This window comes from Mytilus trossulus, chromosome 7, assembly GCF_036588685.1.
Source record: "Mytilus trossulus isolate FHL-02 chromosome 7, PNRI_Mtr1.1.1.hap1, whole genome shotgun sequence".
Lineage (NCBI taxonomy): Eukaryota > Metazoa > Mollusca > Bivalvia > Mytilida > Mytilidae > Mytilus > Mytilus trossulus.
The window spans coordinates 2,261,349-2,333,437 of NC_086379.1; the positions used below are offsets into that span (position 1 = coordinate 2,261,349).

General features: G+C 33.0%; 1 protein-coding gene and 1 pseudogene across 2 annotated transcripts; one reads left to right on the forward strand and one right to left on the reverse strand.

Moving 5' to 3' along the window:
* Positions 1-19,789: 19,789 nt before the first annotated feature.
* Positions 19,790-32,950, reverse strand: LOC134724485 (putative uncharacterized protein DDB_G0282133). 2 transcript variants are annotated; one of them, XM_063587521.1, is made up of 7 exons: positions 32,788-32,914; positions 28,972-29,057; positions 26,738-26,794; positions 24,055-24,111; positions 22,327-22,380; positions 21,852-21,927; positions 19,790-21,497 (listed from the first exon to the last, which is right to left on the reverse strand). In XM_063587521.1, the coding sequence occupies exons 3-7, from the start codon at positions 26,784-26,786 to the stop codon at positions 20,666-20,668; spliced, it is 1,068 nt and encodes a 355-aa protein (XP_063443591.1). In that variant the 5' UTR covers positions 26,787-26,794; positions 28,972-29,057; positions 32,788-32,914; the 3' UTR covers positions 19,790-20,665. The 2 variants fall into 2 exon arrangements, with proteins under 2 accessions (XP_063443591.1, XP_063443590.1); XM_063587520.1 differs by lacking the exon at positions 28,972-29,057 and having other exon boundaries at positions 32,788-32,950.
* A 32,678-nt stretch (positions 32,951-65,628) lies between these two features.
* Positions 65,629-67,927, forward strand: LOC134726095 (uncharacterized; annotated as a pseudogene).
* The last annotated feature ends 4,162 nt before the right edge of the window (positions 67,928-72,089 follow it).

Consider the following 72,089-nt stretch of genomic DNA (forward strand, 5'->3'; position numbering starts at 1 on the left):
GTGACACGGGTTTATAATAACGAAAAGATAGTCTTTTTATTTCTTTTTAGGTGGGGACGTTGAACAGACAACATCTATAGAGATGGAATGTACACAATGTAATTTCTTTTGTCATTGTAGGAAATGGACATTTTAATGACAGTTCACGGGCAGTGCATGTTTTGGATTTAATTGATCCGGTGTAACTTTTAAACCCATTTATTGATTATATTCTGATATTGTACATTTTTCAGCACCTGTTTGTAACACAGATTAGTATTTCAATCTCGGAGCGGACATTTTGTTGTAGGTTTTTAATGAGATTTAAGGACCTAGCAAGCGATTTTTACGGCATTGCCATTTCTTTTCTCTAGGAAAAGCTTTGAGAGATATCTGCACAAAGTTTTTTTATAAACTTTCAGTACATGTATGCCCTGCTGACTGCAAATTTTGAGGTCGATTGTACTTGTAGTTTCAGAGAACATGTGGATTTTTTTTCAGAAGTGACGCAAGAACAATATTAAATTTCAATTTTTTCATGAAACATGATTGATTGATCATGATCATGATTGATTGATTACTTGATTGATTGATTGATTGATTGATTGATTGATTGATTGATTGATTGATTGATTGATTGATTGATTAGTTGGTTGGTTGGTTGGTTGGTTGGTTGGTTAAACACGTTGGATAGGGTCAATTGAAACAGCGAAAAAGAAACAAAGAAGATCTTGGGCCGTTTATTAAACACATGTGACGGATACATGATTGATTGATCATGATCATGATCATGATTGATTGATTGATTGATTGATAAGTTGGTTGGTTGGTTGGTTAAACACTTTGGATAGAGTCAATTGAAACAGCGAAAGAGAAACAAAGATCTTGGACCGTTTATTAAACACATGAGACGGAAACATGATTGATTGATTGATTGATTGATTGATCATGATCATGATCGATTGATTGATTGATTGATTGATTGATTGATTGATTGATTGATTGATTATTTGGTTTGTTAGTTGGTTGGTTAAACACGTTGGATAGGGTCAATTGAAACAGCGAAAAAGAAACGAAGAAGATCTTGAACCCTATAATTAACACATGAGACGGAAACATGATTGATTGATTGATTGATTGATTGATTGATTGATCATGATCATTATTGGTTGATTGATCATGATCATGATTGATTGATTGATTGATTGGTTGGTTGGTTGGTTGGCCAACACACATAAAAAAAATCAAGTAGTGCCCCAAATCACATATGTACATGACCTTGACCTTTGACCTTGTGACCTTTGTCAAGGTCATTGCTTCACAATGTCATTGCAAAAGACCCTATGGGTCAAGGATCTTTTGTTTAAGAGTTTTGCCTAATAATGGCTTTTTATAAACTATCAATGGGGGTTATGTCCCTTAAATAATGGTAAAACCAATACAGTCATAATGTAACAAAGTTGCCCCTTGAAGTACTCAACATTTTTCACTGCTTAAATTTTCTGTATCTATAACCATTCAAGAATTATAGGGAAATCAAAGACATATGAAAATCTTAAATATGACTTTGACCTTTGACCTTGACCTAATTTTCTTAGTTAGGAATCAGGGGACTCAAATAAAAACATTCCAGGGTTATACGGTTAACGGTTTATGAGTTAAAAAAACATACCGACAAATTTATTCCGTGAAGGTAGATAACTCCTATAAAATTTCATCGAATCGCTTCGATCCAAATTAGCCAAAAATTCCTGAGGATGTAACGAACAATTTGTAAAAAGAATTTTGTCGCTATCTTATTTTGTTACAAAGGAGATGCACACACATGACAAACAGTGAATAGGGAGATAACTCTTACAAAGAAAATGGTTCGGCTTAGCAGGGTGAAATTTAAAAGCGCATAAACTATACGATACAATATGAAAAAAATCTAAGCGACATATTGCGAAACAAACATTTATCGCAAGAACAAAATTTGGCGGAAGAAAAAAAAAAAAAAAATAATAATAATAATAATCAGAACAAATACAATAGGCTTTCCACAGAAAAGTGGAAAGACCTAATAATCAGAACAAATACAATAGGCTTTCCACAGAAAAGTGGAAAGACCTAATAATATGGATAAAACTGGAGTTGTCGTTCGTTTTACGTTGATAGGATAGATAGCACACAACCTACATTCAGTTGTAAGTGGAGGGTTAAGAAAAAAAGGGGGGGGGGGCAAAAGGGGGTCTCGGGGAGATTTTTTTTTTTTTTTATTAACGGAACAGAATGGTTAAAAAGGTTTTTTACAATATAAATCAATTGCTTTAAAAAAGCAATTGTAGGGGGTCTTTCCCCCTTTAAAATTAATTGAATTTGGGGGGGGGGGCTTGTTTGTTTGTTTGTTTGTTCGTTTCTGTATGGGGTCTATATTATTGTTACCGGAGAAGTTTCATGTTTAGTTTGGAAAGTTTTTCTTTTATTTTAGGTACAGCGCGCGCGCCACATCACGTGACACGGGTTTATAATAACGAAAAGATAGTCTTTTTATTTCTTTTTAGGTGGGGACGTTAAACAGACAACATCTATAGAGATGGAATGTACACAATGTAATTTCTTTTGTCATTGTAGGAAATTGACATTTTGATGACAGTTCACAAGCAGTGCATGTTTTGGATTTAATTGATCCGGTGTAACTTTAAAACACATTTATTGATTATTTTCTGATAATGTACATTTTTCAGCACCTGTTTGTAACACAGGTTAGTATTTCAAACTCAGAGCGGACATTTTATTGTAGGTTTTTACTGAGATTTACGGACCTAGCAAGCGATTTTTACGGCATTGCCATTTATTTTCTCTAGGAAAAGCTTTGAGAGATATCTGCACCAAGTTTTTTTATAAACGTTTAGTACATGTATGCCCTGCCGACTGCAAATTTTGAGGTCGATTGTACTTGTAGTTTCAGAGAACATGTGGATTTTTTTTCAGAAGTGACGTAAGAACAATATTAAATTTCAATTTTTCTTGAATAATTGAGAGTTTGCTCCTTCAATAAAATCATGAATAAACAGTCATACAGATTGATTGATTGATTGATTGATTGATTGATTGATTAGTTGATTGATTAGTTGGTGAGTTGGTTGGTTGGTTAAACACGTTGGATAGGGTCAATTGAAACGCGGAATAAGACACAAAGAAGATATTGGACCCTATATTAAACACATGCGACGGAAACATGATTGGTTGATCATGATCATGATTGATTGATTGATTGATTGATTGATTGATTGATTAGTTGGTTGGTTGGTTGGTTGGTTGGTTAAACACGTTGGATAGGGTCAATTGAAACACGAAAAAAGACACACAGAAGATCTTGGACCCTATATTAAACACATGAGACGGAAACATGATTGGTTGATCATGATCATGATTGATTGATTGATTGATTGATTGATTGATTGATTGGTTGGTTGGTTGGTTGGTTGGTTGGTTGGTTAAACACGTTGGATAGGGTCAATTGAAACACGGAAAAAGACACAAAGAAGATCTTGGACCCTATATTAAACACATGAGACGGAAACATGATTGGTTGATCATGATCATGATTGATTGATTGATTGATTGCGAATGATTGGTTGGTTGGTTGGTTGGTTGAACCCTATAAGAAACACATGAGACGGAAACATGATTGATTGATTGATCATGATCATTATTGGTTGATTGATCATGATCATGATTGATTGATTGATTGATTGATTGATTGATTGATTGATTGATTGATTGATTGATTGATTGATTGATTGATTGGTTGGTTGGTTGGTTGGTTGGTTGGTTGAAATTCAAACACACATAAAAATGTTTAAATAGTGCCAAAACCACATAATTTGATGACCTTGACCTTTGACCTTGTAACCTTCGTCAAGGTCATTGCTCCACAAGGTCATTGCAAAAGACCCTATGGGTCAAGGACCTTTTGTTTAAGAGTTTTGCCTAAAAATGGCTTTTTAAAAACCATCGATGGGAGTTATGTCCCTTACATGATGGTAAAATCAATATAGTCATAATGTAAAAAAGTTGCCCCTTGAAGTACCAAGCATTTTTCACTGCTTAATTTTTTTGTATCTATAACCGTTCAAGAGTTATAGGGAAATCAAAGACATGTGAAAATCTAAAATATGACCTTGACCTTTGACCTTGACCTAATTTTCTAAGTTAGGAATCAGGGGACTCAAATAAAAACATTCCAGGGTTATACGGTTAAAGGTTTATGAGTTAAAAAAACAAACCGACAAATTTATTCCGTAAAGGTACATAACTCCTATAAAATTTCATCGAATCGCTTCGATCCAAATTAGCCAAAAATTCCTGAGGATGTAACGAACAATTTGTAAAAAGAATTTTGTCGCTTTCTTATTTTGTTACGAAGGAGATGCACACACATGACAAACAGTGAATAGGGAGATAACTCTTACAAAGAAAATGGTTCGGCTTAGCAGGGTGAAATTTAAAAGCGCATAAACTATACGATACAATATGAAAAAAATCTAAGCGACATATTGCGAAACAAACATTTATCGCAAGAACAAAATTTGGCGGAAGAAAAAAAAAAAAAAAATAATAATAAATATAAATCAATTGCTTTAAAAAAGCAATTGTAGGAGGTCTTTCCCCCTTTAAAATTAAGTGAATTGGGGGGGGGGGGGCGGTGTTTGTTTGTTTGTTTGTTTGTTTGTTTGTTTGTTCGTTTCTGTATGGGGTCTATATTATTGTTACCGGAGAAGTTTCATGTTTAGTTTGGAAAGTTTTTCTTTTATTTTAGGTACAGCGCGCGCGCCACATCACGTGACACGGGTTTATAATAACGAAAAGATAGTCTTTTTATTTCTTTTTAGGTGGGGACGTTGAACAGACAACATCTATAGAGATGGAATGTACACAATGTAATTTCTTTTGTCATTGTAGGAAATGGACATTTTAATGACAGTTCACGGGCAGTGCATGTTTTGGATTTAATTGATCCGGTGTAACTTTTAAACCCATTTATTGATTATATTCTGATATTGTACATTTTTCAGCACCTGTTTGTAACACAGATTAGTATTTCAATCTCGGAGCGGACATTTTGTTGTAGGTTTTTAATGAGATTTAAGGACCTAGCAAGCGATTTTTACGGCATTGCCATTTCTTTTCTCTAGGAAAAGCTTTGAGAGATATCTGCACAAAGTTTTTTTATAAACTTTCAGTACATGTATGCCCTGCTGACTGCAAATTTTGAGGTCGATTGTACTTGTAGTTTCAGAGAACATGTGGATTTTTTTTCAGAAGTGACGCAAGAACAATATTAAATTTCAATTTTTTCATGAAACATGATTGATTGATCATGATCATGATTGATTGATTACTTGATTGATTGATTGATTGATTGATTGATTGATTGATTGATTGATTGATTGATTGATTGATTGATTAGTTGGTTGGTTGGTTGGTTGGTTGGTTGGTTAAACACGTTGGATAGGGTCAATTGAAACAGCGAAAAAGAAACAAAGAAGATCTTGGGCCGTTTATTAAACACATGTGACGGATACATGATTGATTGATCATGATCATGATCATGATTGATTGATTGATTGATTGATAAGTTGGTTGGTTGGTTGGTTAAACACTTTGGATAGAGTCAATTGAAACAGCGAAAGAGAAACAAAGATCTTGGACCGTTTATTAAACACATGAGACGGAAACATGATTGATTGATTGATTGATTGATTGATCATGATCATGATCGATTGATTGATTGATTGATTGATTGATTGATTGATTGATTGATTGATTATTTGGTTTGTTAGTTGGTTGGTTAAACACGTTGGATAGGGTCAATTGAAACAGCGAAAAAGAAACGAAGAAGATCTTGAACCCTATAATTAACACATGAGACGGAAACATGATTGATTGATTGATTGATTGATTGATTGATTGATCATGATCATTATTGGTTGATTGATCATGATCATGATTGATTGATTGATTGATTGGTTGGTTGGTTGGTTGGCCAACACACATAAAAAAAATCAAGTAGTGCCCCAAATCACATATGTACATGACCTTGACCTTTGACCTTGTGACCTTTGTCAAGGTCATTGCTTCACAATGTCATTGCAAAAGACCCTATGGGTCAAGGATCTTTTGTTTAAGAGTTTTGCCTAATAATGGCTTTTTATAAACTATCAATGGGGGTTATGTCCCTTAAATAATGGTAAAACCAATACAGTCATAATGTAACAAAGTTGCCCCTTGAAGTACTCAACATTTTTCACTGCTTAAATTTTCTGTATCTATAACCATTCAAGAATTATAGGGAAATCAAAGACATATGAAAATCTTAAATATGACTTTGACCTTTGACCTTGACCTAATTTTCTTAGTTAGGAATCAGGGGACTCAAATAAAAACATTCCAGGGTTATACGGTTAACGGTTTATGAGTTAAAAAAACATACCGACAAATTTATTCCGTGAAGGTAGATAACTCCTATAAAATTTCATCGAATCGCTTCGATCCAAATTAGCCAAAAATTCCTGAGGATGTAACGAACAATTTGTAAAAAGAATTTTGTCGCTATCTTATTTTGTTACAAAGGAGATGCACACACATGACAAACAGTGAATAGGGAGATAACTCTTACAAAGAAAATGGTTCGGCTTAGCAGGGTGAAATTTAAAAGCGCATAAACTATACGATACAATATGAAAAAAATCTAAGCGACATATTGCGAAACAAACATTTATCGCAAGAACAAAATTTGGCGGAAGAAAAAAAAAAAAAAAATAATAATAATAATAATCAGAACAAATACAATAGGCTTTCCACAGAAAAGTGGAAAGACCTAATAATCAGAACAAATACAATAGGCTTTCCACAGAAAAGTGGAAAGACCTAATAATATGGATAAAACTGGAGTTGTCGTTCGTTTTACGTTGATAGGATAGATAGCACACAACCTACATTCAGTTGTAAGTGGAGGGTTAAGAAAAAAAGGGGGGGGGGCAAAAGGGGGTCTCGGGGAGATTTTTTTTTTTTTTTATTAACGGAACAGAATGGTTAAAAAGGTTTTTTACAATATAAATCAATTGCTTTAAAAAAGCAATTGTAGGGGGTCTTTCCCCCTTTAAAATTAATTGAATTTGGGGGGGGGGGCTTGTTTGTTTGTTTGTTTGTTCGTTTCTGTATGGGGTCTATATTATTGTTACCGGAGAAGTTTCATGTTTAGTTTGGAAAGTTTTTCTTTTATTTTAGGTACAGCGCGCGCGCCACATCACGTGACACGGGTTTATAATAACGAAAAGATAGTCTTTTTATTTCTTTTTAGGTGGGGACGTTAAACAGACAACATCTATAGAGATGGAATGTACACAATGTAATTTCTTTTGTCATTGTAGGAAATTGACATTTTGATGACAGTTCACAAGCAGTGCATGTTTTGGATTTAATTGATCCGGTGTAACTTTAAAACACATTTATTGATTATTTTCTGATAATGTACATTTTTCAGCACCTGTTTGTAACACAGGTTAGTATTTCAAACTCAGAGCGGACATTTTATTGTAGGTTTTTACTGAGATTTACGGACCTAGCAAGCGATTTTTACGGCATTGCCATTTATTTTCTCTAGGAAAAGCTTTGAGAGATATCTGCACCAAGTTTTTTTATAAACGTTTAGTACATGTATGCCCTGCCGACTGCAAATTTTGAGGTCGATTGTACTTGTAGTTTCAGAGAACATGTGGATTTTTTTTCAGAAGTGACGTAAGAACAATATTAAATTTCAATTTTTCTTGAATAATTGAGAGTTTGCTCCTTCAATAAAATCATGAATAAACAGTCATACAGATTGATTGATTGATTGATTGATTGATTGATTGATTAGTTGATTGATTAGTTGGTGAGTTGGTTGGTTGGTTAAACACGTTGGATAGGGTCAATTGAAACGCGGAATAAGACACAAAGAAGATATTGGACCCTATATTAAACACATGCGACGGAAACATGATTGGTTGATCATGATCATGATTGATTGATTGATTGATTGATTGATTGATTGATTAGTTGGTTGGTTGGTTGGTTGGTTGGTTAAACACGTTGGATAGGGTCAATTGAAACACGAAAAAAGACACACAGAAGATCTTGGACCCTATATTAAACACATGAGACGGAAACATGATTGGTTGATCATGATCATGATTGATTGATTGATTGATTGATTGATTGATTGATTGGTTGGTTGGTTGGTTGGTTGGTTGGTTGGTTAAACACGTTGGATAGGGTCAATTGAAACACGGAAAAAGACACAAAGAAGATCTTGGACCCTATATTAAACACATGAGACGGAAACATGATTGGTTGATCATGATCATGATTGATTGATTGATTGATTGCGAATGATTGGTTGGTTGGTTGGTTGGTTGAACCCTATAAGAAACACATGAGACGGAAACATGATTGATTGATTGATCATGATCATTATTGGTTGATTGATCATGATCATGATTGATTGATTGATTGATTGATTGATTGATTGATTGATTGATTGATTGATTGATTGATTGATTGATTGGTTGGTTGGTTGGTTGGTTGGTTGGTTGAAATTCAAACACACATAAAAATGTTTAAATAGTGCCAAAACCACATAATTTGATGACCTTGACCTTTGACCTTGTAACCTTCGTCAAGGTCATTGCTCCACAAGGTCATTGCAAAAGACCCTATGGGTCAAGGACCTTTTGTTTAAGAGTTTTGCCTAAAAATGGCTTTTTAAAAACCATCGATGGGAGTTATGTCCCTTACATGATGGTAAAATCAATATAGTCATAATGTAAAAAAGTTGCCCCTTGAAGTACCAAGCATTTTTCACTGCTTAATTTTTTTGTATCTATAACCGTTCAAGAGTTATAGGGAAATCAAAGACATGTGAAAATCTAAAATATGACCTTGACCTTTGACCTTGACCTAATTTTCTAAGTTAGGAATCAGGGGACTCAAATAAAAACATTCCAGGGTTATACGGTTAAAGGTTTATGAGTTAAAAAAACAAACCGACAAATTTATTCCGTAAAGGTACATAACTCCTATAAAATTTCATCGAATCGCTTCGATCCAAATTAGCCAAAAATTCCTGAGGATGTAACGAACAATTTGTAAAAAGAATTTTGTCGCTTTCTTATTTTGTTACGAAGGAGATGCACACACATGACAAACAGTGAATAGGGAGATAACTCTTACAAAGAAAATGGTTCGGCTTAGCAGGGTGAAATTTAAAAGCGCATAAACTATACGATACAATATGAAAAAAATCTAAGCGACATATTGCGAAACAAACATTTATCGCAAGAACAAAATTTGGCGGAAGAAAAAAAAAAAAAAAATAATAATAAATATAAATCAATTGCTTTAAAAAAGCAATTGTAGGAGGTCTTTCCCCCTTTAAAATTAAGTGAATTGGGGGGGGGGCGGTGTTTGTTTGTTTGTTTGTTTGTTTGTTTGTTTGTTCGTTTCTGTATGGGGTCTATATTATTGTTACCGGAGAAGTTTCATGTTTAGTTTGGAAAGTTTTTCTTTTATTTTAGGTACAGCGCGCGCGCCACATCACGTGACACGGGTTTATAATAACGAAAAGATAGTCTTTTTATTTCTTTTTAGGTGGGGACGTTGAACAGACAACATCTATAGAGATGGAATGTACACAATGTAATTTCTTTTGTCATTGTAGGAAATGGACATTTTAATGACAGTTCACGGGCAGTGCATGTTTTGGATTTAATTGATCCGGTGTAACTTTTAAACCCATTTATTGATTATATTCTGATATTGTACATTTTTCAGCACCTGTTTGTAACACAGATTAGTATTTCAATCTCGGAGCGGACATTTTGTTGTAGGTTTTTAATGAGATTTAAGGACCTAGCAAGCGATTTTTACGGCATTGCCATTTCTTTTCTCTAGGAAAAGCTTTGAGAGATATCTGCACAAAGTTTTTTTATAAACTTTCAGTACATGTATGCCCTGCTGACTGCAAATTTTGAGGTCGATTGTACTTGTAGTTTCAGAGAACATGTGGATTTTTTTTCAGAAGTGACGCAAGAACAATATTAAATTTCAATTTTTTCATGAAACATGATTGATTGATCATGATCATGATTGATTGATTACTTGATTGATTGATTGATTGATTGATTGATTGATTGATTGATTGATTGATTGATTGATTGATTGATTAGTTGGTTGGTTGGTTGGTTGGTTGGTTGGTTAAACACGTTGGATAGGGTCAATTGAAACAGCGAAAAAGAAACAAAGAAGATCTTGGGCCGTTTATTAAACACATGTGACGGATACATGATTGATTGATCATGATCATGATCATGATTGATTGATTGATTGATTGATAAGTTGGTTGGTTGGTTGGTTAAACACTTTGGATAGAGTCAATTGAAACAGCGAAAGAGAAACAAAGATCTTGGACCGTTTATTAAACACATGAGACGGAAACATGATTGATTGATTGATTGATTGATTGATCATGATCATGATCGATTGATTGATTGATTGATTGATTGATTGATTGATTGATTGATTGATTATTTGGTTTGTTAGTTGGTTGGTTAAACACGTTGGATAGGGTCAATTGAAACAGCGAAAAAGAAACGAAGAAGATCTTGAACCCTATAATTAACACATGAGACGGAAACATGATTGATTGATTGATTGATTGATTGATTGATTGATCATGATCATTATTGGTTGATTGATCATGATCATGATTGATTGATTGATTGATTGGTTGGTTGGTTGGTTGGCCAACACACATAAAAAAAATCAAGTAGTGCCCCAAATCACATATGTACATGACCTTGACCTTTGACCTTGTGACCTTTGTCAAGGTCATTGCTTCACAATGTCATTGCAAAAGACCCTATGGGTCAAGGATCTTTTGTTTAAGAGTTTTGCCTAATAATGGCTTTTTATAAACTATCAATGGGGGTTATGTCCCTTAAATAATGGTAAAACCAATACAGTCATAATGTAACAAAGTTGCCCCTTGAAGTACTCAACATTTTTCACTGCTTAAATTTTCTGTATCTATAACCATTCAAGAATTATAGGGAAATCAAAGACATATGAAAATCTTAAATATGACTTTGACCTTTGACCTTGACCTAATTTTCTTAGTTAGGAATCAGGGGACTCAAATAAAAACATTCCAGGGTTATACGGTTAACGGTTTATGAGTTAAAAAAACATACCGACAAATTTATTCCGTGAAGGTAGATAACTCCTATAAAATTTCATCGAATCGCTTCGATCCAAATTAGCCAAAAATTCCTGAGGATGTAACGAACAATTTGTAAAAAGAATTTTGTCGCTATCTTATTTTGTTACAAAGGAGATGCACACACATGACAAACAGTGAATAGGGAGATAACTCTTACAAAGAAAATGGTTCGGCTTAGCAGGGTGAAATTTAAAAGCGCATAAACTATACGATACAATATGAAAAAAATCTAAGCGACATATTGCGAAACAAACATTTATCGCAAGAACAAAATTTGGCGGAAGAAAAAAAAAAAAAAAATAATAATAATAATAATCAGAACAAATACAATAGGCTTTCCACAGAAAAGTGGAAAGACCTAATAATCAGAACAAATACAATAGGCTTTCCACAGAAAAGTGGAAAGACCTAATAATATGGATAAAACTGGAGTTGTCGTTCGTTTTACGTTGATAGGATAGATAGCACACAACCTACATTCAGTTGTAAGTGGAGGGTTAAGAAAAAAAGGGGGGGGGGCAAAAGGGGGTCTCGGGGAGATTTTTTTTTTTTTTTATTAACGGAACAGAATGGTTAAAAAGGTTTTTTACAATATAAATCAATTGCTTTAAAAAAGCAATTGTAGGGGGTCTTTCCCCCTTTAAAATTAATTGAATTTGGGGGGGGGGGCTTGTTTGTTTGTTTGTTTGTTCGTTTCTGTATGGGGTCTATATTATTGTTACCGGAGAAGTTTCATGTTTAGTTTGGAAAGTTTTTCTTTTATTTTAGGTACAGCGCGCGCGCCACATCACGTGACACGGGTTTATAATAACGAAAAGATAGTCTTTTTATTTCTTTTTAGGTGGGGACGTTAAACAGACAACATCTATAGAGATGGAATGTACACAATGTAATTTCTTTTGTCATTGTAGGAAATTGACATTTTGATGACAGTTCACAAGCAGTGCATGTTTTGGATTTAATTGATCCGGTGTAACTTTAAAACACATTTATTGATTATTTTCTGATAATGTACATTTTTCAGCACCTGTTTGTAACACAGGTTAGTATTTCAAACTCAGAGCGGACATTTTATTGTAGGTTTTTACTGAGATTTACGGACCTAGCAAGCGATTTTTACGGCATTGCCATTTATTTTCTCTAGGAAAAGCTTTGAGAGATATCTGCACCAAGTTTTTTTATAAACGTTTAGTACATGTATGCCCTGCCGACTGCAAATTTTGAGGTCGATTGTACTTGTAGTTTCAGAGAACATGTGGATTTTTTTTCAGAAGTGACGTAAGAACAATATTAAATTTCAATTTTTCTTGAATAATTGAGAGTTCTCCTTCAATAAAATCATGAATAAACAGTCATACAGATTGATTGATTGATTGATTGATTGATTGATTGATTAGTTGATTGATTAGTTGGTGAGTTGGTTGGTTGGTTAAACACGTTGGATAGGGTCAATTGAAACGCGGAATAAGACACAAAGAAGATATTGGACCCTATATTAAACACATGCGACGGAAACATGATTGGTTGATCATGATCATGATTGATTGATTGATTGATTGATTGATTGATTGATTAGTTGGTTGGTTGGTTGGTTGGTTGGTTAAACACGTTGGATAGGGTCAATTGAAACACGAAAAAAGACACACAGAAGATCTTGGACCCTATATTAAACACATGAGACGGAAACATGATTGGTTGATCATGATCATGATTGATTGATTGATTGATTGATTGATTGATTGATTGGTTGGTTGGTTGGTTGGTTGGTTGGTTGGTTAAACACGTTGGATAGGGTCAATTGAAACACGGAAAAAGACACAAAGAAGATCTTGGACCCTATATTAAACACATGAGACGGAAACATGATTGGTTGATCATGATCATGATTGATTGATTGATTGATTGCGAATGATTGGTTGGTTGGTTGGTTGGTTGAACCCTATAAGAAACACATGAGACGGAAACATGATTGATTGATTGATCATGATCATTATTGGTTGATTGGTCATGATCATGATTGATTGATTGATTGATTGATTGATTGATTGATTGATTGATTGATTGATTGATTGATTGATTGATTGATTGATTGATTGGTTGGTTGGTTGGTTGGTTGGTTGGTTGAAATTCAAACACACATAAAAATGTTTAAATAGTGCCAAAACCACATAATTTGATGACCTTGACCTTTGACCTTGTAACCTTCGTCAAGGTCATTGCTCCACAAGGTCATTGCAAAAGACCCTATGGGTCAAGGACCTTTTGTTTAAGAGTTTTGCCTAAAAATGGCTTTTTAAAAACCATCGATGGGAGTTATGTCCCTTACATGATGGTAAAATCAATATAGTCATAATGTAAAAAAGTTGCCCCTTGAAGTACCAAGCATTTTTCACTGCTTAATTTTTTTGTATCTATAACCGTTCAAGAGTTATAGGGAAATCAAAGACATGTGAAAATCTAAAATATGACCTTGACCTTTGACCTTGACCTAATTTTCTAAGTTAGGAATCAGGGGACTCAAATAAAAACATTCCAGGGTTATACGGTTAAAGGTTTATGAGTTAAAAAAACAAACCGACAAATTTATTCCGTAAAGGTACATAACTCCTATAAAATTTCATCGAATCGCTTCGATCCAAATTAGCCAAAAATTCCTGAGGATGTAACGAACAATTTGTAAAAAGAATTTTGTCGCTTTCTTATTTTGTTACGAAGGAGATGCACACACATGACAAACAGTGAATAGGGAGATAACTCTTACAAAGAAAATGGTTCGGCTTAGCAGGGTGAAATTTAAAAGCGCATAAACTATACGATACAATATGAAAAAAATCTAAGCGACATATTGCGAAACAAACATTTATCGCAAGAACAAAATTTGGCGGAAGAAAAAAAAAAAAAAAATAATAATAATAATCAGAACAAATACAATAGGCTTTCCACAGAAAAGTGGAAAGACCTAATAATAATAATAATAATAATCAGAACAAATACAATAGGCTTTCCACAGAAAAGTGGAAAGACCTAATTATCCACGATCAAGTTGATATTATTTTCAGAAAAAAAACCCAATATTATTCAAAAGCTTGATAAACAGCAACTAAAAATACACATAAATGCTACTATTGATGAACATTGAAATGAAAAAAATCTGTTTAGACAAAAGCCAAATAAAAGACATGTTGCATTGGATCACTGAATTCTAAGATGATAATGGACTAGAGGCTCTTAAGAGCATGTGTCGCTCACTTTGGTTTATGTGCATAGGGGGGGGGGACATTTTTTAACTACATATCATAATAATGATTGGGGCTAAGTTTTGTTAAATTTGGCCCAGTAGTTTCAGAGGAGAAGATTTTTGTGGAAGATAACAAAAATTTACGAAAATTGATAAAAAATGACAAAATGGGCAATAACTCCTTACGGGGTCAGTTGACCATTTTGTTCATGTTGACTTATTTGTTTATCTTACTATGCTGAACATAAGTGCTCTTTTTTATATAGATCTTAACTTGTTAAACAATTTTACTCCATTTCAGATTTGCTCTGGTGTCAGAGATATAAGCCAAAACCTACATTTTACCTCTCCGTTCTATTTTTAGCCATGGCAGCCATCTTGGTTGGTTAGCCGAATCACCGGACACATTTTTCAAACTAGATACCCAAATGCTGATTATGGTAAAGTATGGTTAAGTTTGGCCGAGTAGTTTGCGAGAAGAAGATTTCTGTAAAAGTTAACAGACGACAACGGCCGACGGACGCCAAGTGATGAAAAAATTGGCTCTATTGGCCAGGTGAGCCTAAAAAAGCTTGTTTACAAAACGAAAGGGTTGAAAACTGTTCAAGAACAACTGATGTACTAAGAGATAATGGTTTGTATCATGGTGTTATTGTACAATAGTTTTGTGTATTCTTGTCTTTGATGTTTGCTTATATGCTTGGTTTATATGTCATTCTGTGTTTCTTAGTTACATTTTTTTTTAAGTAATGAAGATTAAAACACAATGTTGACTTCTATTCCCCTATTTTGGACATTATTACCTAATATGCCTGTTCCTTTGTTGGCGCATCGTTGTCAATGAAATGGAATTTGATGCGACTTTCATATAAAAGATGGACGAAAGATACCAGAGGGACAGTCAAACTCATAAATCGAACATAAATTGACAACGTCATGGCTAAAAATGAAAAGGACTAACAGACATAAAAAAGTACACATGACACAATATAGAAAACTAAAGAATAAACAACACTCATATAAGTGAGCGGTTTATGACTAGCTATGAAACCAGGTTCAATCCACCATTTTACTCATAATAAAATATCTGTACCAAGTCAGTAAAATGACAGTTGTTGTCCATTCATTTGATGTGTTTTATATTTTACCATTTGATTAGGGACTTTCCATGTACATTTTCCTTTAAGTTGAGTAGCTTGAGATAAAACTTTTTTTTATATCTTTCTGTCCGAGACTAAAAATGTATTATGAATAAACGAGAAACAAGTAAAATTCCAAAAAATATTCATAAAACAATGTAGAAAAACTAAAATGATTTAGAAAATTGTAGAGACTATATACTTGTCTATCCCAAATTCATGTATTTGGTTTTCATGTTATATTTGTTATTCTCGTGGTATTTTGTCTGATGCTTGGTCCGTTTCTGTGCGTGTTACGTTTCGGTGTTATGTCGTTGTTCTCCTCTTATATTTAATGCGTTTCCCTCGGTTTTAGTTTGTTACCCCGATTTTGTTTTTTGTCCATGGATTTATGAGTTTTGAACAGCGGTATACTACTGTTGCCTTTATTTGATGTAGGAAACTTTAAGAATTAAACTTAATATAAATGGGCCTAGAACTTTTTGATAATAGATAATTTATTAAAGATGTTCAGATGAAAACTCTTATATTTTACTCTTTCAAACAGTGATTAATCAAAGATATGGAAACAATTTCCAAACTCAGACTGTTAGCACTGTAACAGTAAAGAAGAATAAAACACCCCCTATTTTGTTTTTATCAAATGTCACTTTCTTGATTACGAGAAGAAATATATAATATGTCAGAAAAAGTTTGACCTAGAAAACACATTTAACTCTAAAGTAATCAAGTCGAGAGAAAAAATAAATGATATATTATATTACCGTATTATTATGTTTTCTTATTTTCTTTTTTTTCATCTTCCAGCGATTTGGTTTTCAATTCACAAAACACAATGTTTGTCAGCATTAGGAACAACAAATAATATTTTTTTATTATTTCTTTAAGTTGTAACTTCCTTGCTGCAGTTTTTTAATCTTATGTTTGTCTTGTGTTCTCAACTCTTATGATGGACCCTTATTACTATCAAGCGACGTATTCTCTTTTTCTCTTTCGTATTTTCAAAGCATTTGAAAACATGTAAAAAACGCAATTATAGAAGTAGACGGTACAACCAGTAGAATGCTTACAATGAGTTAAGTATAAATGGTATGGCGTTTATTCATTGTCCGTTTTGGTAACTTTTTACACCAGTGGGTCGATGCTACTGCCGCGCGAAAGTTTTGTCCCCAAGGCTATCACCAGCCCAGTAACCAGCATGAATATAATTTTTTATGGTCATTTGTTTTAAAATTGGTGTTACAAAATTTTGAATTTTTCAAAAAGCTAATGATTTTTTTATCCCAGGAAAAGATTACCTTAACCGTATTATGCACAACTTTTTGGAATCAAAATTTGACAAGAATGTCACAATTTTCAAGATCTTTTAAAGATATGAACGAAAAACAAATATGTAACAAATAAACAAACGACAACCGCTGAATTACAGGCTCCTGACATGGTACAGGCACATATATAAATAACGTGGCGGGGTTAAACATGTTAGCGGGATCTCAACCCTCCCCTAACCTGGGATAGTGGTATAACAGTATAGTCAATCAAATTTATGAACTAAAGAGTTTTCAAATGTTACGCTTTCAAAGACTACATCATTATTGTGTTTTTCGTTCACACGTTGTATATTTTTTATGTTTGATTTACTGGATAAACCATATATATTGACTGACGTCATTTGCACTCTAGTGGATAGTTGTATCATTGGTTATAATACTACGTCTCCGTATTTGTACAAGCGCCTGACCCATTGGTAATTATAACACTTTTCCTTATTTGTACCAGAAGTTTCTCATTGGTAATTATACAACTTCTCCTTATTTGTACAAGAATAACTCATGGTACAAAATAAATAATTGTAAGCACCTACAAGTTGAAAAAATACCAGACATGTATCGAACTTTTATATACATATGACCCGTAATTATACAGCAAACAAGAGTGCACACGCAGAAATGTCTTCCTTTTTTGCTGACCATTGATTTGATATTGATAGTCCTGAATATAAAGCTTTACTACAAATATCAAATAAACATTATAAGATCGAAAACAATGAGGTTAAGGTCAGATTAACTAAACCGGAAATACATGTATACGTTGCAATCATTTAATAATAAAATTGACCTATTGCTTATAGTATCTTAGAAAACAGACTTAAATAAGAAAATTAAACATTGCCCAATGAATCACGAAAATGAGGTCAAGGTCAGGTAAACCATGCCAGACAGAAATGTACACCTCACAACATGTACAACCAATCTATGCATTATATATAGTTGATCTATTACTAATAGTATCTAGAAACACACTTTTTCTTGTATTATTTTAGTTTTAGTTTCTTGTGTACAATTTGGAGATAATTATGGCATTCATTATCATTGAATTAGTATAAATATTTGTTTAGGGGCCAGCTGAAGGACGCCTCCGGGAGCGGGAATTTCTCGTTACATTGAAGACCTGTTGGTGACCTCCTGCTGTTGTTTTTTTCTATGGTTGGATTGTTGTATGTTTTACACATTCCCCATTTCCATTCTCAATTTTATTAATCAAGAAAACTTAACAGACCAAAATGAAATCATGATCAGATAATACCTGCCACACAGACATTCACACCTTATTAACATTCCACAAAAATAGTTGATCTTTTGGTTACAAGTCATGAATTTTCAAAATGAGGTCAAGGTAAACAAAACTCGATAGATTGAAATCTACATCGTAAAAAATTTCCATACACCAAATAAAGTTGACCCACTTTATATAGTAATATAATTTTTTATACCGAAATACCAAAATTACTGAACCATGAAAATGAGGTAGGCCAGGTGACTCCTGCCAGTTCTTTATGCACACCTTACAATCATTCCACACAACAAATATAAAAGACATAATGCTTTTAGTATCTGATATATGGACTTGACCAAAAAACTAAACCTTGTTCACTAATACTTGAAATGAGAACAAGGTCAGATGAAATCTGCATGAGTACATTGCAAGGTACGTATACGCACATACTAAATATAGTTATCATATAACTCATAACATAACAAAGCTCTTAACTTTTCCTACAAGTAGTCATTGACCCATGGAAATGAGGTCAAGGACAATGGACATAGTTGTTAATGCTTGTTTCATTTTGGTCTTTTGTGGATAGTTGTATCATCGGCAATCATACCACATATTCTTTTTTTTATATATGACAAACGAAAGGTCTGTATGCAAAGAATGAAGCATCCAGGTATTCTACCATCTAAATTACGAAGCTTTTAAGAAGATAGTGAATGTCGCCGCCAGACCACTATCTTCATGTCGAGCTTTCTGTGACGGAAAACATAATTCCCGCAGTCAAACATGCAGTGCATGAGGAGTAAACTATGAAGTTATTATTGCTGACCAAACTGGTTGAGAAAGAAGTCGAATCACAGAAATAAATAAAAGGTTGATTGTTAAGCGTCCACAAATTTCATCCATGTTTATGACATGAAAAAATAATTATAAGTACAAAAAAGTAGGTGTTGCACAAACAAATTTTGTAATAGAGGACCCCCTGTATGAATATATTTGAATTGTGATTGACAAATTATGGTATATTGGATATGACCAGCAATCTAGCCTTTGAACAGGGTATTTTCGGATCCCTAACGACATCTGTAAAGGGTGTACGACGTACATAGAACTTGGCACTTTTTCGGCACAAGGGGACGTATTAAAGATACCCAATCTAACTAGACTTTGTTCTGTACTAGTATATTCTGCTCAGTTAAAGGGACGTCTCACCTCAAATTAGCTTTTTACTGCTGGTCGAAAAATACAAAAGTGATCATATCTCTATTTCCCAGTCACCTTAAGAGTGCATATAAATGGAAAACGAAAATTTGAAATAAAACAGAATAGAAATACATCCATCATGAAGTTATAGTATGCTCTGATTAAGTGCAACTGAAATTATTACGGATTGATTGGTGCACGAACGGGACGGGCCAACAACAAGCCATCGCCGGGTAGTGCAAACATTCGAAAGTTGTACAACAAAAATAGCAAATAAATCCAACATAGACAAGATCTGCTGAAAATGTCTTTAATCTGTGTTGTCAAATAGTGCACCCGAAGTTTTGAACAGTCAGTGACAAGTCAGAAAAAAACGAAGAATTTTATTGAGCACAAAATACACCCAATAATCACTGATAATGGACTAATGGAATAAACACATAACAATAAACATTACAAATATAATGACACACGTTTGATTCAAGTTAAATTGTAATGTTTCCTGCTCTTAGTTCTTCTGACGACCTAAACAGAAACCAACTTATTGTTATTGATCATTACTTTATGTTTTAGGCAACCGTGTAAAAAATAATTAAATCTGCTATTTACAAAAATCTCTGACCTAGACAGTAATACAGCTTTTCAAATTGATTGAAAATGATTTCACTGTAGAATTTTTTTCTTCTTTATTTTTTTTGTAAATGGCTAATGATTTAAATACAAAATATTTAAAAAAATTTCCATTCAAAATTTATTATTGTTTTAATCAATACTATAGTGTGTGATAACATTGTGTGAGGGAATTCGACGTTTGCTGTACCACTGTTCACTCCCGTGCAATTTATGACAACATTAAATTTGTTTTGAAATTCCACGAAACACTTAATGTGGTAGCTATGAATAATGAAGATAATTGGCATTGGTGTCCACGAAATAGAAAAAAACTATTTTCTTGGCATTTTCTCGTTTCCTTGATAGTTTATTACTGCATATGGTTTTGTTACCCTTTTTCACGAAAAGTATTTATTGATACATTAATATGGTTGTCAAAACTAAATTGATCGTACCTTACATATTGCAACGTAAAATCCGCATGTGAACACATCTCTGGACATTGAACACTGAAAAATGTTGGACATTTTTTAAACTACTACCAAATATTTATTAACAAGATATCACCTGTTGTGTTAGAATATCCGAGTACAGAATATCTATATACATATATTATATGTCTATTGTATGGGTTCATGTCCTTGTTGAGATATCATATTGATCTTCGGTTTTTTGTCCGAAGAAATGATCATATGTATCTTCTCTCGTTTCGTCATTTATTTTATGACTTCCGGAGTCATAAATAGAATCAACGGTATTGTTACAATTATTATCCTCTGATTCATTGTGACGAATGATTCTCGAATGGTCGTAGACTCCTTCATCAGATAAAACATATTGATCCTCATCGCCATCTTCTTTCTTTTCGTCATTTATTTTATGACTTCCGGAGTCATAAATGGTATCAACGGAATTGTTATAAATGTTATTATCTGATTCCTCGTTACGATTACTTCCCGAATGATTGTAGACTCCGTCAGCAGTGAAACCATATCGATCCTCATCGCCAATGTTATTCTCTGATTCCTCGTTACGATTACTTCCCGAATGATTGTAGACTCCTTCAGCAGTGAAACCATATCGATCCTCATCGCCAATGTTGTTCTCTGTATCCCCAACAGGCTTTGCAAACTCATAAACTGAAGGAGTGTTACACAAATTTCGATTGAAACCTGTGACGGATGGATCTAATGCCCTATAACTGTCTGTTGGTCTAGTTCCGTCGTCTTTAGTCTCATTAAATCTTTGTTCAGTTGTCTGATCCACCGTCGAATAGTTATCATTATTTAGAGCTTGATTGTCTGATAGTGTTGTGTTCAGACGCACTGCAAATGCAGTATGGCTATTTTTGACATCGTCTTGCATAAGTCTGGAATGATTAGCGGTAATTAGTGGTACAGCTATATCTTGACTTCCTCCTAGATTGTTTCTTATTTTTTCTCTTGGTCTGCTCTTGAATGTACGCCTTTAATAAACATTAAGTATAGAAGTATTTTTGTATTATGACTCAAATGCACTATGTAAAAATAAGTAATCTGTATAATGTATTAACCTAAAAAAAACATGCATAAAGAGTATATTGCTTTAATTCTAATGGTTTTCATTTTAAAGGTAATTTTTTGTAGTGTAATAGAAATATGAAAACATTATTTCCGCAAGAAAACTTCACGCATATATACGATTTTTTTTTAAATTAGAATCAAATATTAATTTTAAAAAGATTTAGGAATTATAAGCTACCAAATATAAAGAACATTACGTGGAACATTTCAAGAAGGAATATTGAAAACACTCAAAGTAAAACATTATATAAACATACCTTCTTATGAGGACAACAATCACAATTACAGCACATGCTAGTAATAAACCACAAATAACCAAGCCTATAACTAAACCTGCAAAATGTAAAAAAAATAATAATATGACATACCCTTTACAGTTATCGGTTGGCGGCAAAATGGAATAATTTTATTTCAAAATTTGTTGTTACCAGCGAAGGACACATTCTGGATTGTTATGCTTTCTAAGCACTAGATAATTTATTAATTTTTAATGTATTTTTTTTTAATACATTTGATCTAATTAAGCTTTGTTTTGTAATGCCTGGTAAATGCAGGCCAATTTAAACTGTGGGGTAAATGGTATTTTTTCGTCTCTGTTTGTTTTGCAATGGTGTGGCCAGTTTTCCGTCGACGTATCAGTTTTGAATGTCCCTCTGTATCTTCCAGTTCTATTTTATATCAGATAATCTGATGTGCACAAGTAATACATAATAAGCGTAAAATAGTCTTTACCAGTTGCTAAAATATTTGTACCACTGGTATCACTTGTTACACTGGTATCAATTACTGTAAAGAAATTAATCAATATATTAATATATCGACCATAACAATAATGCTATCATTGTCTTGAACATAACATTTGATTATCATAATAATCTCCGCCTCAAAGGTGAAATGGCTATAGAGTTTTACGGTACTTGTCTATCCCAAATTCATGTATTTGGTTTTCATGTTACATTTGTTATTCTCGTGATGTTTTGTCTGATGATTGGTCTGTTTCTGTGTGTGTTGCGTTTCGGAGTTGTGTCGTTGTTCTCCTCTTATATTTAATGCGTTTCGCTCGGTTTTGGTTTGTTACCCAGATTTTGTTTTTTGTCCATTGATTTATGAGTTTTGAACAGCGGTATACTACTGTTGCCTTTATTTAACTTCCATGTTTAAATATTTGAAATCTCACGAACCTATCACATTTGTTGAATAATGGTGGGATATGAAAGAGGACAACCTGTTAATAACACCTTGTATAACCACATTAATTGTTTATGTGAGCTTTAACGTTAGCTTTTTATTATAATGACAATTACTTTCTTTATTCAGTCTAATTAATAAATCAAACATTATTTCATTGGTGTACAAAACTAAAAGTTTAAAAATAGTATATTAAAATATTTTCGAGTGTCCTCCTATCTCAATTCATTTTTCAGGGAAGCAAAACAATGTTTTTGTTTTGTTTTTAAACTAACGATTTGAATCGATTCCTTAGTGATTTTTTTAACTAAATGATATTGGTGAAGTAGAAGTCAATGGAAGAATAATGCTAAATCGATATGTGTGATAAACTTCACAAAAGGCGACACGTAATTTATAGTGTCTATCAGTTGCATCATGGGACAAGATTGGAAATAAATAATATTTTTACCTCTCCGGGACAGGGAACTGGTATGCATTTTACAATAGATTCTACGGGAGTAATTTTTTTCAGCGTAATTTTAACGTGCAGTCTATAGATTATATTTATCATCTGCTAAATGTTAATCTTCTTAATATGAAAAAATATATGTATGAATTTCATATTTTCATACCTAAATTTAATATAAAAAAAAAGAAAGCAATGCATTTTTGAACTTGAACCATGCATAATATTTTGCAAGGTTCATAGTTTAAATAGGACAAAATTGCAATTTTAGAATAAATCGTCACGTGTCCGTGTCACGTTATTTGCCATTTCTATCATTGTTATTAACATAGCATTTTAGCAAAGAGATACGCCAAATAGTTTTAAGTGAAAGCAACGATTTTTTTTCTTAACTGTGATTACTTTTACAGAAACGTGTACAATTACAGACGACGTGATTTAAAAGTACCGTTATTCAATCATTATTTTGTTCAAACCAATTATGGGAAAATGTTTAATCGATTTTTAAATTATGAAACTTGCATATTTTGGTGATTGGAATAAATGAAAGATAAATATAAGGTAACTAAAGGCAAGTGTAAGTCTTAGAGTAGTATGCTGAAATTGTCTGTTATCTAGAATCTATGTTTCCTTACATAACAATGTCGTGTTTCGACATGCAGCAACAATTATACATTAACTACAGAATTAAAAAAAAAGTTATGGAACAGTTTGATCTCAACTCTATTGAGTCAGACGAAATAAAGGGATCAAAAATAATATATGAGTCTTTTACTGAAGAGAAAATCATTAATTCTCATGTTGTATTCAGAATTAAGACCTACTTGCTCTTGGTACGTCTCTTGATGTAGTAACTGATTCATCTGTTGTGTTTTCCGCAGCTAAAAACAAACACATGATGAATATTGTTTTAATAGTATCTATGCATGATAAAAAAAAAAAGAATGATGAACCGAGGTTATAATCAACCTTTATGTTGAGACTGAAATAGTTTCCGTTGAAATATGAAGTCTGTTTATTTTGGGAAGTACAAACTGCTAAAATATATGGAATAATCGAAACTTTAATAAACATTGCAATTGATGGATTCTAATAATGTGCACATATGTGTTGAGCCTTATCATGTTTTACTTTCTACAGAAGACTCACACTATTTTTTTTCTTCAGAATCGTATCTGATATATAGTAACTATTGAACTGAATGCCATGGATGAATTAGTAGTTCGTACAGGATTCATGCAGAATAAAAAATATAAAAAATATGATACAGCTCACGAAAGACATTTGATTATATTTGTCAACTTGTTGAAATATGGGTGAATAGAATAAGTGTGCTATTATGAAAGTTTTTTCTGTAAGCATGAGTTCAATAAAATTAATACCTCACTTGATAAGAGTTCATTAAAAAATGTAATGTGCACATTCGATGAAAGGAAAAAAGCTTCCAAGGGTATAATGAAAATATCACAAATCTAAGAAAAATACCAAGCATCTGACAGAAAAGGAAAAAATGAACAAAGAATTATCGAAACAGCAGTTTACAGTTTACAAAACGTTACATATCAAAATATGAAAATGTGGTATGATTGCCAATGAGACAACTATCCACAGGAGACTAAATGACACAGAAATGAACAACTAGGTGTCACCGTACAACCTTCAACAATTAGCAAAGCCCTTAACGTTAACTATAGACTAAGCAACACGTACTTAAAGAAAGCAGGTATTATCTGACATGTTCCTAAAATGTAATTAAATGGCACTCGGCATGATGTTTATTGCAAGTAAACAGAAGATGATAATATGCATTAAGTAATATCTAAATCGAGTTATTGAGGACTGGGGTTTGGCTTAGATAATTTGAATATGTCGGTTTTCTGTGGTAATTGATGATACAGATATTCCCTACTGGTCAACCAAATCGCAACAGCGTTTTAAAAAAAAAATAACTATTGACTGAACTTAACTATTTTGAACATTTGGAAAATCATCTGCTATGTACGCAGCAATACTTTATCTTTATGGAAAAAATGATAGAATAGTTATCAAAGGTACCAGGATTATGATTTAATACGCCAGACGCGCGTTTCGTCTACATAAGACTCAACCTCTATATGATATATATATATATACATGTATATATAAATGCGTTTTGTTATATATAAATGCTTTTTGTTATATATAAATGCGTTTTGTTAAAATATACCTTTTCATTTTTTTTGGTCTTTTCAAAAATGTTTTTTGTGCTGTATTTAGACCCCTCTACCAGGAAATTTGTTTTGTATGCACAGTATAATTTTTTGTTTTACTATTTTCGAACGCAATCATAGGTTTGAACGTTGTTTTCAATTTAGAATTGTTTATATTTTTTTCATTTTGGCTTGTATTATATTTGCCTTCGGGTTTATATAATCCATTCATCCTATTTGGACTCTTCAAATCCAAGAGTCTATCCTAAATTGCGGTAAGTTATATGGTCTTCCAAATACTGTTTTGATTCCTAAAATTACCGAAGAAACATTAATTGTCGAAATCCGGATATGGTGTACAAATTTGTGCACCTTATGTTTGCGGTATATCATCTTTTCTGCAAGTTTATTGTTTTCTGTTTGTTATTAAATTAATAAAAAGATCATTTTGTTACATCTGTTGATCCGTTATTTGGCAATCGGCAATTGCTATCAGCAGGGTTTAAGAACATACGTTGTTCGACCTGCTAGTCAAATACGTTTTGTTAAAATATACTTTTGAACTTTTTTGACTTCTGAAAAATGTTGTTTGTGCTGTATTTAAACACCTCTACCAAAAAAATCGTTTTCCATGCGCACGTATACAATCTTTTTATCCAACGCAATCACAGAATTGAACGTTGTTTTCAATTTAGAATTGTATATATGTATATACCCAAAGTGCATGGTCTGCTTCAATTTTGCCACATACATGTATATAAGGAAATTTTACAACTGGATATCTGTTTTATCTGGTTTGTCGTAAAGTTTTGATCTTACCAGGTCATTGATGTCAACCAAAAGATATAAGCCAATATGTGAAACAGACTAAACTATATTATGTGGTATCCTCTTTTATTTGATGGAACAGTTTTTCATTAAGCGAGAGGACATCATCTATGATAAAACATCTACAGAAAATAAAGTTAAATGATAAATGCAATCTTCTTTTGAAGGTTACGCATGAACTGCTCTTTGTGTAGTAATGGGAAAGACGCTAGAATATCTAAACAAAATGCAGGGGTTATACAGGAGGTCAAACCAACTGTTTCATACACCTCAAACAATAACGTAGTTATTTGAAGAATAGAAGATACTTTGTGCTACTTTTTGTCCAATGCGTTCGGTCCTACGTTGATGAGAATGAATAATAAACTTGACAGCAAAGATGCACACAGATGAATTAAGACCAAGAACGATATAAAAAGATGCTAAGCAGAAAAGGCTGTTAACTTGTAAATGTTTAGACAGCAATAATTTCAGAAGTTTAAATGTATACCTTCACTTGAATCGTTCGTTGTGGCAATAACTGAAGAAACTGTAGACATTCCATCAGCTGAAAAACACAATATAATTAGTTCACTTATTTGTAAATAAATCTCAACATAACTATAAATAAATATATATAAAAACTAGAGTGCACACGCCTGCATGTCTTGCCAATATAATTAATTTAATGGAGTAAATCTCCACATAACAACCAACAAATATATAGAAACTAGGATGCGCCCGCTTACATGTCTTGCCTTTTTTACTAATATTAAGTATTGAAGGTATGTTGAAAATTCTTTACATCAGGGTTCTTGCATAGTCTTCTTCATTATAATTTCCTGAAAACCCATTGATTTTTTCAGTTGTGGTATCGAAAGTGGTGCAAATAGTTTTTCCGCATGCACCTTCTACATCATACTGCATAGACGTATGTAAAAGATGTATAAGATACATGTATGTATGAGGTCGAACTAAAACTCCAGTTTAGAAAAAGAGGCAATATTAAACAGCACTTAATAGATGACGAGGATTTAGTAGTTCTCAAAATACATGGGAACCCACCGACCTCATACCAAATCATTTAATTCAACACTTTTATGCTCAGGGTCAAAGCAAAAATGAAGGAAAAGTGCATTAGAAACATTGTAAATATAGTAAGGCCATGCTTTTTCACAATGTATTATCTCACCAAGTCTGATCAACTTAGTGATAGCTTATATATTTTTTCGTTTCTATTTACATAAACCTTTAAGAAAACTTCAGAATAACTTTTCAAGGGAATAACTTTTCTTAGATTCGTTTTAATATTTTGATGTATTTGCCACTAGATAATACGTACATGTATAAACAACAATCAGCTGTTGATTTTTTTTATACATGAGATAAAGCACAGCTTACGTAAACATAATTTATCCTCAGTTTATTATCGTCCCAATTATGCTAGTTGTCGTTATAAAATGAGTAGCAGTCGGTTGAAATATATGTAAAAAAAAAGTACAGAATCGCAGGGGTTTAACAATCAAAACCATTCAAATAAAATTTTACTGACTCCCTCCCCTTTTTGCAGCCATAATTACCTGAACATTTAGAATAATCTAGCTCATTTAAGGAAAGCTGTCCACGTTTCCTGCCTGAACCCCTGCTTTATTTACTATTTAAAATGGTTCAAATGTGCATTTTCTATGTTCGTGATGTTTGTAGTGTGTTTCACGCTATCAGCTAATATATAAAGAATTACCCATAGCAGAATGATATAGTACAGTTTATGCCCGAGACGAGCAATTCGGGGGACAAGTGGAGAATTTAACCAGAAGATAAGTGACGTTAGGAATCTTTCAAATAATTCAAAAAGTGATGTATACGAACGTTATTGAGTGTCGTTTTAAATTGAATATTTCTTGTTTAAAATGTTTCTTTATTCTTAAATATAATGTTTCTTTATTTCAAATACCCAAATAGATTATAGATTTCAATAATTTACGACATATTCCGATGTTAGTTAAAAGTTTGAAAGATGATATACACTTAACTACAAAAGAAGCAAGTACCGCTATTTTACTATTAAGTATAGCTGCAGAACAATAATCTGATTATTATTGTATAAGATTGGACAATAATAGATATATTTTATCAGAACACTTTGTAATGTTTTGAGATCATTAACATTGAATGAATGTTAAATTGTTTTGTGAACTGTTGCTTGGGCAGTCTTCACTTAGCTTTCAAGCTGTAAACGTGTGTGAATACATTTGTTTATATATTGTATAGTTTACGGTCTTGAGATTAAAGCATCCTCAGTGTCAATTATAGACCAAATGGACTGTTATGTAAACCAGGAATATACGGGGTTATACAAGTACAAGGTACACAAAATTTTGCTCTAATATTATTGAAACATGTGTACTCACACCACATCTTCCTATATCTATATAATTGCTTAATTAAGATTATAATCTAACAAATTGCCAACATGATGAAGTGTCTCCAAAAAAGCATTTAGCTACATTGTAATAGTGCAATATGCATTCGAACACGGTTGCCCATCCAAACAGTTACTGTGAGGTACGGGTTTTGCTTATTGTTGTGCAGAGACCTATATCTGTTAACCTCTGCGTTATTCATTGTTATTTGGTCTCTGATGGATAGTTGTCACATTGCCAATCATACCTCATCTTCTTATCTTTATATTTTACAGAGAAAACATCATATTTTTTGTACCTAATAAAAATTATGATTACCTACCGATGCCATTTGGTCTCTGGTGATAGTTGCCTCATTAATTGGCAAATCATACTGCATCTCCTTATTTTTATTTAATACATTTAACACTAGAAAAACAATAATAAGAACAATAAAAAAACAACGTGCATGAAATAACGACAGTTGCATATACCTCATGAAATAAATAAATTAAACATCACACGCGAATAAGCGCTGTAAAACAAACTAATTCGATACATTTGAGAAAAAAACAAATCAAATTTATCAACAATTGTTATATTAATTTTGCAGGTTTTCCAGAAAATACCGTTGTGAGCAACTCAAGTTTAAACAGCTGTGCTGGGAACACGACAATCACAATAGTTGATTTAAATGTAGAGCAACACACAACACCATGTTCACAATTTTAGAAGTGTAATCGGAAAGAAAAACAGACGGATGCCATTAAAATGCGTTGTAGTAAAGAAACATCATGCACTATTTCTACGATTATTCAATATTTCTGCATATTCAATGACTATGGACACGTATCTATTTCATATTAATGCATAGATGAATATTGAGCCTTAATTCATTTAGTATAAGAGAAATGGGAGATTGGAAGATTTTACAAAACAATGAAGTCAAAAAGGGCGAAAAGAAAAAAATGATGTCTGAAAAAATAATAACCAGCAAAAATAATATTAAAAAGAAAGTGTATGTGTGACCATAAAATTTGTATTCGATAGCAATTATTAATCTTAATGACAAATTGTTCAAATACATGTCAACTTTGCCGATATCTAAAAATATTCTTGATGTTACCAGTACTAAATTAGAATTAGCTAACAATAACTAAACCGGCGCTTGACGATATTTACTTTTATTTTTATGACACTTAAAAGACAATACTTCGCGCGCATTTGCATATGTATGCATCCAATCTATAGTTGACCTTAGTTTGAGATTTTCTGCGCATGTGCTCATTTTTGGATTTGATAAAGCCTTTTAAACTTTAACTGATATCGATCACATGACGTCATACATGTTATGCGTTTGCTAAAGACTGATATCGATATTATCACGGATGACTGATACAGCTAGCCCAACCGACATAGATTGCATAACACATTCAATCTACTTGTATTAACTAGAAGTATATAATACAGCTGTTCTATTTTTGTTAACAAAAAAAAAAGATATCTTTAACAGAAATGGTTAACAGTAGTTGTACTTTCGATGATGGTGAGTGTGGTTGGATGTTTAGTGGTCATAATGAATACAAGTGTAAACTTCAAAGAGGGAAGACTCCTGAATCATTTACAGGACAAGAAAGAGGTCATACAATTGTATCTGGTAAAGTTGCACCTCAAACATAGATTGAAAGAACAACGAAAAAAAAAGAAGAAAAAACAACAGAGAAGAGGCACATACATGTTTCTATTTCCGACGCAATCATATGACATACAATTGCATTGCTATGGTCTCGATTACTCGAAATGCCGGTTTAAAAAATCGATACGGATTCTAATTGTGCGTTTATAGTTTCTTTAGTTTCCGTAACGCATTCATGATTTTTATTTCATAGTCACGGATAGAACGCGCGGGCATATCTTTTGTATTTTATACAGAAATGGAATATGATGATGCAGTGCCTCCCGGTTGTTTTTAGCGAATCAAAATTACGGAATATAATGAAACATACATGTAATTTTATTATTCTAAATCAAATATAAAGAAAAATATTTATTCGAAATAACGTACTTGGTAGAAAAATCATGACACAGTACAAACACAGCATAATTTCCGATTTTCTCAATAATTTACGCTAATCATTTGACTTTTATGCTTAAACTATACATGCATACATTGTACTTTACATATTCATCAAATATCTGGTCCAAAGTTTACCACTCAATAGCATATTTTCAAAGACAAATTAAATAAGAATTGAATGCTTCTTTTTTTTCTTTTTATAAATAAAGGTTTTGGTGTGTACCAGCGTTGGCCGAATCATATTTTGTTTAATGCGATGAAGCGCGACTTATTAAACATGTGTGCACAGTTAACGCTTTTACAACCCCATGAATTATAAAAAGAAGCATTTTTATAATTATATTTTAAAGATGCAGCCAAAAAGTAACATCATTTTTTTTAATGCAATATTTTCACACTGTCACGGATAGCACTTGTAGCCATGTGTTTATTTATTTTTTAACGGAAATAACATTAGAAGAAGTAGGAAATGAACTGTATTGTATTTTAATCTTGGCCTTACGGTAAAACGTAGATTTTACTGTTGCAGATTGAGTTTACCTTGCGAAGCATTTTAAAATAATTTCAGTTTTGGTAAATATTTTGGTTAAAACATGCATTAAATGAAAGATAGAATGTGGGTTCTAACCCTTCAAAATATTTGTCAACTACCAATGAAACTGATTGTACTAAATGAATCGCATAAAATGTATGATATTGCAGTGCTTCGTGAATGTTGTCAGCCAATCAAAATTACAGGTTCTTATGAAATATTTGTCATGTAATGTAATTATTGATAAACAACTGCATTTAAACGATGTCAAACTTGTTCATCTGAACCTGACATGACTACAAAATATCTAAAAAAAAATATTTGAGATTTTTATATTTGAACAATAGGCACTCCGCAAATCATATTACCTCCCTGTATTTTTATCTAAAGTTAATGGATAACCGTTTAAAGTAAACCGCAGTTGTCAAATGCGTATGATCTATCAAATAGTTACTACCTTTTGTCTGCATATTAACAAAATATAAAGCACAGCAACATAACAAAATTACAAACTCCAATATTTTCCCCATTGTAAACAACCAGGAAGGATCAGGTTTAGTTAGTTTTCCGTCGTATATCAATTGAATAAACATACGTCAAGTATGTGGTCATACTTGTTAGAAATACTTTACAAGTAAAATGTTATTTTAAAACGCATATACATAAGTAGGATTTGTATCTTGTTCACTTATTAATATCAGTACACAATTAGATCGACTAGCAAACACTCTAGATGAAGGCGACAAGGAAAGGTTTTATTCGATTGACAAAAACTATGTTTGGTATGTAGCCAACAAAAGCCCAGTGGTCTAGGTTATGTGCTAGAGAACCATGTTTAAGTTATGATAAATATAATCAGTCTGTTACTTTTTCAATAAAATGAAATATCTCTTCAAAAACATTTAACTTTTTAACTTTTTTAGTATTACAATTTTGTGTTTTTGGATCATCACGTGTAAAACGTGTCTACTATTTTATGAATATATTATACAGACATCGTTCTATAATGTCCTGTCCAAATGAAGCGATGGCACTCACAATAACGCGTCAATGCACCACACAGGCTTTTAACGGGAGATTTTATTTACGTGGAAACATGTATGTCATTCCTAATACAAAAGTTCCGCTCTCAGAGATTTATGTAAAGTGTGAAGATAAAATATAAAAATAAGAAGATGAGGTATGATTGCTACTGAGATAATTCTCCAACTTGAAACACAGTCTTTTATTTTCAATAGGACTATTTCAAAGTTTTGACTTAGAGAGTTCAACGTTCTTCGGAACATTTGCACGAAGTATCATTGCTTACAACACTTGTATATGCATGCATCTAACTAAGGAATACATTTATGTTTTCCGCGTTTCCCAGTGGTAGACAGATTTATAATTTTGTGGATGTATCCGGTGAAGTTATAAATTGAATTCAAATGCGTAAAAGATTTAAAGCTACATTTCATTATGTTAGCGATATGTTTTTATCAATTATCTTTCAATTGTATGTTTTTTTTTATAGTTATGTATATAACATGTATAAGCAAAATGTTCTGTACCTGTAACATAGAAAGTTCCAGAAAATAAATCCATAAATGCTATATACAATATAACAATGGCTGTCTTCATTTTATCCATTCTTCTTCAAATAAAGCTAAAAAGGAAAGTAACATAATATCGAAGTGGAAAACAAGTACTTTCATCAAATTCATTTCCGTTTTGATGACTCGAGCGACACATGACATTACGTCAACACAATTTATTTCATTGACGTATTTGAAAGAAATTACATGTTCAACTGTACTACTACGCATAATCTATGTTATCCGTTTAAAATCTTTATGATAAAAAGTTCTTAAGTTTTATTAGATTTTAGTCCGACAGAAAACAATGACGGAAAGAATTTTCTCTTCACTCATCTATGCTTCGAACATGTATAAGACACACACTATTAAATGCTTTATTTTGATATTTTAAATATGACAATCAGAGTAATGTCAATGAAAGTATCTTACGATATGAAATTGTCCCAACATATATCTTATGCTAACGTCCCATGTTATGGGGAGGAATTGGCAAAAGCAAACTATTTTAACGCTGCAACATTCTGTATATGCCAGCATGAAGATTAGTAGTTGTCGTTGGTTTGTGTCTGTCATGCTTGTTTTTCGTAAATTGCTTTGCTATAAGTTAGGCCTTTACGTTTTCTCAACTAAATTGTTTAATATTTTTCATGTCTGGACCTTTTTTAGTCGAATATACGGCATAGGTTTGTCTCATTGTAGAAGGCCGTACATTACCTTTAATTGCCTACATTTATTTCATTTGATCTTCGTTGTATATATGTGTCAATGGAAACCATACCACATGTCCCCTTTTTATATAAGGACTTGGCTGAGTCATGTCTCAGGATGGTCATTCCTTCGCTTGTAATGTGATAACCCTCAAACTATTTTTGTCTTATTCATATGTAGTACTGTAAATTCAGAAATAATTGCGTGCATTTATTATTGCGATTTTGTCATTTTAGACTAAAATGCGATGTTAAATTTTACGATTTTGAGAAAAATCCTGATTGATTCATATAGAATATTTCAAAATGCGAGTTTAAATTATTGCGTTTACCACTCAGTCGCATAGATAAAGATAAGAACGTAATATGCAAGTAACATTTTCAAGTATGCAAGTAAATCGCCATTTTCTATTTTTACGCAAAATAATCTGTTACATGTCCGAATATATATATCTTGTGACAGATGTTAGAATTATCATAAGACCATGCTAGGATATGTATTTAACTATAAATATAAGCATGAGTTAGAAAAGGATTTTTTCAAGTTCAGTTTTTCGGAAACAAACATTTGACATCTGCTGTCAAACAAACAAATTAATACAGTCGAATATACCTGTATATATTTGATGGAGACATTTGCATACACATGGTTAAACCGTTTCTAAATTGGATATGTTTTACGTATCTTTAATTTCAGACTCACACTGACCTTAAATGTCAGATTTGTATTTCCCAGTCAATCATAGTGCATAGCATGTAATATGTAACTATCGCCACTTCTATAAAGTAAATTTATATACGACTGAACTAAAAATAGTATTTGGACACTTCATCAATAACTAATCTTCATTTTCTACTACGGTAGAAAATTCCGCACATTCTTGAGTACATACATATAACAAATAGTGTGTGTTGTTAACCAAATAAGGTGACACAACTTCTTTTTTATAATCTGAAAAAAAGACAGTTAAGTTAAAAATAGAAAAGGTAAAATCATGAGCACTTTGTTTACATGAAACTACACTTATCAACCAAGAGATCCTAAAAACAAGGGATTAAGACAGATGCTGCTGAAACCTAATGATATTCTACGGTCCCTTATCCTTATACATTTGTTAAAATGATTCCGAAACGTTCGTACAAACAGTGTAGGACAAGACTTCGTATTTAACGTCCCGATTCCGATCGCAAAGGGCGAAAACTTATTCACCATGTACAACCAAACGGACATCCCATTTTCCAAATATTCGATAATTTTCGATATGATAATATCACCTTACCTCGGTCAACCCTATGGGCATCAATGAGAAGAAATTGTACAAATTATAATTGGTGCAAAAAGCGCTTGTACAATTTTACAATTTGTAAAAAAAATGAATACAATTCACCGATAACATGTACAATAATTTAAAGTATGGATTTTGTTATTAAAAAAAAAAAGCATTGATAAACATTAAAGAATTTGTAATCAATGACCGCACAATAAACCCTATTTACAAAACACGAAAAAATAGTTCTGAATCGCTTGTTTGATGGGGCACAATCACAATGAGGAATTGGTATAATGACATTTTCCCCTACAGCAAGTTCTGATTATTTCCGTTTCGTTTTCTTGGTTAAATATTCGGTTTTGATCTGTTGGCCAGACATCGCACGCTTCCTTTCATGTATGCTTGGTGTTTCAACGTCAGTGTCATCTTGATTGTCACTCGGGCTCATTTCTATTATACTATCAGAATTGTGATTGGGGTCAATTTTTATTGTACTATCAAAGTTATCTGACATGCATGTATCAATTACTTTTCCTGTCTCCATCGGGGTAAATATTTGTATTTTGTAAATAAGGTTTATTATGTGGTAACTGAATACAATTTCTGAAGTGTGTATCTGCTCTTTATAACAAAATCCATACTTCAACTTATTGTACAACAATGTACAAGTTATAAGTGAATTTTAGTCAAATTTTGTACAAATCATAATTTGTACATACTGATAACTTGTACACAACATATATATATAATATGCACAAAGATTCATGAGCTACCTACATGGTAGTCAGCAGGGTTAAAGAACATCAGTTGTTCGACCTGTTAGTCAAATGAGTTTTGTTTAAATATACTTTTTCACTTTTTTGGTCTTTTGGAAAATGTTGTTTGTGCTGTTTTTAGACCCTTCTACAACGAAATTTGTTTTACATGCACACGTATAAAGATTGCGGTTTTAATCCAACGCAATCATAGGTTTGAACGTAGTTTCAATTTAGACTCGTTTATATATATATATGCCTAAAAATTCAGTCATTTTACAAAATGCCTTAATTTAGAAAATGCCGGTAACATATATATATCTAACATTGTTGGGTTGATGTTTAGACGAGTTGTATATACATTATGTACACAGCCATGTATCACCATCATTGATTGCGATCCGATGGATACATCTGTTGTAGGGTTGTCACTGACTCAGACGTACTTATGAATATAATTATTTTCTGTGACTGTATCTTACATTAATTTGTAGGATCCTTTACTATAGATAATTTAGCTGATCTGTAACAATAACATCTTCATGCCTTATATATCATGTATTGCAGTACGCCGCTAGATTAAAACTGACGTGGAAAGGTAACACATGCCCACCGAAAGCTCTTTTTTGAGAGCCCAGGTGGTCGTGTGGTCTAGCGGGACGGCTGCAGTGCAGGCGATTTGGTGTCACGATATCAGAGTAGCATGGGTTCGAATCCCGGCGAGGGAAGAACCAAAAATTTGCGAAAGCAAATTTACAGATCTAACATTGTTGGGTTGATGTTTAGACGAGTTGTATATACATTATGTACACAGCCATGTATCACCATCATTGATGGCGATCCGATGGATACATCTGTTGTAGGGTTGTCACTGACTCAGACGTACTTATGAATATAATTATTTTCTGTGACTGTATCTTACATTAATTTGTAGGATCCTTTACTATAGATAATTTAGCTGATCTGTAACAATAACATCTTCATGCCTTATATATCATGTATTGCAGTACGCCGCTAGATTAAAACTGACGTGGAAAGGTAACACATGCCCACCGAAAGCTCTTTTTTTGAGAGCCCAGGTGGTCGTGTGGTCTAGCGGGACGGCTGCAGTGCAGGCGATTTGGTGTCACGATATCACAGTAGCATGGGTTCGAATCCCGGCGAGGGAAGAACCAAAAATTTGCGAAAGCAAATTTACAGATCTAACATTGTTGGGTTGATGTTTAGACGAGTTGTATATACATTATGTACACAGCCATGTATCACCATCATTGATGGCGATCCGATGGATACATCTGTTGTAGGGTTGTCACTGACTCAGACGTACTTATGAATATAATTATTTTCTGTGACTGTATCTTACATTAATTTGTAGAATCCTTTACTATAGATAATTTAGCTGATCTGTAACAATAACATCTTCATGCCTTATATATCATGTATTGCAGTACGCCGCTAGATTAAAACTGACGTGGAAAGGTAACACATGCCCACCGAAAGCTCTTTTTTTGAGAGCCCAGGTGGTCGTGTGGTCTAGCGGGACGGCTGCAGTGCAGGTGATTTGGTGTCACGATATCACAGTAGCATGGGTTCGAATCCCGGCGAGGGAAGAACCAAAAATTTGCGAAAGCAAATTTACAGATCTAACATTGTTGGGTTGATGTTTAGACGAGTTATATATATATATATATATATATATATATATACATCTAGTGATACGTTTATTTGGCAATCGCCAATGGCAGTCAACAGGGTTTAAGAACATCAGTTTTTCGACTTGTTAGTCAAATACGTTTTGTTAAAATATACTTTTTCACTTTTTTGGTCTTTTGGAAAATGTTGTTTGTGCTGTATTTAGACCCTTCTCCCAAGCAATTTGTTTTGCATGCACACGTAATAAAATTGCATTTTTTATCCAACTATAAATAAAAGACATATTGGATTACTGAATTCTAAGATGATAATAGACTAGAGGCTCTAAAGAGCATGTGTCGCTCACTTTGATCTATGTGCATATTAAACAAAGGACACAGAAGGATTATGACAAAATTGTTTTTTTGGTGATGATGATGTGTTTGTAGATCTTACTTTACTGAACATTCTTGCTACTTACAATTTTCTCTATCTGTAATGAACTTTGCCCTTAAATTATAGAGGATTATATTTTGATAAAAATTTTCAAGATTTACCAAATTACTGAAAATTGTTGAAAATTATGGGATTATGGGAAGAAATATATAATCTGTCAGAAAAAGTTTGATCTTGAAAAGTCATTCAACTCTAAAGTAATCAATTCGGGTGACAAAATAAATGATTTGTTTTACTACCATATCATTATGTTTTCTTAATTTTTTATTTTGTTTTATCTTCCAGCGATTTGATTTCAATTCACACAACACAATGTTTGTCAAAATTAAGAAAATCAAATATTATTCTTTATTATTTCTTTAAGTTGTAATATCCTTGCTGCAGTATTTTAATCTTATGTGTGTCTTGTGTTCTTGATTTCCAACTCTTATGATTGACCCTTATTACTATCAAGTGACGAATTCTCTTTTTCTCTTTTGTATTTTCACAGCATTTGAAAACATGTAAAAAACGCAATTATAGAAGTAGACGGTACAACCAGAAGAATGCTTAGGATAAGTTAAGTATGAATGGCCAGGCGTTTATTCATTGTCCGTTTTGGTATCTATTTACACCACTGAGTCGATGCTACTGCTGGTGGACGTTTCGTTCCCGAGGCTATCACCAGCCCAGTAGCCAGCATGAACATTTATATGATAATTTTTTTTTTAATTTCCTTGTTACAAAAATTTGAATTTTTCAAAAAACTAAGGATTTTTTTATCCCATGAAATTAAAGGATTACCTAAGCCGTATTATGCACAACTTTTTGGAATCAAAATGTGACAAGAATGTCACAATTATCAAGATATTTTAAAGATATGAGTTTCCTGTGAAGACTATATTCAATCAAATTTATGAACTAAAGAGTTTTCAAATGTTACGCTATCACAGAATACAACATTACTGTATTTTTCGGTCACACGTTGTATATTTGTTATGCTTGATTTACTGGATAAACCATATATATTAACTGACGTAATTTGCACTCTAGTGGATAGTTGTCTCATTGTTTATAGTACTACGTCTCCGTATTTGTACAAGCGACTGACCCATTGGTAATTATACCACTTTTCCTTATTTGTACCAACTGTTTCGCATTGGTAATTATACAACTTCTCCTTATTTGTACAAGCATAACTCATGTCATGGTACTTGTAATAATATAATGGTTAGCACCTTCAAGTTGAAAAATACCAGACATGTATCGAACTTATATATGTTACAGTGAATTTGTACAATCAGGGATTATGTAGAATCCCTGATTTTTCAGGGAATATGTAGAATCACTAAAATCATTAGTAATTATATATAATCCCTGAAAATGACCAGTGATTTTACATAATCACTGAACATTTTAATAATTATTCTACAAATTCCCTAATATAATTTCAGGAATTATGAATAATTTAAGGATCCTTTGTTTGATAAAAAAAAAATATAGACAAATTAAAATGTCTATTGTTTTTGAACAATTGAGAGGTCTTTCCTTTTGTAAGGTAAAATACATGTTTCAATAGACGTAGAATGTATTGAAAAGCTTTAAAACACACTACAAATCCTTTAAATAAGTTAAAAAAACACATAATTCGCTATATGGGACATGACGCTGACCTTTGACCTTTTGACCTTTATCAAGGTCATTAGTCTCCAATGTCATTGCTGAAAACCCCATGGGTCTAGGACCTTTGATTATATAGTAAAAGCTGATTCTGTCATTTCAGAAACCCAAAACAGGGTTTATGCCCCTTCTAAAAAGGTCAAATCTCTTTGGTCAAAATTTAACAAAGTTGCGCCGTAATGACCCAAACATTTTCCACTATTTAAAACTTCTGTTAGTATAATGGTTTCTGAGATTATTCAATAACAAGGTGTTAGATCAAAGGTCAAGGTCAACATACAAATTTGACCTTGAGGTATTTTTCAAGGATACATTAATTGATGATGATTGGTGAAGATTCTAGGTGTCTACGATTTACGGTTTTTGAGTTTTGGTGGCCAACCCTACCAATGAGTCGTTGAATCTTTTCGATCCAAATGTAACGAAGAACCGGGGTCTGGTCCTGAACAAATTTCACCCTTTGTTTTTTCTTTTACCTATTACGGTTACGGTGTTGGAACGATAACAAGGTTGTTGGGTTTCGATGGGGTTATTCCGAACCGACAAAATATTTCGACTCACAGGGTGAGTTCCAGATAGGTATTCATGACACCGATTAAAAACAAAATTAATAATATCCATTTTCGCTTTATAGCGATAAATTTACATGTATTGTTTGTTTATTAAAAGCCAGCGTCAAAAAATGGATATTTATGTCCTATTTGTAAATCCACAGAGCATGTGATTCGTGGTAAATGTAAAACAAATGGGGAAGAAGATTATGGAACACCTGTTTTTTGATTTTTTGTTTTTGTTCAAATGGAAAAGAAATTCAAACAGAATGAACGTACACATCTAAATGTATAGAAAAACTAAGGATTGACAATAAAAACAAAAATTTTGAGGATGCTGGCATTTGGCGTTATATTCTCAAAGCAATTCCACAGGGTAAAAAAGGAGAGAGAATCCCAAAAAACATAATTGTAATTGTTCATCAGAAGTCTGAAAAAATATATCGCCTGGCAAATAACATGGTATCTTGCTCGAACCAGTTCGAGGTTGCTAATTCCCTTTTTTGAAAGGGGGGACCTACAGATGTTTTTACTGAACACTAAATTTCTCTTAGGCTGGTTATAAAATCTTATTCAATTTGTGAAGATTTTTTTTCTTCTAAAATGTAGATATTTTCGTAAAAACAGATGTTTAGCATATCATTTTAATACATTGTGTTTAACATTTTAATATATTGTGCCTACCATTTAGAACAATAGGGTTATCATTTTGATATTCTGTGCTTAGCATTTTACAATTTATGTTTATACAGTGTAATGCTGTTTTAATATGACTTTTATTAATTTTCTTTATAAATAAAACTATTTATTTTCTCGTTTGAATTGTTTTACTTTGTCTTATCGGGGCCTTTTATAGCTGGTATTACGGTATGGGCTTTGCTCATTGTTGAAGGCCGTACGGTGACCTATAGTTGTTAATGTTGGTGTCATTTTGGTCTTTTGAGGATACATTGTAGTTGTCTCATTGGCAATCATACCTCATCTTCTTTTTTATATTTCTTCATTCCAGTAATTATGTATAATCCCTGCCATTTTTTCTAGAGATTATACATAATCCCTGAAAATTTTAGTGATTATATATAATCCCTAAACTGTCCAGTGATTCTACATGATTCCTGAAAATTTCAGGGATTCTACATAATCACTAATTATACAAATTCATTGTAATATATATATATATATATGACCCGTAATTATACATCAAACAAGAGTGCACACGCAGAAATGTCTTGCTTTTTTTGCTCACCATTGATTTGATGTTGATTCTCATGAATATAAAGCTTTACTACAAACATCAAATAAACTTCATAAGATCGAAAACAATGAGGACAAGGTCAGATTAACCAATCCAGAAATACACGAACACCTTTCAATAGATCAACCAAAGTTGACCTATTGGTTGAATTATCGCAGAAAACAGACTTAAACAAGAAAACTAAACATTCTCATTAGCAAATTAAAACATAACTAAATTTTATTATCTTTTGAGACGAGATGTATAGAGACACAGACACGTTAATTTTTATCTCTTTAGAAGTCGTTCCTAACTATCCTACAACCTGTCGATACATTTATTTTTGGCATTGCACAAGTCATGCCTTCTCTGACTGTTAATGACGTTAAAATACTAAATACCTGGGATGTGTTTTAGTTGATTTTAGTCTCTGATGCATGATTTCTCATTATTAATTGGTTTTGGCTTTTAACTAGCTGTCAGTAACTGCGAGTACTCTCAAGTCGTATTTGCATGTTAATTCGACCTGTTGATACTGTTTATAATGTTTTTTTGTTATTTTATATTTATATGGATTTTGTCAATATACCAGCTTTGATTATTTGGAATATCTTCAATTTTCCACTTATTCTTACTAAATTTGTATAAACTTCAAGATTTAAATTTTTTTTTTTAAAACCGTTCTTTTTCTTAAGTGAATATTGATCAATATTTTCGAAGGGTTAAATATTTCTTAGTGGTATCTTGTCATGGCTTTGTTTGGACTCGTTTGTCTCTTATATTTTATCAACTGTGCATTTGCATTCAGATATCGCAGATCAAATTTATTCGTTCATTGTGTTTTATTAACGTTTTTTGATTGACTTAAGTCTGCAAATTGATATTTTTTCGTGTGCTTTTCTATGTTGTGATGTTATGCTATTATTTCAGAAAAAGGGAGAAGTTTGGATCCATTAAAACTTTTAATCCCGCTGCAAATGTTTGCACCTGTCCTAAGTCAGGAATCTGATGTACATTAGTTGTCGTTTGTTTATGTTATATATACGTGTTTCTCGTTTCTCTTTTTTTTTATATAGATTAGACCGTTGGTTTTCCCGTTTGAATGATTTTACACTTGTAATTTTGGGACCCTTTTTTGCTTCTTGTTCGGTGTGAGCCAAGGCTCCGTGTTGAAGGCCGTACATTGACCTATAATGGTTTACTTTTTTTTTTTAAATTGTTATTTGGATGGATATTTGTCTCATTGGCACTCACACCACATCTTCCTATATCTATTGACCAATAAACCACGAAAATGATGTCAGGTGAACCATGCCAGGCAGAAATGTACACCTTACAAAATGAACAATAATCACTTATAGAAGACCTAATGCTTAAGGTATCTGATATATGGATTTGACCACGAAAACTTTACGTTTGAATTTATTTTAAAACAGTTTATTCAAAATTTATTTCTTGTTTTAATCAAGTCTAATGAAAATTATTTCAAGCACATTCAGGACAAGCAAATCCAGACAACGCACTACTACGCTTTTTTATATAAACACAACTAAATTAAAGTAATCAAACGTATAAAATGAACGAAATATAATAAAAGTTTAAAAATTAAAATGCATTTTTTTTTATCTTTAACCTGTTGGATACACTTTTCTAAACATCATCACGGATGATTTTAATGAAATGCTTGATTTCTTCCACATGTACCAATGAATACTTTTTAAGTCATTCAGTTCACCTTGGAGATATTGTCCGTTAAGATTGACGGATGTACAGGAGTGATACCACCAGGCTCCACCTCTGTCATTCGCACAGTTAACTATATAATGAAGATCGTTTTCCCTGTCCTTTGTAGTAAAACTCATCCCATTATTATGCTTCAAACTATTTCCTATTCAAAACAATTAACATATATATGAAACAATATCGTTATACACGAATTTTAATGGTTTTCATTACATTGGTTTTGATTTAAAAAAAAAAAAAGGGGTGAACAAACTACTTTAAATACTGTCAACGCAATATCTTTGAAAAACTTTTTCATGGATTTCGATTGTCATCAATGTCCTTACTAGTTAATGTCATCCCCTTATTATAATGCAAATTATTTTCCATTCAAAGAATTGAAATACATATGAAACAATATCGTTACACACTAGATAATTTTTCTGAACATCATCACAATAACATTTAAATTACTCAAAACAAAATGACGTTTTGATCCGAGTGAAATGAGTATTGATAAAGCTTTGATCTAGGTATGATAACACTTGAACTACAATATGTGTAATAAACTTTATCCTACTTTAGAGTAATTTCTCGCAATTCGATTAGCTGATAGTGTCCTAATAAATTGCATACAATTTTTATTACGTCAACTGGAATTATCTTCCTAATACCATTGAATGTTATAAAAAAATGAGTTGCTTTATAGTCCTTATACTTGTTTTATCCTCAATTTGGATCAAATATCTAAATAAATTTGGTTCATTTTGTCCGGGTAAATGAATTTGAATATGTAAATTTGTAATCTAACAGCAGCACAGTGTGCAATTGTCCTAATACGAAATTTGTCCGGTCAATAAATTCATATCAGGTTTGGCTTCATCTCATTAGATGTGAATTTAAGTAAACTGTCGTATTAGGACAATTGGTTGTCTTTTAATTCTTTAAGCCATAGCGTTGTCAGTTTATTTTCGATTAATGTGTTTGTCTGTCTCTCTGGTATTTTTGCAAAATACAGTAACGGTAATCTACAGTTAACCTTGCCGAGGGCAAGATTATAGAAGTGATCAATTGATAGTTGATTAGAACATATGTAATCTTACGGGTTTAGTACAAATCAAGACCAGGCCATACAGATATGATAGTATCAACTTTGTTTACCGATTGAATTGCAAAGCAGCATAGTATTCTTCTTAAAACCATTTTTTTCGACAACCAGAATATAAAAGATACTCACATAAAGCACAGTATGACGTTAACGTACGTTTACTCACCAATATTCCCGCTATATCCACCAACTTCAAGCTTGTATTGGGTAGAAGCATTACCGACAGAGAACCTGGAATATTTCGCATATCCGGTGTTCCCGTCAAAATCAGTAAGATCTACCCTTAATTGATGTTGTCCATTCGACGTTAATTCGTTGATTTTCCGATTACCTGAAACGGTTTTAAAATTGTTTGGTGTTTTTATATATATATATAATGTGTTCTGTCTTGCCTGAGACCACGTCATAGAGATAGGACAAGGCGTCTTCACATTATTTTTTCTAGTGTCTAGAACAATATTTGTTTTCAAATGTTTTAGTAAAGTTCTTTTGTAAGCTTTTTGTAAATGACATTCACATACAGTCTAAGATTGATGTTTAAGACTTTGTCAATCCTCTATGAAGAATAACGGAACTGGTAAGCAATCATATTGATCAAGAAGTATCAGCTGCAGAATAATTGTTTGCAGCTCGTTTTGTATTGAACTTAGTCATAGCTTTTGGTAGTCATAATTCAACTATTGTTAATCAACATCACAGGAGAGACACTGCGTTCCGCGGAACTATTGACGAGTTTTTTGTGTGTGAAATCATATTAAAATCGTCCTGAAACATCAAATTAAAGCTTGGAATGTATAAAGTAAAGGACAGCAATCCAACGGCATAAAAAGGAGGAAATTATGATGTAAAAAAAGAATATAACGTCTTACAGAAGTGAATTTATACTGTTTTAGTTCCTCTGTAGTTTGGTCTCGCACAAAGTCATACTTTCTGGATATATATATGTGGTTCGTGTTAATTGTTTGTCTATAATCTAAAATGTATAATTGAGAGTATCGGTAGCCCGAATGGTCTAAGTGCTCTTACCACTAAAGCGTTAAGCAGCAAATACTGAGATTGCGCGGCCAAAACTAACATGCGACATGTGCGTTCGACGTTAGTTCTACTTCATAAGGTTTAATCCTAAAAATGACGGTTCTTTCCGGCCACTAATAAGGCTTCCTTCACCAATTAAGAAAATAGTTAAGATATAGTACATCGGTCGTCCCACTGTCTATATCACTCTGCTCAGCTCTTAATATTATTGCATATTAAGACTTTGTGACCTCAACTACTTAATTAATGTTAACGCATAGTTATGCTAAAACAATCAATAAATGAATCGACCAATCAATCAATCAATCACAATACCAATAGTTATTGCTCCTCTAAAATAATATAAAGCATATAAATTTACCAAGCCAAAATTCAGCCTCCAAATTCCCAAATCAGTTTTCATATTCCTCCCATCCTCTGAAAAAGTCTGTGGTATCGTTTATTCTCCTCTGAAAGACCTGACCAATATAAATTACAAAATTAAACATAAATATCAAAACATTTTGAAATTATTATAAAATCATGATACTTATAGCATGTATAGCATAAAGGTAGATATTCTTTCACGATAACAAGTGATGAATGTTGTATATTCTTTCATTTGTTCTGATACTTGACCAGTAATGACCATATTTCTATTACCAAGTCACCATAATAAAGCATTCATTCGACATAATGTATCAAGTTATTTCTCCTGCCCGCGATAAAGTATTTATATAGACTAATGCATCGAAGTTTGAATTCCGTTCATGACAAAGTATTCATTTATGATAACAAATTAATACTACTTTATTTGGACAGCTTACAATGTATAGACCATATATGAATGTGATTCAGAAAAGTACATTTTAAAATGCCTGTACCAAGTTAGGAATATTACAATTGTCTTTTATGTGTTTTGTCATTTGATTATGCTATGTGTTTAGGGATTTTCCGATTTGATTTCCTCTGAGTTCTGTATTTTTGTGATTTGACTTTTTGTACAAAAATAAGCAAAATGTATAAAATACATTAGTCAGAAAAAAGAAAAGCAATTACCGTCCAATTTCCGTTATCCGTTTCAAAATCACAATAGACTGAATAACCAATGCTACTGGATGAATTCGGAAAAATTGTGTAAATCCCGTTTTCTCTTTTTGCATATATTTCTCCACAGTCTGTTGGTCGAAATTCAATACCTTTCGCTTTTTCTTTCAGTAAGAAAAAATCAAAATATGAAAATGTGTTCTCATCATTTATAACTTATATATATATATATATATCTACGCCGCTAGATTAAAACTGACGTGGAAAGGTAACACATGCCCACCGAAAACTCTTTTTTTGAGAGCCCAGGTGGTCATGTGGTCTAGCGGGACGGCTCCAGTGCAGGCGATTTGGTGTCACGATATCACAGTAGCATGGGTTCGAATCCCGGCGAGGGAAAAACCAAAAATTTGCGATCGCAAATTTACAGATCTAACATTGTTGGGTTGATGTTTAGACGAGTTGTATATACATTATGTACACAGCCATGTATCACCATCATTGATGGCGATCCGATCGATACATCTGTTGTAGGGTTGTCACTGACTCAGACATACTTATGAATATAATTATTTTCTGTGACTGTATCTTACATTAATTTGTAGGATCCTTTACTATAGATAATTTAGCTGATCTGTAAACAAAAACATCTTCATGCCTTATATATCATGTACTGTAGTACGCCGCTAGATTAAAACTGACGTGGAAAGGTAACACATGCCCACCGAAAACTCTTTTTTTGAGAGCCCAGGTGGTCATGTGGTCTAGCGGGACGGCTCCAGTGCAGGCGATTTGGTGTCACGATATCACAGTAGCATGGGTTCGAATCCCGGCGAGGGAAGAACCAAAAATTTGCGATCGCAAATTTACAGATCTAACATTGTTGGGTTGATGTTAAGACGAGTTGTATATACATTATGTACACAACCATGTATCACCATCATTGATGGCGATCCGATCGATACATCTGTTGTAGGGTTGTCACTGACTCAGACATACTTATGAATATAATTATTTTCTGTGACTGTATCTTACATTAATTTGTAGGATCCTTTACTATAGATAATTTAGCTGATCTGTAAACAAAAACATCTTCATGCCTTATATATCATGTACTGTAGTACGCCGCTAGATAAAAACTGACGTGGAAAGGTAACACATGCCCACCGAAAACTCTTTTTTTAAGAGCCCAGGTGTTCATGTGGTCTAGCGGGACGGCTCCAGTGCAGGCGATTTGGTGTCACGATATCACAGTAGCATGGGTTCGAATCCCGGCGAGGGAAGAACCAAAAATTTGCGATCGCAAATTTACAGATCTAACATTGTTGGGTTGATGTTAAGACGAGTTGTATATACATTATGTACACAGCCATGTATCACCATCATTGATGGCGATCCGATCGATACATCTGTTGTAGGGTTGTCACTGACTCAGACATACTTATGAATATAATTATTTTCTGTGACTGTATCTTACATTAATTTGTAGGATCCTTTACTATAGATAATTAAGCTGATCTGTAAACAAAAACATCTTCATGCCTTATATATCATGTACTGTAGTACGCCGCTAGATTAAAACTGACGTGGAAAGGTAACACATGCCCACCGAAAACTCTTTTTTTGAGAGCCCAGGTGGTCATGTGGTCTAGCGGGACGGCTGCAGTGCAGGCGATTTGGTGTCACGATATCACAGTAGCATGGGTTCGAATCCCGGCGAGGGAAGAACCCAAAATTTGCGAAAGCAAATTTACAGATCTAACATTGTTGGGTTGATTTTTAAACGAGTTATATGATGGTGATACATGGCTGTGTACATAATTTATATACAACTCTTCTAAACATCAACCCAACAATGTTAGATCTGTAAATTTGCTTTCGCAAATTTTTGGTTCTTCCCTCGCCGGGATTCGAACCCATGCTACTGTGATATCGTGACACCTAATCGCCTGCACTGCAGCCGTCCCGCTAGACCACACGACCACCTGGGCTCTCAAAAAAAGAGCTTTCGGTGGCATATATATATGTTCCGGACCATATGAGTATTTGGACCATATGCGTATACTCATATGGTCCGACCGTACGCGTATTGTCGGACCATATGAGTATTATACTCGTTTGGTTATTAACGGGCCAGACCATATGAGTATTTGGACCATATAGGTATTTTTTTTAAATAAGATTATAAAAGTTTCAATAGTAGAAAAACTTTATCTAAAAAAAATGATGGTTACATGACAATGTGTTATTTTTATAATTCAAATACTTCGTAAAAATTGAATATTGATGCTATAGTTTTCATCGCTAATTACATTTTTGCATGTAGGCTTGGGGTGATATTTACTTTCATATGGTATCATATATTTTTGCGTTTGAAAGTCTTGGTTGTGCACGATCCTTTTCATATTTCTATGTAACGGTGTTTTCAAGAAGCTCTAGATCTCAAATATCGTAACATGATTGCAAAACACCCTATTCACAAGACGACTATGTAAACTATGTTACTTTCCAGAAACTTCTTGTGTAACAGTTCATTAAGAATTTTTTGGAATTTATTTATCGCCATTCACTAGTAATAACAAATCGGTAATGACCATCGGTAATGACCATCGATATAAAATAGGTTTATTATTGTTTTGACAAGTACGTAAAACTGACTGTGTGAAACTTTTTTATTATAAAATTAGCTAATCTTTTTATTTTAATATAAATTAATAAAACTGCCTATAAGGGAGAATTTTAAATTTTGAGACTGTCTCATTTTCTCAAGAGTAGATTTTTTAAAGAATATTGCAAAAAACTAAAATTTTACCTCAAAATGTTATAACTTTATCAATATTTAAAAACTTACCAAATTTGTCTTTATTCTTCTATCATTTGTCTCTATTTCTTCTTTCTGAACATTGATGAAAAAGAACAAAAGCTCAGGCAAAAATATCTCTGCACTTGTTTAACTATATATCAAGGACAAGAGATAATCCCAAATGAGCAATCATTTTTATTCTGCTGTACAATCTTCATCAGTCCTGAAGCAATAAAACTATAATAACATAAAAGTTTAGCTTAAATCAATAAGTAATATAAAGGAGAGCTAAAATTTTAGCTGGTTCTTTTTCAGACCAAAAGCTAAAATTTAAGCATCCAGAAAGATAAAATTTTAGCTTTGCAGAAAATTGATAAAATTTTAGCAAACATGTACACAAACATGACAAAGATAAAATTTTAGCATTTGACAAAATATTATATTGCAAAGAAAAATAGACTTTAGCGTTAAACGTTGAGTTACAGGTATTTAAACACTGATGATGGCATTACCCCTGTTAACCTTAAGTTTAATTGATTGTTGGTTGCTTAATAATCAGTGGCAAATAGTTATTGCTATAAACAAACAAGTGCCTATAGATACGGGACTCTGTGAATAAGGTCAAACACTGACGGACAAACATTAACAGTAATAAATGCTGAACAATTCCTCATCTTTATTGGTAAAATCAAACAAGTGGCTATATGGCACTCTGGGCATAAGGTCATACACTGACTCACAAACATTAACAGTAATAAATGCTGAACATTTCCACATTGTTATTGGTAAAAACAAACAAGTGGCTATATGGCACTCTGGGCATAAGTTCATACACTGACTCAAAAACATTAACAGTAATAAATGTTAGACAATTCCTCATGGTAATTGGTATAAACAAACAAGTGGCTATATGTGACTCTGTGAATAAAGTCAAACACTGACTCACAAACATTTACAGTAATAAATGTTAGACAATTCCTCATTGGTATTGGTAAAAACAAACAAGTGGCTATATGGGACTCTGGGCATAAGTTCATACACTGACTCACAAACATTAACAGTAATAAATGTTAGACAATTCCTCATGGTTATTGGTAAAAACAAACAAGTGGCTATATGGGACTCTGGGCATAAGGTCATACATGTGCACTGACTCACAAACATTAACAGTAATAAATGCTAAACAATTCCTCATGGTTATTGGTAAAAACAAACAAGTGGCTATATGGGACTCTGGGCATAAGGTCAAACACTGACTCACAAACATTCACAGTAATAAATGCTATTCAATTCCTCATTGTTATTGGTAAAAACAAACAAGTGGCTATATGGGACTCTGGGCTTAAGGTCATAAACTGACTCACAAACATGAACAGTAAGAAATGCTAAATATTTCCTCATAGTTATTGGTAAAAACAAACAAGTGGCTATATGGGACTCTGGGTATAAGGTCATACACTGACTGAAAAACATCAACAGTAATAAATGCTGAACAATTCCTCATTGTTATTGGTAAAAACAAACAAGTGGCTATATGGGATTCTGGGTATAAGGTCATACACTGACTGAAAAACTCCAACAGTAATAAATGCTAAACAATTCCACATTGTTATTGGTATAAACAAACAAGTGGTTACATGGGATTCTGGGCATAAGGTCATACACTGACTCACAAACATTAATAACAGTAATAAATGCTAAACAATTCCTCATGGTTTTTGGTATAAACAAACAAGTGGCTATATGGGACTCTGGGCATAAGGTCAAACACTGACCCGCAAACATTAACAGTAATAAATGTTAGACAATTCCTCATGGTTATTGGTAAAATCAAACAAGTGCTTATATGGGACTCTGGGCATAAGGTCAAACACTGACTCACAAACATTAACAGTAATAAAATAAAGACAATTCCTCATCTTTATTGGTAAAAACAAACAAGTGGCTAAATGGGACTCTGGGCATAAGGTCATAAACTGACTCACAAACATGAACAGTAAGAAATGCTAAACATTTCCTCATAGTTATTGGTAAAAACTAACAAGTGGCTATATGGGACTCTGGGTATAAGGTCATACACTGACTGAAAAACATCAACAGTAAGAAATGCTGAACAATTCCTCATTGTTATTGGTAAAATCAAACAAGTGGTTATATGGGATTCTGGGCATAAGGTCATACACTGACTCACAAACATTAACAGTAATAAATGCTAAACAATTCCTCATCTGTATTGGTAAAATCAAACAAGTGGCTATATGGGATTCTGGGCATAAGGTAATACACTGACTCACAAACATTAACAGTAATAAACACTAAACAATTCCTCATGGTTATTGGTAAAAACAAACAAGTGGCTATATGGGACTCCAGGCATAAGGTCATACACTGACTCACAAACATTAACAGTAATAAATGCTAAACAATTCCTCATGGTTATTGGTATAAACAAACAAGTAGCTATATGGGACTCTGGGCATAAGGTCAAACTATGACTCACAAACATTTACAGTAATAAATGCTAACAATTCCTCAAGGTTATTGGTAAAATCAAACAAGTGGCTATATGGGACTCTGGGCATAAGGTCAAACACTGACTCACAAACATTAACAGTAATAAATGCTATTCAATTCCTCATTGTTATTGGTAAAAACAAACAAGTGGCTATATGGGACTCTGGGCTTAAGGTCATAAACTGACTCACAAACATGAACAGTAAGAAATGCTAAATATTTCCTCATAGTTATTGGTAAAAACAAACAAGTGGCTATATGGGACTCTGGGTATAAGGTCATACACTGACTGAAAAACATCAACAGTAATAAATGCTGAACAATTCCTCATTGTTATTGGTAAAAACAAACAAGTGGCTATATGGGATTCTGGGTATAAGGTCATACACTGACTGAAAAACTCCAACAGTAATAAATGCTAAACAATTCCACATTGGTATTGGTATAAACAAACAAGTGGTTACATGGGATTCTGGGCATAAGGTCATACACTGACTCACAAACATTAATAACAGTAATAAATGCTAAACAATTCCTCATGGTTTTTGGTATAAACAAACAAGTGGCTATATGGGACTCTGGGCATAAGGTCAAACACTGACCCGCAAACATTAACAGTAATAAATGTTAGACAATTCCTCATGGTTATTGGTAAAATCAAACAAGTGCTTATATGGGACTCTGGGCATAAGGTCAAACACTGACTCACAAACATTAACAGTAATAAAATAAAGACAATTCCTCATCTTTATTGGTAAAAACAAACAAGTGGCTAAATGGGACTCTGGGCATAAGGTCATAAACTGACTCACAAACATGAACAGTAAGAAATGCTAAACATTTCCTCATAGTTATTGGTAAAAACTAACAAGTGGCTATATGGGACTCTGGGTATAAGGTCATACACTGACTGAAAAACATCAACAGTAAGAAATGCTGAACAATTCCTCATTGTTATTGGTAAAATCAAACAAGTGGTTATATGGGATTCTGGGCATAAGGTCATACACTGACTCACAAACATTAACAGTAATAATACTAAACAATTCCTCATCTGTATTGGTAAAATCAAACAAGTGGCTATATGGGATTCTGGGCATAAGGTAATACACTGACTCACAAACATTAACAGTAATAAACACTAAACAATTCCTCATGGTTATTGGTAAAAACAAACAAGCGGCTATATGGTACTCCAGGCATAAGGTCATACACTGACTCACAAACATTAACAGTAATAAATGCTAAACAATTCCTCATGGTTATTGGTATAAACAAACAAGTAGCTATATGGGACTCTGGGCATAAGGTCAAACTATGACTCACAAACATTTACAGTAATAAATGCTAACAATTCCTCAAGGTTATTGGTAAAATCAAACAAGTGGTTATATGGGACTCTGGGCATAAGGTCATAAACTGACTCACAAACATGAACAGTAATAAATGCTAAACAATTCCTCATCTTTATTGGTAAAAACAAACAAGTGGCTATATAGGACTCTGGGCATAAGGTCATAAACTGACTCACAAACATGAACAGTAAGAAATGCTAAACATTTCCTCATAGTTATTGGTAAAAACAAACAAGTGGCTAGATGGGACTCTGGGCATAAGGTCAAACACTGTCTCACAAACATTAACAGTTATAAATGTTAGACAATTCCTCATGGTTCAGGGTTGGCAAAAACCCGGGTTTTATGAGTATTGCCCAGCCCAGTGGGAAATACTGGGAAAACCCGGGTTTTACTGGGTTTTAGTGGGTAATACTGGGCAATACTGGGTAATATAAAATACTAGTCTGAATTTTATAGAGGATTCAGTGATCAAACACAAATTCTATACATTTAAGATATATATAACCTTTTTTGTTTGTCTGGATTCAGGTAAACCTGTTCAAATGTAATTCATAAAGCAAAAAACTTTTTTTTAAATAAATATAACTCCTTTTAAAAATTAACAATTACAAAAATGAATTACATGTAAGAAAAAATACATTTAATTAAAGTATACATATGTACTGTCACTAATTAGTAAGTAATTATTCTGATTATAATGCAGATTTGTTTATGTAACAATAATCAGCCCTTTCAATTTTATTGTGTTTTTCAAGTGTTAATGGCATGTCCCCTTAGGGTGTTTATTTAGCAATATGACAAATGTATGAATGTATAACATTTAAATAAACAATTCACTTCAACATTGCAATATTTTTTTTTCAAAGTATGGATTATTGAAACAATGATTTGTGCTTATGTGCAAATCTTGTATTCTGGCTACATAGAAGGGAATGAAATTGAATTTTTCATTCTTTTAGAAATGACTGTCAATGGTTATCTGTATAAAAAGTGTATATTTAGCAGTAATACTATTAAACTACACCAAGACTTTACTATTTTACATTAAAATAAGCTTAAAAAATCATATTGCCCAGTAATGCCCACTATTCCCTATTTCTGGGAGTATTGCCCAGCCCTGGAAAACCTGGGTTTTCCCACCCGGGAATTCCCGGGCGGGTAATACTTTGCCAACCCTGTCATGGTTATTGGTAAAACAAACAAGTGGCTATATGTGACTCTGGGCATAAGGTCATACACTGACTCACAAACATTAACAGTAATAAATGCTAAACAATTCCTCATTTTTATTGGTAAAAACAAACAAGTGGCTATATGGGACTCTGGGCATAAGGTCATAAACTGACTCACAAACATGAACAGTAAGAAATGCTAAACATTTCCTCATAGTTATTGGTAAAAACAAACAAGTGGCTAGATGGGACTCTGGGCATAAGGTCAAACACTGTCTCACAAACATTAACAGTTATAAATGTTAGACAATTCCTCATGGTTCAGGGTTGGCAAAAACCCGGGTTTTATGAGTATTGCCCAGCCCAGTGGGAAATACTGGGAAAACCCGGGTTTTACTGGGTTTTAGTGGGTAATACTGGGCAATACTGGGTAATTTAAAATACTAGTCTGAATTTTATAGAGGATTCAGTGATCAAACACAAATTTTATACATTTAAGATATATATAACCTTTTTTGTTTGTCTGGATTCAGGTAAACCTGTTCAAATGTAATTCATAAAGCAAAAAACTTTTTTTTAAATAAATATAACTCCTATTAAAAATTAACAATTACAAAAATGAATTACATGTAAGAAAAAATACATTTAATTAAAGTATACATATGTACTGTCACTAATTAGTAAGTAATTATTCTGATTATAATGCAGATTTGTTTATGTAACAATAATCAGCCCTTTCAATTTTATTGTGTTTTTCAAGTGTTAATGGCATGTCCCCTTAGGGTGTTTATTTAGCAATATGACAAATGTATGAATGTATAACATTTAAATAAACAATTCACTTCAACATTGCAATATTTTTTTTTCAAAGTATGGATTATTGAAACAATGATTTGTGCTTATGTGCAAATCTTGTATTCTGGCTACATAGAAGGGAATTCGAATGAAATTGAATTTTTCATTCTTTGAGAAATGACTGTCAATGGTTATCTGTATAAAAAGTGTATATTTAGCAGTAATACTATTAAACTACACCAAGACTTTACTATTTTACATTAAAATAAGCTTAAAAAATCATATTGCCCAGTAATGCCCACTATTCCCTATTTCTGGGAGTATTGTCCAGCCCGGGAAAACCTGGGTTTTCCCACCCGGGAATTCCCGGGCGGGTAATACTTTGCCAACCCTGTCATGGTTATTGGTAAAAACAAACAAGTGGCTATATGTGACTCTGGGCATAAGGTCATACACTGACTCACAAACATTAACAGTAATAAATGCTAAACAATTCCTCATTTTTATTGGTAAAACAAACAAGTGGCTATATGGGACTCTGGGCATAAGGTCATAAACTGACTCACAAACATGAACAGTAAGAAATGCTAAACATTTCCTCATAGTTATTGGTAAAAACAAACAAGTGGCTATATGGGATTCTGGGCATAAGGTAATACACTGACTTACAAACATTAACAGTAATAAATGTTAGACAATTCCTCATGGTTATTGGTAAAAACAAACAAGTGGCTACATTGTATATGGGACTCTGAGCAAAAGGTCATACACTGACTCACAAACATGAACAGTAATAAATGCTAAACAATTCCTCATCTTTATTGGTAAAATCAAACAAGTGGCTATATGGGATTCTGGGCATAAGGTCAAACACTGACTCATAAACATTAACAGTAATAAATGTTAGACAATTTCTCATGGTTTATATCTGTCACCAAGGTCCACTCCAGAGCACTGTTAGATAAGGGGAGCTAACTCGTATGTGCTGGAACCAAGGGACAGGGGGTCAGTCTATCGCTAGACTTAATGTTCTGATAGGCATAGCTAAAACGCAAGGAAAGTTTTCATAATTTAATTACTGTAACAATTTAAACGAATGATGACAACTCGATCAATCAACAATGCCAAATAATAATAATCTAATTAAAGTACAAAGTATCAATTAAAATAACAAATCCAAAGTAAAACTATTTCTCCTTAAAATGTAAAATATAAAATAAATGCCAAAATTACTAAATCATAAAATGTACTTAATCTCAATTCAAAATATAAAAGTCTCAAAAATAAAAGTTTCTCAAAAGTATTTCCAAAGTTAAATTATGAGTCAGAGATAAATTTTGTCTCACACTACACAGTCAACTGGTAGACTGGTTAATAGATATAGGAAGATGTGGTGTGAGTGCCAATGAGACAACTCTCCATCCAAATAACAATTTAAAAATTAAACCATTATAGGTTAAAGTACGGCCTTCAACACGGAGCCTTGGCTCACACCGAACAACAAGCTATAAAGGGCCCCAAAATTACTAGTGTAAAACCATTCAAACGGGAAAACCAACGGTCTAATCTATATAAACAAAACAAGAAACGAGGAACACGAATATATTACATAAACAAACGACAACTACTGTACTCAGATTCCTGACTTAGGACAGGTGCAAACATTTGCAGCGGGATTAAACGTTTTAATGGGCCCAAACCTTCTCCCTTTTTCTGAAACAATAGCATAACATCACAACATATAAAAACATACGATAAAATATCAATTGGCAGACTTAACTCAATCAAAAAACGTATGATTACACAATGAACAGTCTTATAGGTCCAGTATAATGACATGAGTAGTGTGAGGTTACGCTTCCGAAACACTGACTGCTTTTACTACTACTACTAAATAAAATTTAATGGCGACTACCCTTGCGGGTATTGCGCCAGATTACCTTATATAAAAAACATTTCAAGTAAATGTTTTAAATTTATCATTATTTAGGTGTTAGCCTATATTAGTTATATTCATATTATAGAAATTTTGTGAGTTTTTTTTCCTTAAATTTAATTAATCTTGTGATTTAAATCTGAGCTATAGTGTGTATTTTAATTATCTTGATGATCTATTGGTTAATTTATATTACGAAGAAAAATTTATGTGAGCTTGTTATTCCGTTATTTGTAACTTAGCCTTCTTTGTATATAAATATTAAATGATTTGGTAGGTAGGTAGGTGTGTTTGTTTTTTTAAACATGAAAACTGTAAGTATCATATACTTTTGGATAGACATATCTGACTTTTACAAATATGCAAATCGTAGAAGGGGTCTGACATATTCCCGTACATTGTATACACATTAATACAATTATACCGCGGCTCGTACATCCTTGGTAAATTGTGATTCTCTGTATATTGAATTTGACTTAAAGATAGCACCCTCACTTATAAAAGTTTCTTAAACTTAGAAGTCTACGTTCTCTGAGAAGAAAAATATATATATATATATTACTGTGTATGTATAATTAGAATCTATAATGTATTGTTGTAACATATTTGTGTGTAATAAATTGTAAGTGTTCATGTTTGCAGTTATGTATAGTATAGATGTATACCAGAGAGTGCTATCTTGGTAGTACTTGATTTAGTGTACTACTTTAACAATAAAAACTTTTGTAGAAGTTTTAGTGTATATTGTCAGATTCAACGGGGTTATGTTTCTTATATTTAGAAATCATGAACTGATAAATGATACCCTCCAGCTCTGTTACAACTATTAAAAAGCCGATATTTAGAAATGAAAAAACTAAGAAAAAAAAGGTCAATAATATATATCTACCGACTGCTTTTACAAAATTTCCCAACAATATTTATACTAAAATCTGAAATAACTCAACTTGTCCCGACACGTTAATAATACTCTCATTAGCAAAAATAGACATTAATTAAAGCCTAATCCTATAATGTTTTGATAAAATCTTAAACTTTCAAAGTGACATATATGCTAATTACAATTAATATTTCAAAATAAAGTGCTTTGAGCAAACTGTGACATTTTGAGTACTAATGCCACAGCAGAGGTAAAATTAAATAAACACATTAATTAAAATTTTACTAAATACAAACATAAAATTTTCTTTCTTAAAATAAAACATATTTTTTTATCCAAAATAACACTAACACAAATGTAAGCCAAATAACACACCATGACATATTGGTAAAAACAAACAAGTGGCTATATGTGACTCTGGGCATAAGGTCAAACACTGACTCACAAACATTAACAGTAATAAATGCTAAACAATTCCTCATCTTTATTGGTAAAATCAAACAAGTGGCTATATGGGATTCTGGGCATAAGGTCATACACTGACTCACAATCATTAACAGTAATAAATGCTAAACAATTCCTCAAGGTTATTGGTAAAAACAAACAAGTGGCTATATGTGACTCTGGGCATAAGGTCATACACTGACTCACAAACATTAACAGTAATAAATGCTAAACAATTCCTCATCTTTATTGGTAAAATCAAACAAGTGGTTATATGGGACTCTGGGCATAAGGTCAATTAGGTCATACACTGACTTACAAACATTAACAGTAATAAACGCTATTAAAACAATTCCTCATGGTTTATATTGGTAAAAACAAACAAGTGGTTCTTTGGGACTCTGGGCATAAGGTCATACACTGACTCACAAACATTAACAGTAATAAATGCTAAACAATTCCTCATTGTTATTAGTAAAATCAAACAAGTGGTAATATGGGACTCTGGGCATAAGGTCAAACACTGACTCACAAACATTAACAGTAATAAATGCTAAACAATTCCTCATTGTTATTAGTAAAATCAAACAAGTGGCTATATGGGACTCTGGGCGTCAGGTCATACACTGACTCACAAACATTAACAGTAATAAGGGTTAGACAATTCCTCATGGTTATTAGTAAAAACAAACAAGTGGCTATATGGGACTCTGGGCATAAAGTCATACACTGACTCACAAACATTAACAGTAATAAGGGTTAGACAATTCCTCATGGTTATTAGTAAAAACAAACAAGTGGCTATATGGGACTCTGGGCATAAGGTCATACACTGACTCACAACCGTTAACAGTTATAAATGTTAGACAATTCCTCATGGTTATTAGTAAAATCAAACAAGTGGCTATATGGGACTCTGGGCATAAGGTCATACACTGACTCACAAACATTAACAGTAATAAGGGTTAGACAATTCCTCGTGGTTATTGGTAAAAACAAACAAGTGGCTACATTGTATATGGGACTCTTGGCATAAGGTCATACACCGACTCACAACCGTTAACAGTAATAAATGTTAGACAATTCCTCATGGTTATTGGTAAAAACAAACAAGTGGCTATAGGGGATTCAGGACATAAGGTCATATGTATACACATGAACAATAATTAAATAAATGCTAAAAAATTCCTCATCGTTATTGGTAAAAACAAACAAGTGGCTATATGGAACTATGGGCATCAGGTCATACACTGACAACCCCTTTAAGGAAGGAGCATATCACACAGTATTTTAAAGTATAAACAGAAGCCCAGAAATTACATTGTACATAACTGTATATATACCCTATAAACATACATTTGACTGACAAAGATTTGTAATAAATTAAATAAATGTATATGCAATTCATGGAAGGAATATATGTGTTTTAATTAAAACAAACATGACAAATGCACATTGTTATCCTTTTATTCTTTTATAATTTTTTTGTCTAAGTACTTCAAATGACACCAGATGCTAGTCTTCAAAATATGAATGTTTTGTACCAGGCTAACATCTACTGTTACAAAACTACTATAAACCTGTAAATCTGCAACAATTGTCTGTCCTGCTGCATATATTTCCATTTTGAATTTATCATACATGTACGTTTTAAACCTAGCCCTGAAAAACATTGCACTGGGATAATATCAGTATAAACACCATAGATATAGGAAGATGTGGTGTGAGTGCCAATGAGACAACTCTCCATCATGTCTATTTGTGCCAACCTCCCAATTTTTTAATATTTTGCTATCCTGATTTGGTACAGATCCTTTATCCTGAAAACTCAGGGGCAGTAGGCGTGTTTATATTATGGTAGTTTGTCACACCTTACATGTACTTCTAGGTGTTGGTTTGAGCCCTAGTTGGACAGTTGCAAATTAAGGTTCTATTTTCATGTCATATGTGATAAGGTTAGTCAGTTTCCTCCCACAGGTTGGCGCTTTCCTTTTAGTACTACGGTTTAGTCTGTCAAAAAAACTGACTGCCATGAAATTGCCCATATGGTGTAGAAAGTGATGTTTATAAAACCAAAGCAAACAATCAAAGTTTTAAATCATTGTCTATTTGTACAAGGAACCATAGTGGTTGAGCCATTTAAAATATGATTATTTTAATACCAAACTGTGACCACATCTTCAAGATGTGACATCAGGTCTCTGTTCAATGAATACAGGTCCATATGCTCTAGGAACATGTTCGCCCTAGGTCCGTTCGTGGTGGGTTCCTTCGCCCTAGGTTCGTTTGCAATTTAGAATAATGTTAAGGTATATTTATTATGTCTTTGAAATCACTTTATTGCTGTATTAATTGCTAATGATGCATTATTAATAAAAAATAAAATAAAGAGGTCAGCTTGGTAGGAGTTTAAACAATGAATATAAGATTGTATTAAAGACATTAAAAGGAACTGTATTTTCACAGCTTGGCTTCTTTTATCTCAAGTTTGTTTTGACAAATTTGATATATATATGGAAGAGGAAAGTGTCTTTTCTCTCTGAATTAATTTATAAATGTAAGCAAATACAGAACACAATAAGTCACAGCACACCTTAATTTCTCAATACTTTTTCAATTAATTTAAAGTCTCAATACAGTAAGACAAGTTTATGAAGGGGATTAAAACTCGCAAAGCACACAAACGTGTAAGGTAATTATATACATTAAAAACAATTTATATGATATTAAATGAAATCAGAGTGATTACATTACTTACAGATAAATTAAATGATAGTAAATATACAGCAAAACAAGATAAATAGTCGGCGAAATTTCCAACAAGCAATAACTTAGTCTGTCTTAGAACTTTACAAATGTATCCTATAATAAAATATATGCTATGAAAAATATGCGTGAACTGTCCTAGGGCAAACAAGAAGTAGGGCGAACAGGTCCTAGGGCGAACGAGAATCAGAGCGAACACGGAACGGATCCAGATTCCTCTTCAATGGGCAGTCCCACAATTACTGTTCAATTTTCACGTGCATCATACATTTTATATGGTTAATTTGTCAGTTTCCTGTCTCTGAGTTCTGTGTTTTTTCTGGGTACTTTGGTTAACTCTGCAAATCAATAAAACTGACTGTCTTACATAAAATGATCCATATGTAATAGTGTGGGTCCCAATGCCAAACAAATAAGTCTTTCAGTCCGTACATTTCCGCCTATATCAGGCGACCCACTTTTCAGTGTAGAATATAATCCAATCATCGACTTCAATATTACACACGTTAATACACATTACCACCACCTCTATATTATCTGAATTTTTTAAAATAAATAAAGGGGTCAAACAAGGGGACAGTTTGAGCCCCACATTGTTTAATTGTTTTATTAATGATCTCCATTCAATTTTTGATGGGACATGTGATCCTGTGTATTTAGATAAAACACCAATAAGTAGTCTTAGTTTTGCAGATAATCTTTTAATATTATCAGAATCACAAAACGGTTTACAATCTGCTTTGAATAAACTGGAAAAATATTGCTACAAATGGCAGCTGACTGTAAATACAAATAAAAACAAAATTATGATTTTTCATTTTAGAAATACTTTTGAGTCAAAAATTTTTTATAAACAAAATCAGTTAACTGAAGTTAAAGAGTATAACTTTCTTGGGAACATTATTGATAATAAAGGAAAATTTAATAGATCTACACATGAGCTATCCAAGAAAGCACTTAAAAGCATTATTTTCATAAAAAAATATATGTCTAATTTTCATCATGTCTCTGTTGATTTATCATGTAAATTATTTGATTCCTTAATTAAACCCATAATTTTATATAATAGTGAGATCTGGTTTATGAAAGATTATTACTCAACTTTTAAGCCATAAATAGAGCCACTTTGCATGGAAGTAACTGTGATACTTAATTATCATTGACAGATAGAATCAACTTTGAAAAAGTGCATCATAAATTTTGTAAAACTGTTCTTGGAATTAAAAAAACCGCATGTAATATACATGTAGCTGCAAAGTCTGAGTTGGGACGATTTCCGCTTGACTCCTTTATTAAACTCAAGTTTTATTATATTTTTGTAGAATTAACTGACATGAAAATAACCCTCTTGTTAAAGAAGCTTTTGCAGTAAATAAATCTACATGTATGACTAAAGATGGAATATATACTTGGTACACTTTTGCCAAGCATATTTTTAAAGAATTTAATATTGATGAAGAAGAATATATGTTGATTTTGATAAACCTTTTAAACTAATAAAAAATACTCAAAATTTTTTTTAAAACAGATTGTGAAGGAAAAGTATAATAACATCACTCTTGAAAAACTTTCAAATATTGACAACAGTTCAAAATTCTATCTTTATAGTATACTCTTGTTAAAGAAGCTTTTGCAGTAAATAAATCTACATGTATGACTAAAGATGGAATATATACTTGGTACACTTTTGCCAAGCATATTTTTAAAGAATTTAATATTGATGAAGAAGAATATATGTTGATTTTGATAAACCTTTTAAACTAATAAAAAATACTCAAATTTTAAAAAAAAACAGATTGTGAAGGAAAAGTATAATAACATCACTCTTGAAAAACTTTCAAATATTGACAACAGTTCAAAACTCTATCTTTATAGTAAACTTAAAAATGAAATTAAATTTGAGGACTTCTTGCACAATCTAAACAATTTTAATAGTCGTCAACTTTTAACAAAATTACGTGTAAGTGATCATAATTTGGAAATTGAATTAGGACGTTATAAATTTTTTTAAAGAGAACACAGACTGTGCAAAGTTTGAAAAATTTTAGATGATGAGCAAAACTTTTTCCTCCATTGCCAAAATTAACAGTAATGTAAGACATTCCCTTATAAATGCAATTAAAACCCATTATCCAATTTTAACCATCTTGACTCAAACTCTAAACTTAAAACTATTCTAGATCCCAATAAGGATATTTTGTCTAGTGTTGTAGACTATATAAAGCAATCTATGGAATTGCGAAAATAAGGTCCACATTCGTCAATTATTATATATATATATATATATTGATAAGTACGTCTGAGTCAGTGACAACCCTACAACAGATGTATCCATCGGATCGCCATCAATGATGGTGATACATGGCTGTGTACATAATGTATATACAACTCGTCTAAACATCAACCCAACAATGTTAGATCTGTAAATTTGCTTTCGCAATTTTTTGGTTCTTCCCTCGTCGGGATTCGAACCCATGCTACTGTGATATCGTGACACCAAATCGCCTGCACTGCAGCCGTCCCGCTAGACCACACGACCACCTGGGCTCTCAAAAAAAGAGCTTTCGGTGGCCATATGTTACCTTTCCACGTCAGTTTTAATCTAGCGGCGTACTACAGTACATGATATATAAGGCATGAAGATGTTATTGTTACAGATCAGCTAAATTATCTATAGTAAAGGATCCTACAAATTAATGTAAGATACAGTCACAGAAAATAATTATATTCATAAGTACGTCTGAGTCAGTGACAACCCTACAACAGATGTATCCATCGGATCGCCATCAATGATGGTGATACATGGCTGTGTACATAATGTATATACAACTCGTCTAAACATCAACCCAACAATGTTAGATCTGTAAATTTGCTTTCGCAATTTTTTGGTTCTTCCCTCGCCGGGATTCGAACCCATGCTACTGTGATATCGTGACACCAAATCGCCTGCACTGCAGCCGTCCCGCTAGACCACACGACCACCTGGGCTCTCAAAAAAAGAGCTTTCGGTGGCCATATGTTACCTTTCCACGTCAGTTTTAATCTAGCGGCGTACTACAGTACATGATATATAAGGCATGAAGATGTTATTGTTACAGATCAGCTAAATTATCTATAGTAAAGGATCCTACAAATTAATGTAAGATACAGTCACAGAAAATAATTATATTCATAAGTACGTCTGAGTCAGTGACAACCCTACAACAGATGTATCCATCGGATCGCCATCAATGATGGTGATACATGGCTGTGTACATAATGTATATACAACTCGTCTAAACATCAACCCAACAATGTTAGATCTGTAAATTTGCTTTCGCAATTTTTTGGTTCTTCCCTCGCCGGGATTCGAACCCATGCTACTGTGATATCGTGACACCAAATCGCCTGCACTGCAGCCGTCCCGCTAGACCACACGACCACCTGGGCTCTCAAAAAAAGAGCTTTCGTCACTGACTCAGACGTACTTATGAATATAATTATTTTCTGTGACTGTATCTTACATTAATTTGTAGGATCCTTTACTATAGATAATTTAGCTGATCTGTAACAATAACATCTTCATGCCTTATATATCATGTACTGTAGTACGCCGCTAGATTAAAACTGACGTGGAAAGGTAACATATGGCCACCGAAAGCTCTTTTTTTTGAGAGCCCAGGTGGTCGTGTGGTCTAGCGGGACGGCTGCAGTGCAGGCGATTTGGTGTCACGATATCACAGTAGCATGGGTTCGAATCCCGGCGAGGGAAGAACCAAAAAATTGCGAAAGCAAATTTACAGATCTAACATTGTTGGGTTGATGTTTAGACGAGTTGTATATACATTATGTACACAGCCATGTATCACCATCATTGATGGCGATCCGATGGATACATCTGTTGTAGGGTTGTCACTGACTCAGACGTACTTATGAATATAATTATTTTCTGTGACTGTATCTTACATTAATTTGTAGGATCCTTTACTATAGATAATTTAGCTGATCTGTAACAATAACATCTTCATGCCTTATATATCATGTACTGTAGTACGCCGCTAGATTAAAACTGACGTGGAAAGGTAACATATGGCCACCGAAAGCTCTTTTTTTGAGAGCCCAGGTGGTCGTGTGGTCTAGCGGGACGGCTGCAGTGCAGGCGATTTGGTGTCACGATATCACAGTAGCATGGGTTCGAATCCCGGCGAGGGAAGAACCAAAAAATTGCGAAAGCAAATTTACAGATCTAACATTGTTGGGTTGATGTTTAGACGAGTTGTATATACATTATGTACACAGCCATGTATCACCATCATTGATGGCGATCCGATGGATACATCTGTTGTAGGGTTGTCACTGACTCAGACGTACTTATGAATATAATTATTTTCTGTGACTGTATCTTACATTAATTTGTAGGATCCTTTACTATAGATAATTTAGCTGATCTGTAACAATAACATCTTCATGCCTTATATATCATGTACTGTAGTACGCCGCTAGATTAAAACTGACGTGGAAAGGTAACATATGGCCACCGAAAGCTCTTTTTTTGAGAGCCCAGGTGGTCGTGTGGTCTAGCGGGACGGCTGCAGTGCAGGCGATTTGGTGTCACGATATCACAGTAGCATGGGTTCGAATCCCGGCGAGGGAAGAACCAAAAAATTGCGAAAGCAAATTTACAGATCTAACATTGTTGGGTTGATGTTTAGACGAGTTGTATATATATATATTGATATATATGTTATTAATATCAGCTTCACTTTTTTAAAACATTTATCATATACTATTATGTTTTTTGTAACTTGTGTTATATTTATAGCATAGTATTCCGAGTTAGAGAAATAAACTTTCGAACGCGTAGCGTGAGAAGTTTATTTGGCTAACGAGGAAGGCGTTGCTATAAATGATTTGTGACATGAATGACACGCCCATCACAGTCCGTGCAAAAAAAAAGGATCACGTTTGGCGCGAAAATCTATCAAAGCGCATGATTCTGAAGGAAGCGATGATGGCAGACGCATTCTCTCTACCCTTAGATTCTCTACCAGATTGGCTTGAAATTGAAAATGTACATACGAATGATTTGGTTCTCTCTCAGGTGTGTATTATTTTTTAAACTGAAATAAAATGATTTACGCTAATCATTGTCATATTGAGGCACGACCCCCTTTTTTTGCCAAAATGTTAAAAAAAAATGTTTTTATTTTTCCATATGTACAATTTACTACAATATCAAACTGATACCAAGTCCTAAAAATTAATAATCAGTCGATACCATGCCTTTTTCTACTATCTACAAGATCCCCAAGCGAAAATATTTGTTTTTACCTTGGGGCCCCAAAAAGGGAAGTTAATGTTCAAAATGCATGTGCTTCTAATCGTGAATCGGTAAATTTTTACTGTGATGTGATGTCATTTATATGCCCCAGATTGGACCTTTTTTTGGGAAATATGATTATTTCATTCTCTTGAAACGATTTTTACTATTTTGCAGGTTCTTCAAGAAGTCGAGGAAGACATGTCGTTAGCCAATGCGTCGGAATCAATAGAGGAGAATATTAGACTGTCGCAAATTCATTCAAATATGGAACCATTTTATAACATGAGTGTATCACAGGCTGTGTATTACTACCACTTGGGAACATTTGAGCTAGGAGATTTCTTGCTAACCGACTTAAAAGATGAGGATGTCGAACCGGTGCGTTTTACCGCACCCGTTTTAGATGAGGATGTCGAACCGGTGCGTTTCATTGCACCAGTTTCAGATGAGGATATAGAAAAGCTGATATCGTCTCAAACAAACGCGAACACGAAAAAGAATACAAAGTGGTCTATTGGTGTTTTTAATGAATGGAGAATCGCAAGATCTAAACATGGCGATAGTATTGCTCACATACATATGCTAGAAGCTGCCGAAATGAACCACTGGCTACAACGTTTCGTGATTGAAGTGCGTAATAAGAAAGGCGAGGAATATCCCCCCAAGTCACTCTATAGCATAATATGTGGATTATTGCGCTATTGCAAGGACATGAACGTGAATGATAAGAACTTTCTTGACGAAAAAGACTTGAGATTTGTTACTTTCAGACGCGTCCTTGATTCTCGGACGAAAGAATTGTTATCAAAAGGGTTCGGAACAAAAGTTAAAAGAGCTATTCCTCTCAGTCTACAAGATGAAGAAAATTTGTGGCAAAAGGGGGTTTTTGGAATGACGAATTCTGTATCGCTCCAGCATACTGCTTTTTTTCTATGCATGCAAACGTTTTGGTTTGCGAGGACGAGATGAACACCGTAATCTAGACTGTTCCCAATTTGAAATTGGGACCGACCAAACTGGAAAGTATGTGCGCTTCATAGGGAGGAGTACAAAAACTTTCAAAGGAGGTTTATCCCATCTTAGTCTGGATAACAAGGATATCAAACATTACTCCGAAGAAGGTAAGACATTTATTTGTAATTTCTAAATGGTTCTTTATGTTATACATTTATATAAGTAAGAATATGCTGTATAATTGCCAATGAGAAAACTCCACCACAGACCAAATAACTTGTATATAGAAGTTAGCAACTGTAGGTCCCCGTTCCATCTTCAACAATGAGCAAAACCCAAACCGCATATATAGTCAGCTGAATAGCCATATTTGATTGCATTGTCAGTACTTTTAACAGTATGTTAAATATACTGTTAAATGTGATTTTCAACCCATTACAAAACAGGATTAAATAGATTGTATCCAGTTTTCACATGTTCTGTGCATGATAAGTTTTATTTGTTAATTTCATGTTGCTTTATTATTTAATATGTAACTATAAGCAAGTAATATTCCTAAGAATATTGTGTATTTGTGTATATTATATTTTAGTTTAATTTTTAATAATTTGCCGTGAATATAAAGTCAAATATTTAATGGACGAGATATTTTCATCTTGTTTTATATTTAAATCATCTATCTGCAAACTTCATTAACTTTTCTATTACCATTGTAGGTCCTCGATGCATTGCTACACATTTTCAGAAATATTTAGAGGCGCTCGGTAATGATGGCATCTTTGACCGTAACCACTCGAGGGAAATTCTGAGCAAACTATTAGATATGGAAAGCAGGCTGTTGACATTAACAAATTGGACCTTTTCATGAAGGAAATTTGTCAGAAAGGTGGTATTCAGGGCAACTTTTCAAATCATTCAGGCAAGCGTACATGTGCGACTCAACTATACCAAGCAGGGATTGAGGAACAGGAAGATAATGGGTAGAACGGGGCACAGATCAAATGCTGTCCGAAACCTACAAAACTTCAAATGAAACAAACAGAAAAAGGTTTCAAATGTGCTTAATCCTCCTCGAGATGCCACCACAACTGCAGAAGTATCCTTTTTCGAGGAAAATTCTAGTGATGAACCAACTACTGAAAATACGAGTGTGTTAGCCACACCACCGACGAAACGTCAACGGACCACACCAGAAATGCTTAAAGACGTTACAAATACTAAAGGGGTTGTTCAATTTTCAAATTGCAACTTCAACTTTCACGAACTAAGCTCTGCATTTGAACAAAATTTCATTTCAATATGTAATGATCAATTTTAGGTTTATGTTTCAAAAGTACAAAGAAAATTTGTAAAAAAAAATCGGTTCTATTTTGAAAAAAATAATGCGTAGTCGTTTCATTTTTTTGGTTGTCTGTCTGGCGGAGAAAACCTACACAGATTTAAAGATTTGTATTTTGTTATAAGAATTCTAATAAAATTGACATTTTTGTGTGTGCTTTTTTTGTAGGCATAATCTTTTCCTAAGGAGGCGGAGCTTACTCGTGCAATATTGGTTAATATGTTGTTGGTTATTTCATGGCAGTTTTCCCATTGAGTTATATAGGCCCATGTGACCTTTCATGCAATATTATTTGGTTGCTTCAATTTAGAGCATACATTTTGGTACGTGCTTGTCGTCTCTGTGTTATTCCATAAAAAGATCAAAGGAAAAAAGAAGATTCATGTTACTATGTTTGCATTTTAACCCGTCAGGGTTTGATGTTTTTTTTGCAATAAAGATTTATTATGTACATCCTTTTCTGAATAGGGAACAGGGTCAAAAATCATTTGACAAGTTCATGTTCGATTCTAACTCCAATACACTGTCACTAATATAAGTTCACTATCCACTGTTAATATTCAAGTAAATTATGTTTGATTCCTACAACAGTACACTATCACTAATGCCTCGTTCACATGGACATATAGATTCTTACACTGCAACAAGTGTATTACGATATTTCTCCACTCGAGACAGTTAAATTTTATTATTTAAAGCGCGAGGCTTGCCGAGCCCTTTAAATAATAAAATTTAACTGTCGAGAGTGGAGAAATATCGTAATACACGAGTTATAGTGTCGGAATCTCTTTCTCTAATGCCTTTTATCGTTCTTTTTCAAAGATTTTCATAAAATTGTGCTCTTTATATACGACGTCATCAGGCAAGGTCGCCTTTTTTCATGTTTTCATGACGTCACAATAGAAAAATTGAGAAGAAAACAAAACATTTTGACGTCATAATCAAATTTCGACTAATCATTTGCCGAGAACAGATTTTTCACTAGTGAGGAGAAATACTTTTCTCACACCGGTCAGGAAATGTGAAAATAGCACAAAAATTAGAGAAATTTGATTTTAAGCTTTGTAAAAAGTTATATCTTGTTGACTCAAGTTTACAGCACCTTAAAATAAAATGTATACGGTTCTCTTTTTCCAAGCCGCACAGCGGACATATATATATTGTTCACTTGAAATTTACTAAATTTAGCTTCATCACATTGAAGTGTATACGCATTACACGCAAGTTTAGATTCAATACAAGCACGAAGAGTCGAATAAGGATCCGATCCACATGTATTCTAGATGGAATGAATATTTCCAAATACATGTACATGTAGCATCATCACAGTTCAAAAGATTAAGAGATGATTTTCCTGATGCTTCAGATTTTAGTTTAGCAGACCAGTAATAATTTACAAAGCAATCAATACAAACATTTTTTTCTAACTAGCTTTAGATGGTGGATGATTTAGTAAGTCGTATGGTGACGGGAGATCATAGAGATCTGTGATAGTAACGAGTTCACGAAACCAGCTGTTTGACGACTCTGTTTTCATTGCCAGTTGACGGAAGGCTAATTCTCGTTCAACATAATTTTTATTATCAATAATGTTTCTAAATATACCTAGTGTTCTTTTATGAAGCTCTGCTTCAATAGGAATTTGTCCTAAAAGTAGATAAGCTGCAGCATTAGCTGTACGGTCTGGAAGATGTTGAATACGCTTAAGAAATTTTGTAAAGTATGTAGAGAGATTACTAATGTCAGTTTTAGAGAGTAAAATAACCTCTAGCCCATATAACAGTCTTGGAATTACGTAGCAATGGATTAAAGGAAGGGACACTTTTGGATTAACACCGTTGAGTCCATATAACCCAGCGCCCATGAGAGAATAAACAGTCTGTCGAGCTAATTGTATGCGACATGGGACTACATCCTTAGTTCCAGAACAGGAGAGCTTATCTCGCTGAATTCCTAAACGAACAGCATTAACTGGAGTATCCAAAAGTTCTCCATTGATGGACAAGTCGTGAGAGTCCCGACATCTGTAATTCTGAACACAAGATTTTTGACTGCTTATCAAATAACTGAATTTATTTGCATGAGAAGTTTGTAAAACTAGCATAGTCTGTATTTCATATGGACAATTAGAAACTAATGTGACGTCGTCAGCTACAGTAGGCACGCCTACATAATGGGGCCAATATTCGAACCAATACGATATGTTCAAGGTTAAGTTTGTTAAGGGTGGCCTAGTCCAAATAATTATGAAGTAAGGCGTCAAAGAAAAAAATCCTAACAGCCTTTCAAGACGTCATAATTATTTCGAAGTAAGGCGTCAAAGAAAAAAATCCTAACAGACTTTCAAGACGTCTTAATTATTTCGAAGTAAGGCGTCAAAGAAAAAAAATATAATAGCCTTTCAAGACGTCATAATTATTTGGACTATTAAAGGGTGGCCTCGTGAATTTGTCAGTATTGTTTTTATATCTGTAAAAAAAACAATTCTATTGATTTACCTTATATTTTATGACAATTTGATTTCAACATAACATACCTTTGAATGTGAACAGCTCTATTTATGTGACATATATGTATGTTTTCATATTGGCTATTGTACTGTTTTCTGGTTTTTGCGCCAAACAACATAACGGAAGTTTAAGGATTTCCAAATCGTACCGGTATTTAACGACTTAAACGAGTCGCCACAAAACGAAGTCGTCCTTTTACGAGGGTTGTAATGGGATTACCTCTTCTTCTTCTTCTTTCGTTAATTAATGAAGGATTTGTATATCCATCACATTAATGATGTGTCATTACATTAATGATGTATCTCAATTACAGAATCATGGCTGGACAATACAGTAAAAAATGCTGAAATTCACATTGAAGGATACAACATTGTGAGACTAGACAACTCTAGAAATGGTGGAGGGGTGTGTGTATTCATCAGGGAGGACATTGCGTTTTCGCCAAGACAAGATCTTCACGACGACAGACTTGAGGCCCTCTGGATAGACATCTTAATACCAAATACCAAGACGATTACTATTGGGACCGTTTACAGACCACCAAAAGAGGCGTCCTTTCTTATTAACTTTGAAGAAATATTAAATAAATTAAATCAATTAAATGAATTGTACATTGTTGGTGATATAAATAAATGTTTATTACATAAAAAGACATCTTTATGTAAAAACTATATGAATATTTTACAAATGTCAAATTTGAAGCAATTGTTATGTGAACCAACAAGAATAACTGAAAACAGTAAAACTTTATTAGATCATGTAATTGTTAACTCTGAAGACAGAGTCAGTTAATCGGGTGTTATTCCAATTGGACTTAGTGATCATTTTATTACATATTTTACTAGAAAATTTGAGAGAAAAACAATTTCAGATAGTGGAGAAAATTTAATCAAAATGAGATCCACCAAAAATTATAATAAAGAGGACTTCTGTAAAAAATTAAATGATGCTAATTGGTCTGAATTATATTTATGTAGAGAAGTGAATGGAACTTGGGCAAAAAAGATATTTTTACTTCTATTTTAAATGAAGCAGCTCCTAAAAGAGATATTAAAATAAAAAAACATACAGAGCCATGGATGACTTCTGAAATTATTGAACTTAATCAAAAAAGAGATCTGCTTTTGAATATATATAAAAAAACAAATAGTAAACATTTTTATTACGATTATTGTAAATGCAGAAATAAAACCCAGAGAGAGGTAAACAAAGCTAAGTCTTCATATTTTGAAAATAAAATAGAAGAAAATAAAAATAATCCAAAAATATCTGGAAACAGTTTAAAAGTATGGGTTACAGTACAAAACAGAAGGAGAAAAGTAAAGTTGTACTTAATATAGATAATG

What these genes read in the sequence shown, in the direction of transcription:
- LOC134724485 (XM_063587520.1), bottom strand. Translation starts at nt 32,866, where the DNA reads ATGGATAAAATGAAGACAGCCATTGTTATATTGTATATAGCATTTATG. An exon ending in AACGAACGATTCAAGTGAAG is followed by an intron (nt 24,112 to 26,737) that starts GTATACATTTAA and finishes GTTTGTTTTTAG; the next exon opens with CTGCGGAAAACACAACAGAT. An exon ending in TACAAATATTTTAGCAACTG is followed by an intron (nt 21,928 to 22,326) that starts GTAAAGACTATT and finishes TACATTTTGCAG; the next exon opens with GTTTAGTTATAGGCTTGGTT.